This window comes from Phoenix dactylifera, chromosome 16 (assembly GCF_051530095.1).
Source record: "Phoenix dactylifera cultivar Ajwa chromosome 16, Ajwa_hap1_PhDact_Kaust_v1.1, whole genome shotgun sequence".
Taxonomy (NCBI): Eukaryota; Viridiplantae; Streptophyta; class Magnoliopsida; order Arecales; family Arecaceae; genus Phoenix; species Phoenix dactylifera.
The window spans coordinates 7,358,097-7,430,185 of record NC_143205.1 but is presented as its reverse complement, the minus strand read 5'-3'; the positions used below and the strand labels follow the sequence as shown (position 1 = coordinate 7,430,185).

At 41.9% G+C, this 72,089-nt stretch overlaps 1 protein-coding gene and 1 non-coding gene across 3 annotated transcripts; one reads left to right on the top strand and one right to left on the bottom strand.

Annotated features, from left to right (window-relative positions):
- Positions 1-35,644: 35,644 nt before the first annotated feature.
- On the bottom strand, positions 35,645-35,753 carry LOC120105999 (small nucleolar RNA R71). The gene has a single exon (XR_005508248.1). It is a non-coding gene; the product is annotated as a small nucleolar RNA R71 (small nucleolar RNA).
- A 9,811-nt stretch (positions 35,754-45,564) lies between these two features.
- LOC103699826 (pyruvate dehydrogenase E1 component subunit alpha-3, chloroplastic) lies at positions 45,565-59,439 on the top strand. Of its 2 annotated transcripts, none has more exons than XM_026801935.4 (3): positions 45,565-46,019; positions 46,152-46,950; positions 47,560-48,226. In XM_026801935.4, the coding sequence occupies exons 1-3, from the start codon at positions 45,780-45,782 to the stop codon at positions 47,589-47,591; spliced, it is 1,071 nt and encodes a 356-aa protein (XP_026657736.3). In that variant the 5' UTR covers positions 45,565-45,779; the 3' UTR covers positions 47,592-48,226. The 2 variants fall into 2 exon arrangements, with proteins under 2 accessions (XP_026657736.3, XP_038974746.2); XM_039118818.3 differs by lacking the exon at positions 47,560-48,226 and adding an exon at positions 58,926-59,439 and having other exon boundaries at positions 45,572-46,019.
- The last annotated feature ends 12,650 nt before the right edge of the window (positions 59,440-72,089 follow it).

Sequence of the window (72,089 nt, the reverse complement as noted above, 5' to 3'; positions counted from 1 at the left end):
AGTTGTTAGAGAGTAATTACTAGCCGTTGAAGAATGAAGATCGTTGGAGAAAAGTTAGATCATTTAATGCGCTTCATTCATGCTGAAAAACTAACCATTACAACCTGCCAGTGTAGAGGGATCGATCTCGGCATTGACCCTTGGTCCAAGGGTCAACCTAGGGGTCGACCACAAAGGGACCAAAAAAACCATTCCTTTATTTCTTACCCTTGGAATGTCAGGGGCTGACCTAGAGGTCGACACTTGGTCCAAGGGTCGACACTTGGTCCAAGGGTCGACCCTTTGCCTGTGCCAAGTGTGCCGCTTGTCTCCAGCATGCCAGAGTCATCCTAGGGGTCGACCTAAAAGTCGACTTGAGTCCATTTTCATACTTTAGAAAACTCCAAGCTCCTTCAAACTGTCTCCAAATTGAAAATTTCATCTCTTGAGTTTTTCCATGCTTCTCTAGGCATTCTAACTTCTGAGGCGTCCATGAAAAACAACTTAAGCTACTCCAAAATATATGATCATTAGTAACTTACTCAATTATTTTGTAACCATTGAAATCAATCCTTGGGTCAACAATTTTCTCTTTTTTGATAACAACAAACTATTTGACTATACGCAAAATAAATCATTCTATGTACTAGAGCAGAATATATCGATGCAATATGTTATCTTGAGCATTCCAAATTAAGGCATATATCATATTAGTGCAATTATATTAAGCATCCCAATATTCATCTTATATAGATTATATATTGCATTATTAGACTATTAGAGCAAGAGCATATCCTCTCATCATTGTACCGGAGCATAAATATGTTTTGTTAGAGGAACCATAGATGATCAAAGCAATTGGAGCAAGCCTCTAACTATTTTTTATTTACATCAAGATAGTGGTACAAGAAATAGCCAGAGTATCAAAGCCAATAATATCAAAGCATATAGAGTTAGAAATTTACTTAAGTATTACAGCATTATTGTTCCCAGCAATGGTGTCAAAGTAATCAGAGCAAAAATATACAAATCAAAAATATCAAGATGACAAACACAAGCACACCAATAATATGCATCTATCAGAGATAGATCAGTAGTATCAAGACCTCGATTAGAGCAACAAATAGTGTCAAAGTGTATCAAGGCAACAACAAGGAGTGTCAAAGTGTATCAGAGCAACAAATATTAGAACAACAAAGAGACAATAAAGTTAATACTTCTACTTCTGCTACTATTGTTTCTGCTTATATTTCATATTTCTTCTACTTATACTTTATTTATTTACTCCCCCTTTTTGGCATCATCAAGCAAAACACATAGCGTAATAAGGGATAGATACCATAAAGCTGAACATAGTATAATAACAAAAGTGTTCACAACGTAGCACTAGAACGTAGTCACAAAAATGTACATATAATTCCATGAAACATAAACCCAAAATACATGAAACCTTACATAAGTCCAAAATACATAAAGACAAATATAAGAACAAAATACATAAAGACATGTATAATATTTGGATCTAGAAATAAGAGAAGCTCTAATTCCCATCCGATGAAGAAGATATGCCATAATAAACAGACAAACTAGACAAGGCACTAGCTTTTCAACTTCTAGTCTTGCTAAAAGGTCCTGAGGATGATAGTGTTATTTTGATGATTAACAAGCAATTATCTAGAGTATGTTATAAGTTAAATCGATACTACATTCTTAAGTCTGTTACTCTCAGTATATTTGTTTAAATTGATATAGATACATTTCATTGTTTATTTGAATGAATCTAACCTTGAGATGCAGCAAAGTGTGGATTGAGTCGACCCAAAGGATGATTGGGTCGACCCTGGCACATCAAGAAATCATTTGGCACACTTCTGCAAAAATGGCACAGATGAACAGTGTGTTGGGTCGACCCAAGAAAAGCATGAGTCGACCCAAACATCAAGATCCTTAAAACAACTCAGAAAATGGTTCTCTGGATTTACTGAGAGGGTCGACCCAAGATGAAGTTGAGTCGACCCAAGCTTGAGTCGACCCAAACCCTGTGTGGGTCGACCCAAAGGCAAGACAGAACAGAAGACAGAAAAGGTTCTCTAGAAACTCTGTTAGGGTCGACCCAAGAAAAAGTTTGAGCTGACCCAAGGTTTGGGTCGACCCAAAACGGGCAGAAGCATAACGGCTAGTTGTGCAGAAGTGCTTTTTGGACTCCCAACGGCTATAAACGGCTAGTTTCTTCAATCCAACGGTCAGGAAGGACTATTTGGAGGTTGGAGAAGTATTTAAGAGGGAGTATTCATCAGAGGAAGCAAGCTTTGGAAAATACATCAAGTGCATTCAAGAGAGAACCCTAGCAAGGCAAGCTTCATCCAAGTGCTTCATTCAAGAATCAAAAGAAAGTGGTTGAGCAGATTCAAAGAGTCATCAAGAGCTCCATCCACCCTTGAAGAGTGAAGCATCCTTGACAAAGAAGAGAGAAGTCACATCAAGCGATAAATATTCTCTAAACTCTTCTTTGTAGATTATATTATTATATTTGCTCATCTAGGAGTTTAAATCTTCTTTCTTTGTTTATTAAACTACTTGTAAAGGTTGGTTGGTTAGCCCGCAAAACCAACGGAATAGGTTGATTGGTGAACCCAGAAAACTAATTGTAAAGGTTCGTTGGTGAGCCCGTAAAACCAACATAGGTTGTTGGTAAGCCCGTAAAACCAACGTAGGTTGTTGGTGAACCCGTAAAACCAATTGTATAGGTTCGTTGGTGAGCCCGTAAAACTAACATAGGTTTTTGGTGAACCCGGAAAACCAAAGTGTAAAGGTTTTTGGATTGTGAGCCCGGAAAACAATCCAACTGTAATCCACGGGATTATAGTGAATTTCCAAGGGGTCGCTTGGGGAGTGGACGTAGGTGCTAAGGAGAGCACCGAACCACTATACTTCTTGTTGTTTGTATTGTGATTTGTTTAAGTTCACTAACTCATCATTTAACACAAGTAAGATAGTTAAAATTAAAAGAAACCAATTCACCCCCCCTCTTGGCTTGTCACCTTAGGCAACAAGTGGTATCAGAGCAAGGTGCTCCAATAGTACTCATTGATCTCACAATCAAGAGTTAAAGATCATGACAACCTAAGTGGGATGTTCTATAGGAGAGGGACAATTAATTGATAGACCTCCACTTTTTAATGGCATAAACTATACATATTGGAAAGCACGCATGTGCATTTTCATTCAAGCACATGACTATGATTTATGGAGTATCATAGTCAATGGACCACACACAAGCACCAATCATGATAAGAAAATGGATCAGCAAAATGCAAAAGGCATGAATGTGCTATTTTGTGCATTAGATGATAGTGAACTTAATTGCATATCTTTTTGCACAACTACTAAGAAAATATGGAATATGCTTGAAGTTAAATATGAATGCACTAACAAATCTGAAACATCATGTGTAGAAGAAGAGCAGCATCATATTGCAAATTCATGCTTAATGGCACATGAAGATGAGATATATGAGGTACATGCTAAAACTAAAGATGATTTTACATTTGATAAACTTCATGATGTCTTTTCTGATTTGTATTTAGAACATAAGAAACTTATTTGTAGGAACAAGAACTTGAAGAATGAAAATCAAATCCTAATAGATGAAAAACTAAAACTGACTAATGAAATTGAAATCTTAATTAAAGAAAATAAAGAACTAAATCAGAGAAATCAACTTCTTACTGAAAGCCATGATAAACTTAAGAAAAATAATGAACTGCTTTCAGAAGATAATGAAAAATTAACTAAAGAAGTTGATAATTTGAAACCTATTGTTGAAAGATTCACTCTCAGCTCTGAAAAACTAAATTTAATGATAGAAAATTCAAGAGCTGTATATGACAAAGCTGGATTGGGATATCAACCTTGGTACACTCAAAAATCTTTCGAGAATATAATTCTTAAATCCTCCACTATTCATCCTAAAATAATTTTTCACAAATCTGGTGAAACTAATAAACAGAAACAGAAAACTGAAAATTCATTATCTGTTTTTGCTAAATCTATGTTGTTTAAATTTAGCAAGAATATGCAGAAGTATATTACTTATAATTCTAAAACCTGCAAACTAATAGAAAAAATGATAATTAAGAGAATATGGGTTTCAAAAGGAACAATTATAGCTAACCTGCAAGGACCCAAAAGAGTTGGATTTCTAAGTTGAAAACATGATCATTTTTAGCAAATGTGTCTAGCTACCCAAGATTCCAATGAATCTGGACAATGGGTTCTCTAGACACGTGTTAAAGAATAGAACTTAAAATATAATTAAGAAGAGTGACCAAAATGGAAGAAATAATGAAATTAGTAATCCTTGCATCCTCTCATATTGAAATTGTAGCTAGTATTAATCATTTATGTGATATAAGTGATACTTTTGGTATAAAAAGAAAATATATCCAAATCACTCCATCTTCCTATATTATGCTTCAGTTATTGATGGATAATTTACTTAATCAATACTCTTAGAATAACTCTTTGAATTCTCTATATACTTGATTGAGAGTTCTTATCCTCGGCATTATCTTCTATTGATCATAAACACAAGAATGTCTACTTGGTATATTTTTTTTTATATATACATTAAGAATACCAAGATTAAATAGACTAGTTTTGGCGTATAAAATCAACTCATACTAGTATGGACTTAATCTCAAAAGACCTTGTCATTGGTTCACTTAGATTAATTTTTGCAAGGTCAAAGTTTGCTATGTATGTCATCTAGAAAAATAAACTAGAATCATTTCTAAATCTGAAAATATTGTTTTCACCTTTAGCCTTTGAAAATTCTCCATAAGAACTTATTTGGATCTCTAGGATTGTGAACCTAGGAGATAAGCTTTCTGATTTTGTAATTGTGGAAAATTTCTCAAAGCTAATATTGGTTTTGTTCTTGGCACTTAAATTAAAATATTTTCTGTATTGGCACAAACTTACAAAAAAGGGTTCAAATGAAAAGGGTTTGCAAACTATGAAAATAAAATTGTATCATGGCATAGTTTTGAAAACCAATTTCTTATTGAGTTGTGCACAGAAAATAATATTGAATACAATTGTTTCTACACCAAGAACACCATAAATAAAATAGAGTTGATAGAATCCTTAAAGAAATGAAAAAGACAATGTTGTATGATAGTCATCTACTTAAATGATTTCTGTTAAAAGCTATCATCATTGCTTGTCATACATATGGTTTTTATTAGAAAACTCCTTTTGATCTTCTGAAAAATAGAAAATGATATATTGTATATCTTTTATATTTTTCAGTCATACATGTCATGCTTGATATGCTCTTATGAAAATAATGTCAAATCTGATAAAACAAATATTTCTTTGGATATTACTCTTCAAGCAATGCATATAGAATATTCAATGAAAAGATACTAGTTGTAGAGATATCAATTCATACTATTTTTATTAAAACTAGATCCTTTATTGAGAATATAGTTTATCATTTTGATTCTATATAACAATCTGAATTTTGATAGAAACAACTGTTTAAGATAATTTGATTAAAACTTAGCTAGCATGTCTTATTGATAGTTATCTTAAGCAAATAGAATCTAAGCTAAATTGATTCTGAAAACAAGAAATTGATTTGACCTTGATGAATCTTCCTATTGCCTCACATGCTTGTTCTTGAACCATCTTGGTTAATGAAACTATCTCCTTAGTTCAAGTGACATGTGCTTGCTTATATTTAGGCAATCTCTTGAGTAAAGTGACTCAACATTCAATTATTGTCATATCTTATGTTGAGGCATCTAGTTAAGAAATATGTTGTATGAATGTTTTGTATCTTGAAGCAACTAATGACTTTCTTTCAAGAAAGAAAAGAAGTTTGTTAATAATGCAGGATCCTTGAGCACGAAAATGAGAGATTTCAACTTGAAGGACACCTCCACATAAGATACAATAAACATTCACATGCAAACAAGAGAGAGGACCTTCTTCAGCCAAACGTTCACACATAAGAAATCTAGTTTGACTTGAAGAATATAGAATGAATCGGTAATTTTAGATACCTCTCTCATAAATTAGCTGAGCAAAGTCTATAACTTAAATCTTATTGTGGCATGGTTAAAATCTTTAATTATTAATTTCTTGATATCATGTCTATATATGTATTAATTGACTTATGCTTTTAGAAATTGATTCATGGTTTGCTCAAACTAAAATGTTCCTTTGCCTATATCATAACCATCAAATACACAAGTATATGCTTAAAATGCTGATTTGAATTGACTTGTGAGAAGCTATGAATTCTTGAGCATAATGAAAATGTTGTTTGTATGATATACATCTATATGATACATAAGATTATTTCTTTATTCTGCTCTTTCATGTAAATTACTTGAGAATAACAAAAAGAGAGAGATATAAAGAAAAGAAAATGGATCTTATTCAAGAGAAGTAAAATCTAAGTAAAGGCAAATACTTCAATCTTAAGGAAAAGAAAAACAAGCATAATACATTCGACACATTTATGAGACTTATGAAAGGGATAAAATCCGTAATTAATTACATTTAAACAGGGAGAGTTTGAAGTGAACATTTTAACATTTCTATTTTGCTCATCATAGGGATGGTGCCAATGGGGAGGCTAGTGGTAGTACCCGACACTATTTGACCCAACTATTCGGTGTAGGGTATATTAGGGACGGCACAAGAGGGAGGCTAGTGGTGGTACCTCGTGCGCCTTCCAACTCCACCGGATAGGGAGCAAATAGAGTATAGAGCATAAGAAGGTAAAAATGAAAGATAAAGTAAATGAAAGTATATAAGAAGAATTAAGTCAAATTTTTTAATCACTTGAAAACACACTTTAAGGATGAAATCAGTACAAGATTATATTTAAATAGGGAGAGTTTATTTGAAAAGAATTGATTTTGATCCTTGACATGCTTGTTCTTAATATTTTAATGCATAATATATTTTGCATGTCACATGATGTTTTGAATTATATGTTTTCAATATTCAAATAACAAAGATCTTTCCTAAATATAACTTGTAATACTTCATGCCTATAAAATTTGATTGAAACATGTTATTACCAACAACAATATCATTTTGTTTTAATGAATATATTTTGAAAAATAAAAAAAAAGAATAATTTGAATTTGCAAATTAGGCAAAATGAATTGATTCCGATTTATCTTTTATCTTGCCTAACATTAGTACATAATGTCCTCCAATTTGTACCAAAATTCAATATGAATTACAAAGATTCTGGATGTGCTCTAATGTTCTTGAAATATGTGTTTTCAATCTTAATAATTTAAGATAAGCTACAATGTAGAAGATGCATATCTCAAATTATAATCATGAAAGCCTCCTTGAAAATTTTTATGAAATTCAGAATCTGATTTTGTATAAAAGCTTAAACTTAATTTAAAAATGCTTCTATCATTGCATTTTTGTAACTTTCATTATATGCTTCAATAATTGCATCATTTTGGGAAATAACTCAATATGATTTCTAGATAAAAACTACGGTTTAAGAAAAATAGAATTACTTTTGATGCCTTGATTGTTTGCTCCGATACGCATCTGAAACATATCATTTTCTATCTTATAAGTTTATTAAAATTAGTCTAAATGATGCATTTTTCAATGATCTTGATTGCAAACAAATGGTTCTAAACATATGATGTTATTTTGATATTAAAAAGATTTATTGTGCTTCATATATACATTGCTGAGAAACTATGACTAAGAAATTGAAATTTATAAATATACACCTTGAATGTTTTATATTTGATTCATGATCATTCTTGTTAATTTCTGAATTTAACTATTTTACTTACAAAGCATGAATTGATATCAAGAGCCTTGCATACAAGAAAGAGACATGACTTAAAGCTAAATCATTAAAGATTACTCTATGTAAATTTGGCAAAGGACTTTTAGCATGCTTTTAATGTCAAATTGGTTTCAAACTGATATCAATTTAAGCATATTTTGGTATTAGACTTTGTGCTTCATTGAATATCTTTTGAAAGTTGGATTTTCATGTGGGTAAATCACTTGTTTTGAAAACTAAGTGAAAAGAATTCCATTTGTCTTAGTATTGAAAATTTACTTTGGAATCCACTAATGAGCTCTTATTGGCTTGGACTTTAGTGTTTCAATCCTGAGCCAATTCATTTTAATTGATTTTGATGCTATAATCTTTAAAGGAGTAAAAGAAAGTCTTTAAGAGAGCTTTAAAAGAACTTCCAAAGCCCTGAATTTTATGTATCCTACATTGCATAAATTCATATTTTGGTATCTATGCTCCAATACTTTTATATCATGAAAGAACTTTGAAGTCATTAAGAATTAAGGATTCAACATAATCTTATGTTTTTCGAGTATATTAATTTTGATCTTTATCTGCTCTTATACTATACTCTAAAAATTAATTAGATTGCTCTCATGTTGCTATATACTTAATATATTAAAAAAAAAAGGGTATTGGATTTTCATTCGTGCTTTCTTTGAATATTATTCTTGATACTCCTTGAAATAACTTGAAAAGGATTCCATCTACACTTGTTTTCAAAACTATCTTTGGAATCTACATTTAGAGATAACTTCTGGCTTACATCCTAAATATCTCATTCCTAAAGCCAAACACATAGAAATAAGATATCATTTTATTAGGGATCATGTGCAAAATAGAAACATATGTATTGAGCATATATGCACTGAAAAACAATTAGCCGACATATTCACAAAACCCTTGAGTGAAGATAGATTCTGCACGCTAAGGAGGGAATTAGGCATATGTGATCCTTTTTATTGAAGAGATATAAAAGGGAGCAAGCAGTCTCGTGATACATTCCTCCCATTTCTAAAAACCCATGAAACATGAGTCAAACTTGTAATCTATAGATTCCTTACTCATGTATCATTGTCCCAGAAAGAATTTGTAAGGATTGGAAGCAAGGAATTTTTTTTTTTTTTTGAAGCGAAAAGGAAGAGAAAGGAAAAATTTCTGAACTTGGGTCGACCCAACCCAGAATAGGGTTGACCCAACGTTGAGTCGACCCAAGAAAATTCTTGAGTCGACCCAATGTCGGGACCCCACTGTTAAAAGGGGGACCCGTGAGCTATCTAGGGCACTGTTTACCCTTTGTCCTCTTCCGAAAACTCTATTTCCCACTTTCAAATCTTCTCCAATCATCTCCAAACAGTAGATTACTTCAATATCTTGGAGAAATGGGACCCAAGAGAGCCGTAGCCAAGCGATCCGGGAGAGTCTCACGATCTTGTTTAGAGCCTAGGATATGTATCTAGTTCTCATATGTATTTTGTGTTTATCATGTATCTTAAACTTTGATTAAGAAACATTGTATTTACTTTTGTTTTTGGCATGAATGTACTAAAATGTTCCTATTTTGATCAATGAAGTTTGAATGTTTGTTATTTATTGTGTCTTTTCCCATGCACCTATTTGATGATAATAAAAAGGGGGAGAAGTAAAGAAAGAGTAATAGGGGAGAAGTAAAGAAAGAGTAATAAGAGGAGAAGTAAAGAAATTGTGTAAGAAAAGAGAAATAACTTGTAAAACAAATTGAAAATCATATAGGAAAGCATATACATTTAAGGGGGAGCAATTTGTAACAATAAAAATGATCAAATCAAAAATTTCTATCAAATTTCAGAATTTGGCACATAGAATTTTAGAATTTGGCACGCACCTTTCACACCTCGATACATAATCTGAAACTCATGTTTTATCTCAAATTTTTGGAGTTTCATCTTTAATGAATTATAAATGAAAGGGAGAACAATTCAAAAAGTCAAACTGGCAACATTTGAATGATATAGGGGGAGACTTCACTCTTATATATAAAAAGCTGAAATTCAGCAAGTTAAGCCCTTTCAAAAACTGATTTTAAGATAAGTATCAATAGGCTCATACTCTTTATTTTGTAATCATCAAAAAGGGGGAGATTGAGGATGATAGTGTTATTTTGATGATTAACAAGCAATTATCTAGAGTATGTTATAAGTTAAATCGATACTACATTCTTAAGTCTGTTACTCTCAGTATATTTGTTTAAATTGATATAGATACATTTCATTGTTTATTTGAATGAATCTAACCTTGAGATGCCGCAAAGTGTGGATTGAGTCGACCCAAAGGATGATTGGGTCGACCCCGGCACATCAAGAAATCATTTGGCACACTTCTGCAAAAATGGCACAGATGAACAGTGTGTTGGGTCGACCCAAGAAAAGCATGAGTCGACCCAAACATCAAGATCCTCAAAACAACTCAGAAAATGGTTCTCTGGATTTACTGAGAGGGTCGACCCAAGATGAAGTTGAGTTGACCCAAGCTTGAGTCGACCCAAACCCTGTGTGGGTCGACCCAAAGGCAAGACAGAATAGAAGACAGAAAAGGTTCTCTGGAAACCCTGTTAGGGTCGACCCAAGAAAAAGTTTGAGCTGACCCAAGGTTTGGGTCGACCCAAGAAAAGTTTGGGTCGACCCAAGCACGGGCAGAAGCATAACGGCTAGTTGTGCAGAAGTGCTTTTTGGACTCCCAACGGCTATAAACGGCTAGTTTCTTCAATCCAACGGTCAGGAAAGACTATTTAGAGGTTGGAGAAGTATTTAAGAGGGAGTATTCATCAGAGAAAGCAAGCTTTGGAAAATACATCAAGTGCATTCAAGAGAGAACCCTAGCAAGGCAAGCTTCATCCAAGTGCTTCATTCAAGAATCAAAAGAAAGTGGTTGAGCAGATTCAAAGAGTCATCAAGAGCTCCATCCACCCTTGAAGAGTGAAGCATCCTTGACAAAGAAGAGAGAAGTCACATCAAGCGATAAATATTCTCTAAACTCTTCTTTGTAGATTATATTGTTATATTTGCTCATCTAGGAGTTTAAATCTTCTTCCTTTGTTTATTAAACTACTTGTAAAGGTTGGTTGGTTAGCCCGCAAAACCAACGGAATAGGTTGATTGGTGAACCCGAAAAACCAATTGTAAAGGTTCGTTGATGAGCCCGTAAAACCAACATAGGTTGTTGGTAAGCCCGTAAAACCAATGTAGGTTGTTGGTGAACTCGTAAAACCAATTGTATAGGTTCGTTGGTGAGCCCGTAAAACCAACATAGGTTTTTGGTGAATCCGAAAAACCAAAGTGTAAAGGTTTTTGGATTGTGAGCCCGGAAAACAATCCAACTGTAATCCGCGGGATTATAGTGAATTCCCAAAGGGTCGCTTGGGGAGTGGACGTAGGTGCTAAGGAGAGCACCGAACCACTATACTTCTTGTTGTTTGTATTGTGATTTGTTTAAGTTCACTAACTCATCATTTAACACAAGTAAGATAGTTAAAATTAAAAGAAACCAATTCACCCCCCCCCCCCCTCTTGGCTTGTCACCTTGGGCAACAGGTCCAATGCAAGTGAAGGGACAGAAAGGTCCAGAAGATGAAGAAGGATGAAATGGATGGTAAGTGGGCTGACTAGGCTGGTTAGGAGGTCTAACAGTGGTGGTAGTCCTAAGATCTACAAAAGTCATAACTGAAGTGGTATGAGTCTCAAGCTGTCCAATCAACCTACCCATGGACTGAAGAAGAGAAACTATACCAGAGGTAACTGAGGTACTTATGTTGTGCATGTCCTCTTGCAACTGCCATATACTAGACTTTATCATGCCTCTGAGTCTTTCAGCTTCTACGGTCAGTTCAGACAACTGTATTCCCTCATCTTGATTAGATTGAGTTGGCCAACTTTGTCCTCTCACCTCTCTCTCTCCAAGTCTTCCACTCTTTCACAAAGTCTAGTGACTGATCGCCGAAGATATGCAAGCTTGGTACTCTGCTCGATTAACATCTGAGTGATAGTAAAACTATGAGGCACTAGCATCATGTCCAATGAAGGAGCCATATGTGGAGCCTTTGAACTCTTTCCCTATGTCAGATCCCTAGCTACTAGAAGAATAAAGGCCACCTGCTCAGAGATGGTCCTGAGCTGATCATCATCCAACCAAAAAGATGTTGGTCAAGAACTGCTCTCAGGGTACTGAGTCTATGACTCAAACTAGAAAGCCTCTACAATGTCTCTCTCAACAAAGTCAAAAGTGTACTACAGCCACCATCTACTGCTCTACCTCGCCTCTGACAGTAGAAGGTTCAGCCTCTCTTGGAGGTGATGGTGGTGCCTCTTCCTCTACCATATCCTCCTCATCATCATCTTTCACTGCTCCTCAGGTCTTCACCCGACAATTGTTTATTTTGTTATATGCCATGCGATTTAGAGAATGGTCATTGTAGGTGTCAAAATATATCAGCTCACGAGTGGTCTCCACCTCAAGATCAACCTTATATTGCCTGAAGACTTTTATGAGGACCATACCATAAGGCAACGAGGCTTTTGACCGAGTCAAAGCCTCGTGCATCTACTAAAGCATCAGAGTGGATAATAGATTAAGAGAAATCTTCCTCATGATATGGAATATAACACATGTTTCGCGCTAAAATATACTCAAATCTTTCCAACTTTGGAAAGAAAATCATGCTGACTATATGGTGGAGCAATCGCATTTCTACACTCAACTAATTTGCCTCTACCCTTTTATTCTCTCTCACATCTTCCGTACCCAAAATGCAATGAAAGCCTACAAGTCTATCCTCCAGTCTATCCATGAGAGCACCATGATCAAGCATCTAGATAATGTGCCCCAACACATAACTGACCAGCTCAATCGCTACCCAAGCTTTCTTGGGTCCTTCTTGGTTAGTCACTATGGTTCTTTTAGGAACCCAAACTTTCTTTACAATAGTGTTACTGTATAATCTAGAATTGCATACATAGGATTTATGTCCTAATCTTCCACAATTGAAGCAAGTGACATTTACCAAATTATTATTGGAAGGTTTAACAAAGATGTTCTACAAAATTTTTTTGCTTTTTCTGAGGATTATAACCAAGACCCGCTTTGTTATAGACCACTCTTTGATTATCTAAGATCATTTATATTTTTTCAAAACTTAAAGTAAATTTATCCATAATTGGTTTCAATCTATCTACTTCTTTTCTTAAGTTATAATTTTATTCTATTAATAGTAGTTTTTCTTTTTGAATTTCATCTTTTTCATTTGTCAAGCATTGATTTTTTATTTTTAGATCTTTATTCTTTAGTCCTAGCTTCTTTAATTCATTTAATAAATCAAAAAATACTTCTTGAAGTAAATCAAAAGTAAAATCATTTATATGTTCAGAATTTACCTCATCCTCATAGGCCATGAGGCAAAGATTGGCTATGTCATGAGTGTCTTCATCCATGCTTGAATCATCACTATCACTCTATGTAGCCATTATCGCCTTCTTCTTTGGCTTCTTGGAAGCTTTCTTGAGCAGTGGGCAGTCCGCGTTGAAGTGGCCGGGCTTCTTACATTCATAGCAGACAAATGGATGCTCCTTCTCCTTCTCTTTGCTTGGCTCCCCCTTAGCCATTAATCTCTTTCTCATTCCTTGCCTCTTTCTCCTCTTGAATCTTCTGAATTTTTTGGTGATTAGAGCCATTTCTTTATCATCATCACCATCTTCAAATTGCTCCATTTCATCTTCATCTTGCTCCATAGATTTGAGAACAATAGTCTTCTTTTTCTTTGATTCTTCTTCATGGTCAACTCGCGTGTTATTAGTGACCCAAGGAGGTCCTCCAATGGCAAGGTGTTGAGGTCTTTAACTTCTTGGATTGTCGTGACCTTCGCCTTACTTGCTTTGAATGCTCTTCTTACTTTTTTTTTTTTAATTCTCCTTGATTATTCCTTGAGTTCACTACTTGTTTTCCACCTTTTGGAGGCCTATTTATGAAGCAAAGCTTCCGGAGAGAAATTCCTAGTCGTTAAAGATTGTTGGAAAAAAGTAAGAGGTCATTTAACGTATTTCATTCCGGCTGAAAAACTACTTGTTACAGCCTGCCAGCACAGAGGGGTTGACCTCAGGCTCAACCCTTGGTCAAAGGTCGACCCCAACGGAAAACAAAAAAAATCATCCCTCTATTTCTCGCCCGTCGAACTCCGGGGCCAACTTGGAGGTAGACACCAGGTCTAGGAGAGAACCTAGGGGTCGATCCTTGGCCCATGCCAAGTGTGCCACTCATCTCCAGTATGCCGGAGTCAACCTGTGGGTTAACCTGGAGGTCGACAACTAATGTCCAACATGTTAATCTTCATTGTTTCTGTTGTACACTCTGAAGTCAACTCTTGGCCATGTAGAGTCCATTTTTATGCTTTAGAAGTCTCCAAACTCCTTCAAACTATCTCCAACTTGAAAATTTCATCTCTTGAGTTTTTCTATGCTTCTCTAGGTATTCAAGCTTCTAAGACTTTTCTGAAAAATAACTTAAGCTGCTCCAAAATATATGACCATTAGTAACTTACTCTCAAAATCAATCCCTGGGTCAACAAATCTGGATTGTAGAATTGAGGATATGCGCAACCAAATCAGAGTCTTGTAGGAGCTTAAGGTCGAAGCTGGATAGTTTGAGGTGATGAGCGAACCTCCCCTCATTAAAGAAATCATGGAAGAACCTTTGCCTAGGGAGTTTAAGGTACCTCAATTTGAACTGTATGATGATACCAGTGATCGATAGATCATCGCCAAGAGCTTCAAAGATTTCATGTTGTTGCAAGGGGCATCAAAGGCCATGATGTACCATGCCTTCTCGGCCATACTTAGGAAGGCAACATGGCTTTGGTACTTGAGCCTTCGACTAGGCTCGATTTGCTCTTTTGATTAGCTTGGTCGCCAGTTCACCGGTCACTTCGTCAATAGAAGAAGATGAAAGAAAGCTTCGACCAACCTGTTCGCCATCATGTAGAGGGAAGACGAGTCCCTTCGAAGCTACATCAATCGATCTAATGCTGAGGCGCTGGAGCTGCGCGAGCTGGACCACCTCATCACAATAGCTGTGGTGATGAATGGGCTAAGAAGCTAATGCTTCAACTTCTCCTTGGAGAAGAAACCTCTAAAGTATCTAGCATATCTCCTAACTCGAGCAAACAAGTATATTAATGCTGAAGAGGCCATTGCAGTGAGAATGATAAGTGGCAAACGCAAAGACTAGAAGAGGGAGGAACTAGGAAAAAGTGCAACCGAGAAGAGAGGGATATTGCATGACCTCAAAGCCCATCATAGAGGCCTGAGAGGTATACCTCTCTCAATGCACCAAGAATCCAGATCCTAATGGACGTTCAAGACCAAGGCTACTTACATTGGCCTAGAAAGCTATGAACCTCTGAAAAAAAGAGATATGAGCAAGTATTGCTAGTTCCACAAAGACCATGGGCATGACATTGAAGAGTGCCTCTAGCTGAAAGATGAAATTGAAGCACTCATTTACATTGATGACCATAAGAACCCTGATCAGGATAGAGAAAACCCCGAGAGGTAGGATGGCAATCAACCCTTTGATGGAGTAATAGCCGCTATAATCTTTTCAGGATTATAGTCTCATTATTTTATCCGAGCTCACAATCAACCTAGTTGATTTTTATTGGTAATCAACCAAAATCAATACTAAGCTTATCACTCGGCTCAACATAATCTAATTCACGATTTGGATGGATTTTTTTCCAAGCTTCGATCCTTAAAACTTGTCACAATAGAGTATAGAAGGTAATGTGTAAACGCAATAAAGTACAACTTCTGAATAATAAATACAAAGTAATAAATGGAACTTGACTCAGTTGGTTGGCTTTGATTGATCTTGAATGCACTTCACCAACTGTTAATTGAAGAAGATATGATATTTCAGCTCTCAGTAAATGCTCTTGAGTATTTTTCTCATTGAGGCTCTCTTCTTTTTGTTTTCTCTTTCTTGCTCTTATTTTTGTTGATTTCTTTTTGCACTTCTCTTTCTCTTTCTATTTTTTTTGGTGTTTGACAGGTTGAAAAGCTGTTGTGAGATGAAAATAGCTATTCTGATTTACAGAAAAATTAGTCGTTACTGTTGTCAGGCACAGAGGGGTCGACTTGATATTTTCAGGGCTCGACTCATGATCTCTAAGAGCGAACTCATGGTCTTCAGGGGTTGACTCAAACTTATTATTTTTGTTGCACTTTGTCTTTCTTCTACGATCATTGTGGATCGGCTCTTTAAGTTTAGAAGTCAAATCATCTAGTAACAGAGGTCGACTCTTCAAAGGACTAAATTTTACTGCTTTTTGTCTTTCTACAATGGCCATTCAGAGGTCGAGGTCGACTCGCTTGTTTTTGGAGTCGAATGTTGTTTGACTAGAGTTGGCTCGTGTTTCTCATGGGTCAACTTGCTAATGTGATAAAATTTTCATCTCTATCTTTTCTTAGTAGCCATTCAGAGGTCGACTCGTTTGTCGGCTTATGTTCTTCATGGGTCGACTTGCCAATATAATGAATTCCACAAGTTTTTATCTATCTTCTAAGATTGTTCTTGAGTCGACTTGTGATTTGTTGGAGTCGACTTATGAAAGCATATCAGTCAGTGATAGTATGCCAGAGTCGACTCATTTCAAACTAAAGGTCAACTCTTGAGGTAGCTTAGAACGAAATTCTCTGTATTTTAATATGAGCTTCCAAGGATTGCTTCTTGGAGTTGTGTTCTTAGTATAGAGCTTCAGATAAATGATCTTCATTAGAGAGTTCTAATGGCTTTTTTCTTGGCTTTCTAAAATCAATCCCGCATACTAAAGACAATAGATTAGTGATCTTTTTACTCAATTATTTTGCATCATCAAAATTAACCCTTTAAGGTCAATAGTTTGAGTAGGCCCACTTGCCCCTATAGTCATTCTCGTATATTCTCAAGGTCCATTGGCCCCTAAGGTGCAAGCAAGCCCGCTGACTTTTATCTTTTCTCTTGTGTATTTTTAAGGCCTATTGGCCCCTGAGTTTCGAGTAAGCTCGCTAACCCCTGTTACCCAAGGTGACAACCCAAGAGGGAGGGGTGAGTTGAATTTTCTAAATTTTAGGACCTTAAATCAATTTTTAGATGAATGTAGTTTGGCCTATGTGAAAAATATAAGTGCAGCGGAAGCAAGAGAAGTTAAGCTTTAGGCAATTATAATTAAGTCACTTTAAGAATTCAAGTTAGAGCAACTACTTAATATAATGAAGAAGGTAAACAAGAGGCACAATGCAAACACAATCACATATAGTGGTTCGGTGCACTCCAAGGCACCTACGTCCACTCCCCAAGCATTTTTCTTGGAAATTCACTATAACCCCTCGGATTACAGTTGAATTATTTTTCTGGGCTCACAATCCAAAAACCCTTACAATTGGTTTTACGGATTCACCAATAAACCTAAATGTTGGTTTTACGGGCTCACCAATAACCTACATTGGTTTTACAGGCTCACTAACAATCTACACCATTGGTTTTACGGGCTCACCAACAAACCTTACAATGAATGAAGAATAAAAGATTTAAAGCTCCTAAGTGAGCAAATATAACAAGTATGCACTACAAGAGGAGGTTAGAAAATATTTATCGTTTTGTAAATTGCTCTTCTCCTCTTTGCCAAGGTTGCTTCACTCCTCAAGGGATTGGTAGAGCTCTTGAAGATACTTGAAGATTGCTCAACTACCTTCTTTTGGCTTTTTGAATGAAGCAATTGAATGAAGCACCTCTAAGCTTGAGTTTTCACTTAAATGCTCTTCTTAATTGCAAAAGCTTCTTAACCTTGATGAATGGTGGCTATTAAATACCTCTTCAACCTCCAATTGGACCTTTCTAGCCGTTGAATTGAAGAAACTAGCCATTGGGAGCTCAAAAAGTGCTTCTGCAGAACTAGCCGTTATGCTGTCCGCCGTGCTGGGGTTGACCCCTGCTACAGTGGGGTCGGCTCAAGCTACTGTTCATCAAGTTGGGGTCGGCTCAAGCTTTTCTGGGGTTGGCCCCTGCTACAGTGGGGTCGGCCCCAGCTACAGTAGGGTCAGCCCTTTCAGAAAATCCAGAAGCTTGTTTTTCTTGATGTTTCAAGCTGGGGTCGACTCGAGCTACAGTAGGGTCGACTCGAGCTACAGTGCGCTATAGTGCCAGTTTTCTCGGGTCAGCTCGAGCTGGTCTTGGGTCGGCTCGAGCTACAGTGCCAATTGTGCCAAGTATGCCAAATGTGCCAGGATCAGCTCCATCTCTTCTGGGGTCGACTCCAACTCTGATTTTCTGCATCTTAAGGTTAGATTTGCATATATAACATATAATCATGAGGTAACAACATTGCAAATCATTTCTTGCATCTTAGGATGTTTGGCACGTTAAAATTTAAGCTCATTAAACATGTAAAAGACAAAATTGAGCTTTAATCAAGAGAACTTGACTCTAAGGTATATTAAATTGTAAATTAGTTCTTTCCTCAAGTTCTTCCAATATAATTTGTTTTTAGATGTGTTCTTGAAAGTTTTTTTAAATGTATCAAGCAAAGCGTATCAAGGATGTATCAAATCTTTCTTCCTTACTCACTTATGTACTAGATCAATTGAATTGAAAGCATTAGTATTCCCATTTGACCTCAATGGCCCTGTAAACATCAAAATTACACTAGGATCCTCATCCCCTATACTAATCCTTGTGTATTCTCAAGGCCAGTTGGCCTTTGAGGTGCAAGCCTGTTGGCCCTTATGCTTGCCATCATGTATTCTCAGGGCCCGTTAGCCTTCGAGGTTCGAGCAGGCCCGTTGGCCTCTATACTTGTCCTTGTGTATTCTTAAGATTTGTTGGCTACCTAGGCGCAGGTAGACAAATTGGCCCTTATACTTGGCCACATGCATTCTCAAGCCTCGTTGGTGCTCGAGATTCGAGCAGGCCTATTAACCCTTATACTTGACCTCGGGTAAGAGCTCTCTTCTCTCTTCAAAGCAATACTCTTCTCTGATGCTGCAATTATTTGTCGAGTGTTCTACGTTCTCTTTGCTAGCTTCAATCTCTTCTTAAAATTCTTATGCCATTTGCTACAATCTCTCTCCATCATGTTCTCCTTTTTATCTTGCCTTATCAAGGGTATTATGATATTGCAACCTTATCTTGCAGCACTCATCTGATCTCGAACACTTGTGGATGTACTTATTTTGGTTTATCTTGGCCTTCTGGTCTCGTTCATCCTATCTTGGAAACTTATATCTTTGGCCTAACCTGATCTTTCTTGGCATCCTAAAGATGACCTCGAGCCAACATTTTGGGTAATAGGCAACAGAAAAGGTACACAAAAAAACTTTTACATTTATTTAAAATAACATGTGATTATAGGAGGTCAAAGACCAAATCAAACTACTATAAGAGGAAAGTGTTCGGGTCGGCCGAGCTCTGCTCAAAGACTCTGATAAGGTCACCCGGCTTAGGAGATCACCCTTCACATCATCTTGTGCCTATGCAGTGGGGTGAAAAAAGCGAAAAAGGGATTCCTGCAGAAGCCTATTGCTTGGGGCTCGATGGCTTCTCATCCTCCTCATTTATGCTCTATGTCTTCTTATCCTCTCCATTGTTGCTCCACACTCGAGGTTCATCATTGTTGTTTGCGGTTGGATCAAGTTCACTAAAATTAGCTCAGTGGAAGAGTCAAGACACCTGATTTCGGCACTCATCGAAGCCTTCTATGAAGGCCTCCACCACTGTTAGGGCAAGCCGTATATGGTAACTGCATGATGCCATGAATCATTCTATCGCCTGGAGATCCTCCTATAATTGGGTGACCTTCAACTCCTTCTCTGCAGTGGCTGCTCGGAGCATTGCTGCTTGGGTCCAATCCTTCTTGACTACGAGCTACTTTTGAGGGACCTGACTTTGGTTTCCACCTCGACAACTTTCTCCTTGGTCTCCCATAAGGCTAGTTAAAGTGTCTCCACCTAGTTTCAAAGGTGTCACTCCCTAGAAAAATCCATCCTACAAGGGAAAAAGGAAAGAGGGGTCAGCAAGGAAACTATCTACTTTGGAGAAAAAAAGAAGAAAGAGCAACAAAATAATCACCCAAGTTTGTTTCTGAAGCAAATAAAGGGTCCAACTCTCTAGAAATCTCATTCAAGATGGTGAAAAGAATTCCAAAAACTTCCTCAAGTGTAGCAAGCCGGCAGGGACATCCACCTCTTTTTATAAAACCTTGAATGGTCAAGATTGGTTTCACCAATCGTCGCTCCTTTTGGATTGATGGATATGTATTGCACCCCCACTACACTAAATGGTCTATGATGCCTCAGAGAACAGAGCATTTGGACTCACCATGCGATGCAGCACCATGCAGGAGTTATTGTTCTCATTAAAGTGGCACAAATTCTGACAAGTGGTTATTTCCTTTTTCCGAATAGTGAGGGGCATTTTGAACTCAAAAGTGGGGGTCAGTATTATGGCAATTAATAACCAGTGTGATGTGGTGCATAAGGACACGTCCAATGCACAGCTCGTGTTACGGTGCCCATGCATCCGAGGTCCCCCTAGGCATCTCAGTTCAATCACCTTGGTTAGGCATGGAGAGTAGGCCAAACAGAGCAAAAGCATCCAACCTCTGAGGCCAATCTCCTCCCAGCTCAGTTCTACAACCTCAACTACTGATATGTGCCAAGCAAAGCCTTCCCTCATAAGGAGCAGCTCAGCTTCCACTTTCTTAAAGGCGCATTTGGTCTTGCCATGTGCTAGGTTGTTATGACACATCCCCATGGTTGTTACCTACACAACAATTCATTGCATTACGACCTCGAGTTTGTTAGGATGCAATCCTTAAAGATTTGGACTCGAGTTATAAATAGATCTGAATGGTTCTCCAAAATATGATGAAAAATCATCTTGGCTGGAGGAGATTTTGTCTCCATATTCTCTTTTCTCTTTTTTTTAAATTATTTTTCATTTATAAAATCTTTACTGACTTAAGCATCGAAGGGCTCGATCGAAGCTAATCCGACAAGTTTTTGCTCTTTATCTATTGTTTCGTAGGTTCAAAAGATAATTCGCATTAGCATTCTAGAATCGGTAGCAAAACCAAGTAAGTAGTAGTTAATTTAACACTACTTTTTTTTTAATCAATTTAACAGTGCTCTGAATGCATGTAGATGTGGTGACCTCGCTTGATCACTCCTACAAAAGCAAGACCATTTATGTCCAAACAAGAGTTTAACTTAATTAAGGGGAGAACGATTTTTCAGAGTGATTAAATCAGCTAATTTTTTATTAAAAAATACTGATATAATTTTTCATGCCAGTGCTTCATATTTTAGACTCGTTTGGTTCATGGAAAGAATTTTTTCTTAATAAAATATTTTTTTTGAAAAGATTTTGGGAATATAATTGTTGCTGGGGGTTCAAACCGAGAACGATTGGCACAGCGGTGTGAACGGAGTTCCCTTGGAATTGCTTCGGTTGCGCTCCACCTTCCGCCGGGGAACCTCAAGCAAGCCTCGCACCACCACCGGGGTAGTGGGGGCCCTCCGACGATCAAGTTAGGAAAGATCGAAGGAGAAGGAGAGGTAGCAGGTAAGATGATACTCTGAAAAATCTTGCTTACCCTCCCCCTTCCCCCCCAGCCGCATATATACCAGGCTGGGGGGTTCTTTTGGGGATTGGTCATCGTGTGGCGCGATGGGGTTGCCACTGACATGGCCGTTACAGGGCGTCGTGGGGCAGCGCTGGGTACGGCTATGGCAGGGCGTAGTGGAGTTCCGCTTTGTACGGCTGTTACAGGGGATCGTGAAACAGCGTCGGATACGGCCGTTGCAGGGAGTAGTGGAGCAGGGGGCCGCGGCGTGCCTCAGGGGAACAGTCTGTTGTTGTCAGAGATTGCCGACTCGGGGTCGGATTGCTGGATCAAGGGGCAGCCGACTCGGGGTCGGGCTGCGGAGCCGAAGATATCCGACCCAAGGTCGGATTGCTGGATAAAGGGGCAGCCGACTCGGGGTCGGGCTGCGGAGCCGAAGATATCCGACCCGAGGTCGGATTGCTGGATCAAGAGGCAGCCGTAGTCTTCCCGGGCGTGCGTGCCGGTCACGTGGGGCATGGTGGCTAAGTTCCCCCGTAACAGTAGCCCCCCACTTCCGAGCCTGGAACCAGGAGGGGAACGGGTGAAGGGAGTGATGCTTCGAGATTGCCGCCATCCCTCGGAAAGGCGCGCGCGCTTCGAGCTCCCCGCCTTCTTTACGGCGTATGGCAGTTGTCGCTGATCTGGCGGTCTGCGGATTTCGGCGGACATCCTTCCTTAATGGCGTCGATTCGCCTTTGGGGCGCGAACGAACCTTCGGCAGCCAGGCGTCCTCTGGCGCCACCGAGGCGTCACCCGCCTTTCCGCCTATTTAACCGGGGGCCCTCCCCCGTCCGCCTTTCTCTTCACAGGCATCCTCGAGTTTCTCCCTTGTGCTGCTGCCGTTGCCGTCGGACTGTTCGTTCGCTCCTCCTTTGGCGCTCTCGGAGCCGTTCTTCCTTCCCTTCCGGTGAGTTGCCCCACTCTGCAATTTAGGGCCCTCCGTACTTTCTCCTTTCGTATTAGTGTACCCCAGTCGTTCCGGTCCCTTCTCCCCTCTTGACCCCGTCCTGACCGTAGATTCACTGGCCATTAGGGATGGACGAAGTAAGAGCAGACCGCATTTAGTCGGAGCTGGTCCCCGAAGACCTAGATAGGTTCGTGGCCCGGTACCACCTTCCCGAAACCTGCAACGTTACGCTCCCGGGGCCTGAGGAGAGGATGTCCCATCCTCCTCCAGGGAAGGTCGCCATCAATGAGGACATCCTTCGAGCTGGGTTCCGCCTTTCCCTCTCGGACTTAGTCGTGCAGGTGCTTCGAGGTTTAAGAGTGGCGCCGACGCAACTGGTGCCGAACTCATGGCGTACCCTGACGGCCTTCCAGGTTCTCTGCCGCATGCACGAGGTTCCCGCCACCCTGAACGTCTTTTGGGAATGCTATGGCCTGAACGGCTACCCCCGGGACAGAGGGTGGTGGTGCTTTGCGGCGCGGCGAGGGTGCGGCCTCGTCAAGGAGGCTCCTTCCTCCATTCATGGCTGGAAGGAGCGTTTCTTTTTCATCGACGTAGATCCCTCTTGGGGAATCGGGACAACCTGGGAGACGCCGATGAAGTCCCCGATCGGCCTATCGAGGTTGTCGAGGGAGGAGTCCGATGGCGTCGCCGTCTTGAGGGGGTTGGTCGCCGAGGGCCGGCTCCCCCCGGTGGCTAGCCTTATTTCCGAGGATGCCTTGGTGAACGTCGGTCTGAGCTCGGTCCCGGCCGACCGTGAGCCTGCCACCACTTCTTCTTTTTTAGCTCTTTTCTCCTCTTTCCTTTCTTCTTTCCATCGGTTTCTTAGTTTCTAACCATCTCGTCCTTTTTGCAGAAATCGACGACGTCATGCAGTCGGACAAGGCAATGGCTGTTACTAGGGCGTCCCTACTGGAAGCGGTCCGGAGGAAGAAACGGATTCCTCCGAGCGGGGTCCCACCGGCGAAGAAGCCCCGCCAGCAGGCGACTCCGACGCCGACAGACGGGTCCGGGCCCATCGATCAGGGGGACGTCGCGGGCTCGGACCGACAGTTGACGCCGTATCAGCCCTCCGGTGATGAGACTATCATTTTTCCGGAGGTGTCATCCGAGCGCGCCCGGGGCGGCCGGGTCGGACGCAGTCGGTCCCCAGCCCGATCTTCGACTCGGTCGGCTTCGGATGATACGAGAAGGGGGGGCGCGCCGAGGCCCCGGCCGAGCGGGACCCTGTCGATCTCTGGCGCGGCCCCTGCCCCGCGCACGGTTGGCATGACTCTCTCCCAAGCGATGGGTAAGGGTAAGGCTGCAGAACCACCGTCCGGCTCCGGGGCGAAGTCGGGGTCGGCCTTCACTTTCGCCGGCGCCCGAAACCTCGTCGAGACGGTGCTGCTGGAGAGGGACCGTAGGCAGGTCCGGCAGATGAGCATCCTTGAAGTCGGAGCTGCCAGCTGCGTCTGTCTCATGTCGGTGAGTGTTCTTTTGGTGGCTTTCGTCGTTTATAGGCTCTGTTGATCCCCGTCTGACGCTCTCATTTTTCCTATCTCTTAGCTCGCCCAGTACATGATCCGCCTGGAGGAGAACCACGAGGAACAGGCGAGGCTTCTGGCGAGGACTGAGAGCCGACTGAAAGCTGTAGAGGAGGGAGGCCAGGCTGCGGCGGGGAGGACGACCAGGGACCTCGAAACGAGGCTCCAGGTGGCCGAAGAGCGGGCACTCGGCTTCGCCGTCCTCGAGAGGCAACTGATGGATGCTCAGGAGCAACTCAAGGTTGCCTCGGGTCTCGAAAGCGAGATCAGGAAGGCGGAGGAGCGGGCCGAAAAGCAGTCCCGGAAGGCTGCCGACTTCCGGGAGAGGTGGGAGAAGGCCCAGCAGTCGGCCGACAACGCCCGCAACCGAACCCGATCTCTTGAAGCCAAGCTGGCCGAATTGGAGTCGGCCTTGGAGGGGACGCGTGCGAGCAACCAGGAGCTTCATTCGCGCCTGGAGGAGGCTGAGGCTGCTCGCGTCGCTGCCGAGGCGAGGCACATGGAGGCTCGGGCCGATCTGCTGAGGGTCTCCTCCGAGGCGGACGACCGGATTGTGGCGAAGGTCATGAAAGCGAAAGCTCAGATTACGGAGCGAGCGGAGGCTGCGCTGGCCGAGAAGAGCGCGGAGATCGGGCGTCAGGCGGTACAGGCCTATCGTCAGTCCGCCGAGTTCATCCGTGACATATCGGACGCGGGGTCCGACTCCTTTGCCTTAGGCTTCGATGAAGGCCTGGCAAGGGTGTCCGCTAAATACCCCGGAATTGACCTGAGTGGGGTCTCCCTCCTCGACTCCCCTCCGATGCCATTGCCTGCCGATTCTCCAACCGTCTCCCCACCCTTCGTGGACGTGCTCGCCGTTCCTGACTCAGGGGTTCCTCCAAACTGACTCTCTGTACTTTTCTTTGTTCTTTTCTTTGTATGTTGGCGTTTTGCCGTGTTGTATGGGTCTCGGCCCTGATGCAACGAAAGTTAATGCAAACAGAGTGTTTCCTCATTTCACTTTCGTCCTTCCTCTTCTTAACTCTTGGTAGCGTCTCGCCGACTCCTGACTCTTGAAGTTCTTCCGGCGCTAGGCCAGGCATCCGAGGGTTAGGCCTCAGGAAATTCTTCCGGCGCTAGGCCAGGCATCCGAGGGTTAGGCCTCAGGAAATTCTTCCGGCGCTAGGCCAGGCATCCGGGGGTTAGGCCTCAGGAAATTCTTCCGGCGCTAGGCCAGGCATCCGAGGGTTAGGCCTCAGGAAATTCTTCCGGCGCTAGGCCAGGCATCCGAGGGTTGGGCCTCAGGAAATTCTTCCGGCGCTAGGCCAGGCATCCGAGAGTTGGGCATCAGGAAATTCTTCCGGCGCTAGGCCAGGCATCCGAGGGTTAGGCCTCAGGAAATTCTTCCGGCGCTAGGCCAGGCATCCGAGGGTTAGGCCTCAGGAAATTCTTCCGGCGCTAGGCCAGGCATCCGAGGGTTAGGCCTCAGAAAATTCTTCCGGCGCTAGGCCAGGCATCCGAGGGTTAGGCCTCAGGAAATTCTTCCGCTGGTCGGCCAAGGCTGGCGCAAGCCGAGGCGACCGGTCGGGGCTTCAGGCTAGTCTGTTCCCGGGATGATCATCGGGTTAGCCTGGCATCCGAGGGCCGAGCCTCGGGGAATTCCGCTCGTTGGTCGGCCAAGGCTGGCGCAAGCCGAGGCGACCGGTCGGGGCTTCAGGCTAGTCTGCTCCCGGGATGATCATCGGGTTAGCCTGGCATCCGAGGGCCGAGCCTCGGGAAATTCCGCTCGTTGGTCGGCCAAGGCTGGCGCAAGCCGAGGCGACCGGTCGGGGCTTCAGGCTAGTCTGCTCCCGGGATGATCATCGGGTTAGCCTGGCATCCGAGGGCCGAGCCTCGGGGAATTCCGCTCGTTGGTCGGCCAAGGCTGGCGCAAGTCGAGGCGACCGGTCGGGGCTTCAGGCTAGTCTGCTCCCGGGATGATCATCGGGTTAGCCTGGCATCCGAGGGCCGAGCCTCGGGGAATTCCGCTCGTTGGTCGGCCAAGGCTGGCGCAAGCCGAGGCGACCGGTCGGGGCTTCAGGCTAGTCTGCTCCCGGGATGATCATCGGGTTAGCCTGGCATCCGAGGACCGAGCCTCGGAGAATTCCGCTCGTTGGTCGGCCAAGGCTGGCGCAAGCCGAGGCGACCGGTCGGGGCTTCAGGCTAGTCTGCTCCCGGGATGATCATCGGGTTAGCCTGGCATCCGAGGGCCGAGCCTCGGGGAATTCCGCTCGTTGGTCGGCCAAGGCTGGCGCAAGCCGAGGCGACCGGTCGGGGCTTCAGGCTAGTCTGCTCCCGGGATGATCATCGGGTTAGCCTGGCATCCGAGGGCCGAGCCTCGGAGAATTCCGCTCGTTGGCCACGCGCCTGTCACTTGCCGCTCGACGGAGTTTCTCCGTGGCCAGCTGCAATCGTGTTTCTCCCCCTCTCGAAGCATCGCCTGGGGAACACTAGAAGGCCATTAAATGCTAATTGAGGCGTTACCTGGGAAATCGGACTGGCCAGTTGCTGCTTGCGAGGAGTGCCAGTTAAGCGGCCGCGATACGCGTGTTCTTCGAGGCGGATGCGGCCTGGGCGCGTGCGGAGATACGTGGGCCGCGGGATACACGCCGTCCGGAGTGTCCTGCACGAAGAATGCAATTAAGCAGAATGATGCCTAGGAGATCGTGGGGGGATAAACCTCGAGAGCTGGAACGGCTCCGGATTCGATGTGCCCGCATTTATTGGAGCCACCCGCATCGGAACGACCGGGGGGCCACAGTTTGGCTATAAATATAAGCGCGGGTGCGTTGGAGCCTGCCAAGCCGGAGCTGTTCAGGTTGCCATGGATCGTGGACCTCCTCTCCGGCGCGTGGCTGGGAAATCCCGGCCGGAGGAACGGGAGGCGCGCCCCTCGCGACTTCCACCAACTAGCCGTTTCATCTGGGATCAACGGGAGGATTCTCCCCGGTGGAACTCCGCTCTAGGCGTTTCATCCGGGATCACGTCTCCTCACGCTCTTCTCCCTTGTATTCCTTTCCTCCCCTTCTCCTGGGGAGGACCGGAATATCCCTTGGAGGTGGCGTTCCTCTAGAAGCAGTGTGAACTTCTTCTTCGTCCGCGCCGGCTGTTCGTCTTTTGCGTGAGGCGTCGATGGCGCCTCCGGGGGGAAGCACCCACGGCCAGTGGGATTGCAGTTGCTTCGGGCGGAGGGTTCGGGATCCCAGATCTTCAGCTCCACGGAGTCCCCACCTCTTCCTTAGTTTCTTTACTCCCCAATCCCCCTCTGGGAATTCTTTGTAATCACACGAACACGCCATTGTAACCAGGAATTATTGAAATGAAAAGAACTATATATTTTTTGAGCTGTCTTTCTGGCTTTGTCTTTCTACTGGTAATATACCCGCAGGTTAGCGGAATTCCAGCTCCTTGGAATTTCTCGACCATCTAGTGCCTCCAACTGGTAGGAGCCAGGTCGGTTTACCCAGCGAACCCTATACGGGCCTTCCCAATTTGGCGCCAGCTTCCCACCTTCCGCGGGCTGAGATGCTTTGCCCGCCTTAGCACCAGATCTCCGATTCTGAAAAGTTTTGGTCGGACCTTGGAGTTATAATACCGGGCCACCCTCCGCTGATACATCGCCATCCGGACCTGCGCCATTTTCCTCGCTTCTTCCAAGAGGTCCAGGTTCCCTCGGAGCTGCTCCGAATTGGCCTCGGGTCGGTGCGCGGCCACCCGGGGCGAGGGGAGTCCGAGCTCCATGGGGACGACCGCTTCCGTGCCATAGGTTAGGCCGAAAGGCGTCTCCCCGGTAGGGGTCCGATGCGTGGTCCGATACGCCCAAAGGACGTTCTCGAGTTCTTCGACCCAAGCTTGCCTCGTCCGACCGATTCGCGCCTTAATTCCTTGGAGGATTGTCCGATTTGTCACTTCGGCCTCACCGTTGGTTTGGGGATGCGACACAGATGTGAACCGATGCTCGATCCCGAACTCCTCGCAGAAGTCACGGAAATGCTTGTTGTCGAACTGTCGACCATTATCCGAGATGAGGACCCGGGGTACCCCAAATCGGACAATGATGTTTTTCTTTACGAACTTCCGGACTTGCGCCTCCGTGATAGTGGCCAGCGGCTCCGCCTCCACCCACTTAGTGAAGTAGTCGATTGCAACAATCAAGAATTTTCGCTGGGCGGAAGCGACGGGGAACGGTCCGAGGATATCCATTCCCCACTGTGAGAAGGGCCAGGGTGCGGTGATTGGTGCCAAGGGGACAGAAGGGACTCTCTGGACGTTGGCGTGGCGCTGGCAGGCGTCGCATTTCCGTACGTGATCCTTTGAGTCCTCCAACAAGGTAGGCCAATAATAGCCTTGCCTCATGATCTTGTGCGCCAAGGACCTAGCCCCCGAGTGCGATCCGCAGACGCCCTCGTGGACTTCGCCGAGGACGTAGGCCGCCTCCAAGGGGCGGAGGCACCTTAAGAGGGGGGCGGTGAGCGAGGTCCGATACGGCCTCCCTTCATAGAGTACGTAGTGGGCGGACTTCCTGACAAGTCGCCGAGCTTGATCTTCGTCTTCAGGGAGGATCCCTTCGGCGAGGTAGGCGACGAGCGGGTCCATCCAAGACGGTTCCGGGTCAATCGCCATCACCGCCCCAGCCTCGCCGATGCTCGGGGCATCCAGGGTCTTCAGGTAGATTGCCCTCGACAGGTTGCGCGCCTCTGCGCCCACCAAGCGGGACAACCTGTCGGCCCTGGCATTTTCGCTTCTGGGGACCTGCTGGAGGTCGACGCTGCCGAGGTCGGGAATGAGTGCTTGCACCTTCCGGACGTAGTTCTGCATGGTCGGGCTCCGGGCCTCGAACTCCCCACGGACCTGCCCGACCACTAGCTGGGAGTCGGTGAAGACCTTCAAACGCCGGATGCCGAGCTCCCCGGCGAGTTTGAGTCCCGCGACTAGGGCCTCGTACTCCGCCTCGTTGTTGGTCACTGGAAATCCAAACCTCAAGGCATACTCGGCTATCACTCCATCAGGACTGGTAAGGACCAACCCGGCCCCTCCACCCTCGGGGTTCGACGACCCATCGATGTGAAGCGTCCAGGTCGGGAGGTCGAGGCTGGGCGTTTCCGGCGGTCTAGGTTCCGCCACCTGCACCGTGCACTCAGCGAGGAAGTCCGCGAGCACCTGGGCCTTGATGGCGGGCCGAGGCTGGTAGCGGATGTCGAACTCACCGAGTTCTATTGCCCACTTCACCAGCCGTCCCGCATTCTCGGGGTTGCTGAGGATCTGTCGTAGTGGTTGATCAGTTAAGAGGGTGACAGAATGGGCCTGAAAATAGGGGCGGAGCCTCCTGGTCGCGGTCAGCAGCGCGAAGGCGATCTTTTCAGCCTTCGTATACCGCGCCTCGGCATCCCGTAGGACCCGGCTGATGTAGTACACGGGCTTCTGGAGCTTTGCCTCTTCCCGAACCAGCACCGCACTGACTGCGGTTGGGGAGACCGCCAGATAGAGGTAGAGCATCTCCCCTTCTTGCGGCTTGGACAGCAGGGGAGGAGACGCCAGGTATTCCTTGAGCTGGTCGAATGCTGCTTGACATTCGGCCGTCCAGAGGAAGTCTTTCGGGCGTTTTAACACCTTGAAGAATGGTTGGCAGCGTTCGGTCAATTTTGCCACAAATCGTCCGAGCGCGGCGATCCTTCCAGCGAGCTCCTGAACCTCCTTCACTTTGGTCGGAGGGGACATACCTTGGATGGCCTTGATTTTGTCCGGGTTGGCTTCGATACCCCGCTGGTTGACAATGAAACCGAGGAACCTCCCGGCCGAAGCGCCAAAGGCGCACTTCGCTGGGTTCAGCTTCATGCGAAACTTCCGCAAGGTGGTGAAAGTCTCCTCCAGATCCACGATGTGCTGGTCTGCCTGGCGGCTCTTCACCAGCATATCGTCCACGTACACCTCCATATTCCGGCCGATTTGCTCTTTGAAGATTTTGTTGACGAGGCGCTGGTAAGTGGCGCCAGCATTCTTCAGACTGAAGGGCATTACCTTGTAGCAGTACAGCCCCCGGTCTGTTATAAAGGCAGTTTTCTCCTCGTCCTGTGGGGCCATCATTATCTGGTTGTAACCGGAGAAGGCGTCCATGAAAGACAGCAGCTGATGTCCGGAAGTCGCGTCGACCAGTTGGTCTATCCGCGGAAGCGGAAAGCTATCCTTGGGGCACGCCTTGTTCAGGTCGGTATAGTCGACGCACATCCTCCACTTTCCGCTCGCCTTCCGGACAAGTACGACATTTGCCAGCCACTCGGGATAACTCACCTCCCTTATGAATCCTGCCTCCAAGAGTTTGTCTACCTCCTAGTCGATCACCCGGATCCGATCCGGGGCACAGTGTCTCTTCTTCTGCTTCGCTGGCCGGTGGGTCGGGTCGACGTTGAGGGCGTGAGAGATGACCTCCGGGTCGATCCCAGGTACATCGGCCGCCGACCAGGCAAATAGATCGGCATTGGCTCGGAGGAATTCCACCAACCGGGCCCGAGCTCCCGGGTCGAGATTGGCGCCGACCCGGACCGCCCGGTCCCGGCGGCCTTCCTCGAGGGGAACTTCGACCACACCCTCGGCCGGCTCCCCCTGCCGCAAGGCCACCTCGTCTCTGGCATCAAGGGACTCGACGCTTAGGGCTTCTGCGGGCTTCTTCCCTTTGAGGGTCGCTAAGAAACATTGCCGTGCGGTCGGTTGGTCACCTCGGACCTCCCCGATCCCGACCGTCGTGGGGAACCGCATGAGCAAGTGGTACGTGGAGACCACCGCACGAAGGGCGTTCAGCCCGGGTCGTCCGAGGATAGCGTTGTAAGCCGAGGGAACACGGACGACCAAGAACCCGAGTCGCACCGTGGCTTCTGCGGGTGCGACGCCCGCAGTCACAGGCAGCTCAACGACACCTTCCACCGGGACAGCGTCACCGGTGAATCCTACGAGGGGGGTGGACATTTTGTGCAACAATTGTCTGGACAAGCCCAGCTTTTGGAAGGCCTCGTAAAACAAGATATCAGCTGAGCTTCCACTATCCACAAGAACACGCCTTACATCATAGTTTGCCATGGTGAGGGAGATTACCATGCCGTCATCGTGGGGGGTCTGAACCCCCTTTACATCCTCATCACAAAAAGTGATTACGTTGCCGACCCTCTGCCTCTTTGCGACGGCCGCCCCCGACGCCTCCGTCGAGCCCCCTGCGTTCCTCACGGGTCGGGGGCAGCCCCCAGTGATAGTGTGGATCACGCCCGCAACGGGTCGATTCTGCTCCCGAGGTCCCGGAGGAGCCGGGTCGGCCGGACGCGGGTCTGCGGGGGGACGTCGGTCGCTCACATATCGACCGAGACGCCCCCGGCGGATGAGAGCCTCGATCTCGTCCCGAAGCTGGAAGCAGTCTTCCGTGTCGTGGCCGTGGTCTTGGTGGTACTCACAGTACGCCCGGAAGGGCCTCTTCCCAGGGATCTTCCGCATCTGTCTCGGGGCCGGGAGGTCCTCCCGCCCCTTGATCTCCATAAGGATCTTGGCCCGGAGAGTCAGGAGAGGGGTGTACCGATTGAAACGTCGGGGCGGAGAACGAGGGCGTGGGGCGCCGTGGTTCTTCGCCGGCGACGGGCTTCTGCGCCGACGCTGGGGCGTCGGGCTCCTCCTCTGGCGTGCCTCTTTCCGCCTTTTCTTCCCAAGCTTTGGAGGGATCTCGGCGGCCTCCTTGCTCCGGTGGGCTGCCGCCTCCTCGGCGTCCGCATACTGGTTCGCCCGGGACAACAGCTCTGGGAAGCTCCGCGGCAGGCGTTTGTCCAGGGAGAAGGTGAGTCTGCCCTTCCGGAAGCCACGCTTCAGGGCTGAAAGAGCTACCTCCTGACTCAGGCTCCGGACCTCCAGCGTAGCCCTGTTGAAGCGGGTAAGATAATCCCGCAGGCTTTCTCCCTCGTTTTGCCAGACATCAAAGAGGGAGTCGGAGACCAGTCGCCGCCGGCTACTGACGGCGAAATGAGTGACGAAGAGGCGAGTGAACTGGTCGAAGGACCGGATTGAGTCAGCCTCCAGCCCGGCGAACCATGCCCTCGCCGGGCCACGGAGGGTTGCCGGGAAAGCCTTGCAGAGAAGGGGATCTGATGCTCCGTGGAGGAGCATAAGGGTCCTGAAACTCTCGACGTGATCCCGCGGGTCCGCCGCCCCGTCATAGGGTTCGATCGCCGGCATTTTGAACCTGATGAGAGCACAAAAGTGCGATCTACATACCACATAAATTAGTATTATCGCTAACAAGATAATGATAGTCTCACTAGATTAATATTATATTTTTGTTAAGTATAGGTGATCGTAAATCGAGGCCAAAATACGTATTCAGTACAGATTGGACTTAAACAGATGCATAACTCAGACCGCGTATGCCCAACCCCGTCATGGTCTGATCGAATTCACCATTCATTGAGTATACTTGCACCGGAGCTACACATGTCTACATGCCATAGCTTCTAGAGCACATTGGGGATCAAAATAAAGAAAGATCACGTGTAGTTGGGGAAGAATTCCAAAAACTTTCCAAATCGGGCGTTCCTTTCCCCAGCCGTCCGTGATGTTTTTGTGCTTCCACCTCCCTCCGCGTGCACCTCTTCCCAGCATCCGCACGACCCAGCAATCCGCGATCACCTCCGAAGCATTCGTCCCATGTCCGTGATCATCTCTCGGACCTCCCAGCAGCCCGTGACCAGCTCCCGTGCACAATCACAGCGTCCGCCCGAGCCAGCAATCAGTGCCTCCTCCCAGCATCTGCTTCATCCACGGCGTCCGGTCCTCTTCTCCCCTCCCGTCTTGACCGCGATCACAGTCCAAGCGTCCGCGGAGCAGCCGTAACAGAGCCTCTACCCAGCGTCCAAAGATCCGTCCGCCTCCTCCGCAGCACCTGCGATCAACCCCTTCGTCCGCTCACGCCGTCTGTGAAGCCAGTGATCACCCCCTCCTCCACAGCGTCCGCGGCTTCATTTCTCCACAATATCCCAGCCGGGATTAGCGTCCTCTCCTCCCACAGATCCCCGCGTCCAGGCTCCTTCCTTCCGGGCATCTTTCAGATCTGCGACTCACCCGTCCGAGCTTCATTTCCAGCTCATCTTCGCCCACGATCACCTCCCAGCCTCACGCGCCTAAGATTCAGCCTCCTCCAGCGCATTCCTAAGATCCATAGAGGGGGAGAGTCGAGTATAAGAGGAATCGGCTGAGAAGGGAAAAGTGGGGGGGGAAGAAGCTCCGATTTGAAGAAGAAAATAGAGGAGCCGGGCTGCTGCAGTAGTAAGAAAAAGAGAAAAAAAAAATAGAAAGAAACAGGGGATGCCCTGTTTCTGATATTAAAAAAAAAAAAGAGTGAGAAAGAGAGAGGAAGATGATGAGCTAAAATCCTTGGTGATGGGTGAAGGAGGATCCTTTGGTGTACCGAGTTCATGATGTAAATTCTAATCCTTTGCTTTATACGATTTATCTTTTGATTATGTTATGATTCTCATATGTTGAAAATTCTTTTATGATTTATGCTTATTGATACATGTCTTCCTCAATTATTTGATTCATCGTTGACGTTCTAAGGCACGTTGAATGCTTAAAAAGAGAATTCATGTTATCAAGAACATACTCAATAATTAAATTTTATCTGCTTATAATTTTTAAAAGAAAACAAAAGAATCATAGAATTTATTGCATGAACTTGATATTATTAAAGGAGATTCTGGATCCCTACACCATTTTAATCTATCCAAACTTCGACTCTCTATTTGCTGGTTTATTTTCTATTTGCAAACCATCATCTTAATCCACAAGTTCATTGAATCAATTAATCTGAAATTAAGCTAATAATCCATAGATCGTTCCCTGAGGAATCGACCTCGGACTTCCGAGTTATACTACTTGTGCGATTCTCCTGCACTTGGGAGAGCAGTTTTATTTTTGCACCAAGTTTTTGGCGCCGTTGCCGGGGAACGGCTGACTTATTAGTATAATTTTAGATTTAATTTTTACCTTAGTAGTTAGTATTTTTCTTTTGAAAAAAAAAATTGCATCTTTACTACTATTTTTAATTCCCTGCACAGTTGGCATCAAACTCCGATATCATAGAAATTAGCCGTCTGATTTGACTCAAATTTGGTCAGCTAGTGCAAGACACATTGTTAGATAATCTGAACGGTCTGATTGACATTCTGACATTTTTAAGACCATCAGATTAATACGAAACCTTGCTGCTTTCTACTTTAAATTTTCTGCATTTATTTTTTTTAGAATCAGAATTATATTATTATTATATCTCATTAACCCTTGTTGCTAATTAAAAATTGAAGAAAAGAAACCTTAAGAACAGATCAAGGGTGATTATTCAAAAATAAAAAAAGAGGGAAAACCTAAAATTTCAAATTTCAAATTTCAAATTTCAGAATTCAAATTTCAAACGTCAACTCATAAAATTTAAAAAAAAATAATTAATTTGCTTGATCACCTATTCAATGAAATTTAATGTCATGTCATAAAACATTAAAAAAAAAAAATCTCCTGATTGTTGCATATAGTATAAGGCATCAGCATAAAATATTCTAAGGGCTGAACCCATTTAAAAAGATAAGGTCGGGATTTCATCACTCGTCCTTAGCCCAAAAATCACCCCAGTGCATAAATATCCTAAGCTTAACTAAAATCAACTAGACGTTGGCCTCTAAGGACATTCGAGCTCAATAGGACGAAGACCACCGAAAGTTGCACCAATTTCGCTCTGTGGCTTAGTTGATGTCTAGGCAAGCTTTGTCCCTATAAGGGAGACAGTTCATCTGTTCGAGGCAAGTGGGTTTTAAGTGGGACCTTTGCGAACGCATCGTGACCCCTCCACTTACCTGGGAGCTTACCTGGTCAACTCGGTTCATTAGACCGGATTGGAGGCTTAGGTGCCCTCTTCAAACCAGTTAGGAGCTGTCTAGAAATTTAAGAAAAACATTAGAAATTGAGGTGTAATGTTTTGTTGCATGTTTGATTGTGAATAGGATTTTTATTTTAGGATGTCGTTTTAGGGTATCTTTAGTTGGTACTTATATTTATTTATTTTTTTTAAAAAAAAAGAAAGAAAAAAAAAGAGAGGGAAATATTTTGCATGTTAAAGTGGAATAGGGACGACACCGGTCGATTAAGTCGTACAACTTTAGATCATCCCTTAGGACATACCTCTGAAATTCCTTCACAATATCTCACACCTTGTGAGATGGCTGATCTAAATGAAGATGCGGGGAGTCACCACAATCGAGAACGAGAACCCCATGTTATGACTCTAAGACAATACCTACAACCGGCTAGGACTAGTCAGCCTTCATGCATAATTTTTCCTGATAATGTAGGTCATTTTGACATCAAACCAGGGGTAATCCAATTGCTGCCCAAGTTTCATGGGTTAGAGTCCGAGAGTCCGTATCTTCATTTAAAGGATTTTGAAGAATTGAGCATTACATTTAGAGTGCCAAATGTCACCGAGGATGTCCTCAAGTTGACATTGTTTCCTTTCTCTCTAAAGGATAAGGCCAAAACATGGCTAAACTCTTTGCGACCTAGATCAATAAGAAATTGGCAAGATATGCAGAGAGAATTTTTAAAGAAGTTCTTCCCCACACAAAGGACCAACTTTTTAAAAAGACATATTAGCAATTTCCAACAAAAAGATAATGAAACATTTTATGAATGTTGGGAAAGATTTAAAGACCTTCTTCTCTCATGCCCTCATCACGGATTCGAAACTTGGAGAACCATTAGCTTCTTTTATGAAGGTTTATCTTCACAGTTAAAACAATTTGTAGAGACCATGTGCAATGGTAGATTTTTAGAAAAACACCCTGATGAGGCATGGGAGTATTTGGATTCCCTTGCTGAGACTGCCCAACTTTGGGATAACGGGGATAGAAACAACAAGTCTTTGCCTAAGCCTACTAGCTCTGTACAGGGAGGCCTTTACAACCTCAGAACTGAGGATGATCTTCATGCTAAAATGGCAGCCCTCACTAGGAAGGTAGAAGAAATTGAGCTTAGGAAGATTGAGCCTGTCAAGACTATAGAACTTAGAAATGAGTGTTGTGGTATCTGCGATATGTCGGGTCATACTACTACAGATTGTCCCACCATACCGGCATTCAAAGAAGTCTTGCACGATCAAGCAAATGCTATGAACTCCTACCAAAAGCCTTATAACGATCCATACTCGAATACCTATAACCCTGGTTGGAAGAATCATCCAAACTTTAGGTGGAGAAATGATCATCCTCAACAGTCACACCATTCAGCTCCTTCACCTGCACATCCTACTTTTGCATCACCACCCTCTCAAAAGCCAAATATCGAGGATACCTTGCAATCCATACAAACTTTTCTACAAGGTCAAGCTAATATCAATGCTCAAAATACTCGAAATTTTGAAGACATAAGGAACCAATTGTCAATGTTGACTACCGTCCTAAGTACCCAAGAGAAGGGTAAGCTTCCAGCTCAACCCCAACCTAACCCACAAATGCACGGTAGTAATAATACGGCTCCTTCTAGTTCGCATACAGAGCATGCAAAGAGCATCATGACTTTGCGTAATGGGAAAGTCATTGATCAAACCGTCCCATTGAGACCGCAGGTCACTTCTGATTCTGATGCTCCCAAAGTTGATGAAAGGGACAAAGAAGAAGTTGAGGTCCCAACTTCTACTAAGAAAGTTGAATGTCCTTTTCCTCCACCTTTTCCACAACGGTTAAAGCCGTTGCAAAAGCTCGAACCTAATTCTGAAATTCTTGAGCTTTTTAAGCAAGTAAAAATCAACATACCTCTTCTTGATGCAATCAAACAAGTACCTTCATATGCCAAATTTTTAAAGGACTTGTGTACTGTCAAGCGTCGATTAAATGTTAAGAAGAAGGCATTTTTAACTGAAAATGTGAGTGCTATTTTGCAGCACAACATTCTCCCTAAATATAAAGATCCAGGTTGCCCAACCATCTCATGCATCATAGGCGACTTTAGGATAGAGCGAGCATTGTTAGATTTAGGGGCGAGTGTGAATTTGTTGCCATATTCTGTATATGAGCAACTTGGTTTAGGTGAGTTGAAGCCAACCTCCGTCACTTTGCAATTAGCTGACCGGTCAGTTAAAATTCCAAGGGGGATTGTCGAGGATGTATTAGTCCAAGTAGACAAGTTCTACTTTCCTGTCGATTTTATCGTATTGGACACACATCCGGCTTCGAACTCACAGTCTCAGATTCCGGTCATTTTAGGACGTCCATTCCTTACGACTTCTAATGCATTAATTAATTGTAGGAATGGCGTCATGAAGCTTTCTTTTGGTAACATGACCTTAGAACTGAACATTTTTAATGTGTGCAAACAACCTAATGATCCCGAAGAGAGTAAGGAGGTTGATTGGGTTGAAACTATCGCGGAGGAATATTTGTTAGCTGAAGCATTTAACGATCCATCCGGCGATAGCTTAATTGATTGGTGTCCTAATGGAACCAATGATGATGATTTGTCAGTCACACCTATTGTGGATAATTTAGATATCAAGATGGTCAATGGGTGGAGACCAAAAGAAGGAGAATTTGAGAGATTGTCGCCTCGAGAGGTGAAAATAATACCATCCCATGAGCAAGCACCCAAGCTCGAATTGAAACCCTTACCAAAGGAACTTAAGTATGCATTTCTTGGACCCGAGGATACTTTTCCTGTAATCATCTCGTCTGGACTTGATCATACTCAAGAAAAAAATTTAGTTGGTGTTCTAAAGAATCATAAAGGAGCCTTAGGGTGGTCTATTGCCGATTTGAAGGAAATTAGCCCCTTAATTTGCACGCACCGGATATATTTGGAGGACAATGCCAAAATCACAAGGCAAATGCAACGAAGGTTAAATCCTACAATGAGAGATGTGGTTAAGGCAGAAGTCCTCAAGTTGCTTGACGTGGGTATTATTTACCCAATTTCCGATAGCAAGTGGGTAAGCCCTATTCAAGTTGTTCCTAAGAAGTCGGGTTTGACGGTAGTAGAAAATGAACAAGGTGAACTAGTTCCAACTCGTGTTCCGACGAGTTGGCGCATGTGTGTTGACTACCGAAAGCTGAATTTGGTCACACGAAAGGATCACTTTCCTCTACCCTTCTTAGACCAAGTATTGGAGAGAGTTGCAGGGCATGATTTCTATTGTTTTCTCGATGGCTATTCGGGATATTATCAAATTGAAATTTCACCGGAAGATCAAGAGAAGACTACCTTCACTTGTCCTTTTGGCACATTTGCTTTCCGACGAATGCCATTCGGGTTGTGTAATGCACCTGCAACATTCCAAAGATGCATGCTCAGCATCTTTGAAGACATGAACGAAAAATTTTTGAAAGTGTTCATGGACGACTTCTCCGTTTTTGGCGACACATTTGATGAATGCCTGTCACATTTACAAGCTGTCTTAGCTCGATGTATGGAAAAGAATTTGATACTGAATTGGGAGAAATGCCACTTCATGGTGCCAAAGGGAATTGTCTTAGGACATATTGTTTCATCGAAGGGCATGGAAGTAGATAGAGCTAAGACTGATTTAATTGCTAAGCTACCTGCACCCAAGACGGTTAGAGATGTTAGATCATTTTTGGGTCACGCCGGATTTTATAGGAGATTCATCAAGGACTTTAGTGTCATATCTCGACCATTATGTAATCTCCTATCCCTTGATACACCGTTCAATTGGAATGAAACTTGCCAAGATGCATTCGAGAAGTTAAAATCTATGCTTAGCACTGCACCCATCATTCGACCACCCGATTGGTCATTACCTTTTGAGATTATGTGCGACGCTAGCGACTATGCAATAGGAGCTGTCTTAGGACAACGCAAGGATAATAAGCCATATGTCATTTACTATGCAAGCAAAACCTTAAACGATGCTCAAATGAATTACACCACCACCGAGAAGGAATTGCTTGCAGTAGTATTTGCTTTAGATAAATTTCGCTCTTATATCCTTGGTGCTCCTATTGTTATCTTCACGGACCATGCGGCACTAAAATATTTGTTGGATAAGAAAGAGGCCAAACCACGCTTAATACGATGGATACTTCTACTTCAAGAATTTGACATCACTATCAAAGATAAAAAAGGAGTAGAGAATGTGGTTGCTGACCATTTATCACGATTAGTTTTTCATGATTCAGTGCCACAGTTTTCCATCAAGGACTCATTCCCTGAAGAGCAGTTGTTTGCACTTTCTAGTATCCCATGGTATGCAGATATTGTAAATTTTCTTGTTACAAGCCGGATGCCGGAGCATTGGGGGTCGACAGATAGAAAAATTTTCTTGCGCGAGGTAAAGAATTATTACTATGACGAACCCTATTTGTTTAAATATTGCAATGATCAAATTTTTAGACGATGCATACCGGATCATGATATACAAAGCGTACTTTCTTTCTGCCACACTGATGCTTGCGGTGGACACTTTGCCTCTAAGAAAACTGTTGCAAAGGTCTTGCAATGTGGTTTCTATTGGCCTACTATGTTCAAAGATGCCCACGAGTTCTGCAGAACATGTGATCCATGTCAACGTATTGGAAGTCTAACTCGTAGGCAAATGATGCCTCTTCAACCCATTACTATTATCGAAATTTTCGATTGTTGGGGCATCGATTTTATGGGCCCATTCCCACCATCTTTTGGATATGAGTACATTTTAGTCGGTGTCGAATATGTGTCCAAATGGGTAGAAGCTGTTGCTTGTAAGACCAATGATCACAAACCTGTCCTGAAGTTTTTAAAAGAAAATATTTTTTCACGATTTGGGATGCCTAAAATCATAATTAGTGACGGTGGAAAACACTTTTGTAATAAACCTTTCGAAACCTTATTGAAAAAATATGGTGTCACCCATAGAATTGCTACCCCATATCATCCGCAAACCAGTGGCCAGGTAGAGTTAGCCAATCGAGAGATCAAACGTATTTTAGAGAAAACGGTGAACCCATCACGGAAAGATTGGTCCTTGAAACTATCAGATGCATTATGGGCCTATCGGACTGCATACAAAACCATTCTTGGCATGTCTCCCTACCGGCTAGTTTACGGAAAAGCATGTCATCTGCCTGTAGAAATAGAGCATAAATCGTATTGGGCAATTAGAAAATTGAATTTTGATTTACAAGATGCCGGTCTAGCTAGAAAATTGCAATTAAACGAGCTTAATGAGATTCGCAGAGATGCTTATGACAACGCTAAAATTTGCAAAGAACAAATGAAGATCTTACATGATAAATCAATTTTAAAAAAAACTTTTGAACCTTTGCAAAAAGTTCTTTTATATGATTCCCGCTTACATCTGTTTCCTGGTAAGTTGCGATCGAGATGGACAGGTCCTTACATTATAAAAACTATTTTTCCACATGGGGCGGTTGAGATTGAGAATCCACGGGATGGTAAAATTTTTAAGGTAAATGGACACAGGTTAAAACCTTTTCTTGAGAATTTTGCAGATGAAGAGGACTCCTTTTTCTTGGGGGAGCCTTCTTATGACTGAGCATGAAGGCAAAGGTACGTGTATATTAGTTAGGATTATTTTTCTAGTTTTGTAGGTTTTATTTTCTGGATATCAACAGCTCAAGGTATTCCTCTTCTCTTCAATATTATTTTCTCTACTATCTTTCATTATAGCTTTCTTGTATCTATTACATTGAGGACAATGCAATATTTAAGTTGGGGGGAGGGAAGTATTTTGATTTAAAAAAATATATATATATAAAAAAAAAATTGCATTCTTTTCTTAGCAAATGCACATGTATTTTCATATTGAGTTTGTGCAACTATTACGGCAAGGAACACATGCATATTATGACTGATCAGAGACCTATTATTAGATCTCCGCACATGTACTTAATGATTATAGGAAGGTCTCAGGAGTTCATATTTGTTTAATGCATTTTTATTAAGCCGTATCTGTAAAAGAAGTACGAGTATCCTTGTCCGTACTATAAGGTTCATGATTTGGTTTTCACATAAAGATAGAAGTTGAATACCCTAGCTAGATCACCTAAGTGCCTTATGTTCCGACCTTGGTTGACCTATAGCCACAATGCAGTCACGTTATATGGTTCAGTTTACCTTCTCTTTTTATTGCAAAAAAAAAAAAAAAAAAAAGAAGAAGATGACAAGTCTGACCTCGTGGTGTAGTCTGGTTCGAGTAATTAAGCCCGAGGGGTGTTTCACCTAATGCCTTGAGCCAACTGGATCAGGAGTCATTGGCCGAAAACTCGCTACATGGACCTTACTAGAGCCTAAGGAGGTTGGATTATTGTAATCGTCATATGTGTTTAAAAATAAAAATAAGCATGAATAGGGTTGGTCAGACTGAACCCAGTGATATGTGGTAATGGCTGGTTTGACTCCATTAATTTGGAACTCTGTGTACTTTGGATGTTTAGTTGGGATTGATAGCTCCTTCTTTATATGCGAACCATTCTTGACAAAATTTAGACAACATGAGATATTCTGAAAATTTGATGGATCAGGCTCCAATAAATTGTAATAAACACCTGTGAACTTGAGTAGTGCACCTAAAAGTCAAGTGGTACCATGTTGTGGTGGAGGTATTAGTGCTCTAAGAAAGTCATCTGTTTATGCATACTACACTTTAGTATTACCCTTGCTTTGATAGTTGCCATGCTTGAGAAAAATATATATCACGTGTGCATTGACTTAAATTTCATTATATATCATTTTATGAATGATGTTTGTGGGTAACATCACTGCAAACCCTCACGAGACAACACTCGTCCACTAGGGTAACCTAGGGGTTTAACGGCTTGTTGCACATGCTAAGTGCAATCGTGATTCCTACGAAAGTGAGTACTTATCTTAATTTTATGCAATTAGTTCTAATAAAACATCAAAGGATCAACCAACACTTTTTTGTACTCTCATGATATTGTTTACTCTAAATTGCTAGAGACTAGCAATAAGCTAGTTGGGGGGTGTGATGAGAGCACAAAAGTGCGATCTACATACCACATAAATTAGTATTATCGCTAACAAGATAATGATAGTCTCACTAGATTAATATTATATTTTTGTTAAGTATAGGTGATCGTAAATCGAGGCCAAAATACGTATTCAGTACAGATTGGGCTTAAACAGATGCATAACTCAGACCGCGCATGCCCAACCCCGTCATGGTCTGATCGAATTCACCATTCATTGAGTATACTTGCACCGGAGCTACACATGTCTACATGCCATAGCTTCTAGAGCACATTGGGGATCAAAATAAAGAAAGATCACGTGTAGTTGGGGAAGAATTCCAAAAACTTTCCAAATCGGGCGTTCCTTTCCCCAGCCGTCCGTGATGTTTTTGTGCTTCCACCTCCCTCCGCGTGCACCTCTTCCCAGCATCCGCACGACCCAGCAATCCGCGATCACCTCCGAAGCATTCGTCCCATGTCCGTGATCATCTCCCGGACCTCCCAGCAGCCCGTGACCAGCTCCCGTGCACAATCACAGCGTCCGCCCGAGCCAGCGATCAGTGCCTCCTCCCAGCGTCTGCTTCATCCACGGCGTCCGGTCCTCTTCTCCCCTCCCGTCTTGACCGCGATCACAGTCCAAGCGTCCGCGGAGCAGCCGTAACAGAGCCTCTACCCAGCGTCCAAAGATCCGTGCGCCTCCTCCACAACATCCCGTGAATGGTCCCAGCCAGCCGTGAAGCGTCGCGACGTCCGCCAGCCGCGATCACCGCCCAGCCGTCCGCCTCCTCCGCAGCACCTGCGATCAACCCCTTCGTCCGCTCACGCCGTCTGTGAAGCCAGTGATCACCGCCTCCTCCACAGCGTCCGCGGCTTCATTTCTCCACAATATCCCAGCCGAGATTAGCGTCCTCTCCTCCCACAGATCCCCGCGTCCAGGCTCCTTCCTTCCGGGCATCTTTCAGATCTGCGACTCACCCGTCCGAGCTTCATTTCCAGCTCATCTTCGCCCACGATCACCTCCCAGCCTCACGCGCCTAAGATTCAGCCTCCTCCAGCGCATTCCTAAGATCCATAGAGGGGGAGAGTCGAGTATAAGAGGAATCGGCTGAGAAGGGAAAAGTGGGGGGGGAAGAAGCTCCGATTTGAAGAAGAAAATAGAGGAGCCGGGCTGCTGCAGTAGTAAGAAAAAGAGAAAAAAAAAATAGAAAGAAACAGGGGATGCCCTGTTTCTGATATTAAAAAAAAAAAAAGAGTGAGAAAGAGAGAGGAAGATGATGAGCTAAAATCCTTGGTGATGGGTGAAGGAGGATCCTTTGGTGTACCGAGTTCATGATGTAAATTCTAATCCTTTGCTTTATACGATTTATCTTTTGATTATGTTATGATTCTCATATGTTGAAAATTCTTTTATGATTTATGCTTATTGATACATGTCTTCCTCAATTATTTGATTCATCGTTGACGTTCTAAGGCACGTTGAATGCTTAAAAAGAGAATTCATGTTATCAAGAACATACTCAATAATTAAATTTTATCTGCTTATAATTTTTAAAAGAAAACAAAAGAATCATAGAATTTATTGCATGAACTTGATATTATTAAAGGAGATTCTGGATCCCTACACCATTTTAATCTATCCAAACTTCGACTCTCTATTTGCTGGTTTATTTTCTATTTGCAAACCATCATCTTAATCCACAAGTTCATTGAATCAATTAATCTGAAATTAAGCTAATAATCCATAGATCGTTCCCTGAGGAATCGACCTCGGACTTCCGAGTTATACTACTTGTGCGATTCTCCTGCACTTGGGAGAGCAGTTTTATTTTTGCACCAGAACCCCGGCGGATTCGGGGTCCGCAGGATCCTCGAGGCAAGCGCCGGCTGGGAGGAGATCTCTAAGTCGGCGAAGGGATCTTTGGAATGGCCCTTCAGGACCTGGAGTTGTCGGTGGAGATCGTCCACCTGCCGGTCCAGGGAGCGCGACCGGTGGGTGGGAGACAAGGAGCGGCGAGAGGGGGACCGACTGGAGCGCGGGTTCCTCGAGGATTGGGGGGTCTGGGAACGCGCCCGGGCCCGCCTCTCGGACCCCGCGCGGCTCCGGTGGGAGGGTCCCGGCAGAATGGAGCGTGCTCGAGAATCCTCCTCGCGCCGGCGCTCATCCCCATGGGAGAGGAAGGAGCGCGGGTTGAGGAGGACAGGCGAATGCTCAGGCCGCGGCGGCTCCTGAGCCCGCTGCGGCGCCCGGGAAATCGCACCCTGCAGATTCTGCACCGCCTCCGCGAGGGTGCGAACCTGCTGGGTTAGTTGGTCGAACTGGGCGGCTTCGACCGTCTGAACGGGCGGTGGGGAGGTGGAGTGTTGCTGAGAGTGTGTTGGAGATGCAGCGGCCTTCCGGCCAGAGGCGTGAGAGGCCCCGCGACCGGAAGCATTGGAAGCTCCACGACCACCTCGCCATGCCATTACGATCGCTCTGAGATCCGGCCCTCCTTCTAGCGCCAACTGTTGCTGGGGGTTCAAACCGAGAACGATTGGCACAGCGGTGTGAACGGGGTTCCCTTGGAATTGCTTCGGTTGCGCTCCACCTTCCGCCGGGGAACCTGCAAGCAAGCCTCGCACCACCACCGGGGTAGTGGGGGCCCTCCGACGATCAAGTTAGGGAAGATCGAAGGAGAAGGAGAGGTAGCAGGTAAGATGATACTCTGGAAAATCTTGCTTACCCTCCCCCTTCCCCCCCAGCCGCATATATACCAGGCTGGGGGGTTCTTTTGGGGATTGGTCATCGTGTGGCGCGATGGGGTTGCCACTGACATGGCCGTTACAGGGCGTCGTGGGGCAGCGCTGGGTACGGCTATGGCAGGGCGTAGTGGAGTTCCGCTTTGTACGACTGTTACAGGGGATCGTGAAACAGCGTCGGATACGGCCGTTGCAGGGAGTAGTGGAGCAGGGGGCCGCGGCGTGCCTCAGGGGAACAGTCTGTTGTTGTCAGAGATTGCCGACTCGGGGTCGGATTGCTGGATCAAGGGGCAGCCGACTCGGGGTCGGGCTGCGGAGCCGAAGATATCCGACCCAAGGTCGGATTGCTGGATAAAGGGGCAGCCGACTCGGGGTCGGGCTGCGGAGCCGAAGATATCCGACCCGAGGTCGGATTGCTGGATCAAGGGGCAGCCGTAGTCTTCCCGGGCGCGCGTGCCGGTCACGTGGGGCATGGTGGCTAAGTTCCCCCGTAACAATAATGTTTGAGAAAATAATTTTGGTATGTTTGGTTGATTATAGAAAAGCGACAGATTCTTGAGTGGTTTATATTTGGTTAAGCATCTACTTTTCTAAAAAAATATATTAAATATCTATTACTCATAGATTTTAATGGCTTAAGGATATTTTTGAAAAAAAATTAATTTTTAATAAGTAAGAAAGTAGCTCTTCTATAAATTTTTTTATAAAATATAAAAATTTACTTTTACAAAAATATTATTTTTTATTTTTTTAATTTAAAAACTTTAATCAAATAAAAAATATTTTTCTTGTTTTCCTATTGAACATATATTTTCCGGTCGTTCTCCGCGAACAAAACGAGTACTTTTGGCAGCTACTTTGATCGTTCGTTTGCCCGCGAATAAACCCAGCCGTTCGGGCGAAGTTTTCCACGTCTCCCTCCTCGGTCTCTCCGCCCTCCCCTCACTCCCCACCCTCGGTTTATATATCTCTCCGTCCCTCCTTGCCTTTTCCTCAGAAACGACGTCCCTCCTTAAGGAGAAGAAATCAGGAGGAGAAAGAGGAAAGAAAAATGTCCGCGTTCTCGGCCGTCAAGAGCCTCTCAACCCCGACCATCACCACCCGATCCACCCCCTCCTCCAACCCCAAACCCTCCTTCCCCTTCCCCTTTCCTTCCCCTGCCTCCGCTGGCGCCGGCAGCCTCCGCCACTCCGCCGCGATCCGACTCAACTCCTCCTCTCCCAGTCCCCTCCGCGCTGTCTCCTCTCATGTCCTCAGTGACGAGCAGCGCGTCACCTCCCCTTCCAACCACGTACCTCTCCTGCCCTCCATTCTCTAAATCCTAATCAATCGTATTAATCTTTTGATTTATCATCTAATCAAGGAATTTATATTTTTTGTGTGCGTATTCTTTTGATTTATCATGCCCCCCAAAAACCAAAAGGACAAGGCACTGGTAACCCGTCGGGAGGCGCTGGATCTGTACGAGGACATGGCGCTGGGGAGGTCGTTCGAGGACATGTGCGCCCAGATGTATTACCGGGGCAAGATGTTCGGCTTCGTTCACCTCTACAACGGCCAAGAAGCGGTCTCCACTGGCTTCATCCGCCTCCTCCAGCCCGGCGATGCCGTCGTCAGCACCTACCGGGACCACGTCCACGCCCTCAGCAAGGGCGTCCCGGCCCGCGCCGTCATGGCCGAGCTCTTCGGCAAGACCACTGGCTGCTGCCGCGGCCAGGGCGGTTCCATGCACATGTTCTCCGCCCCCCACAATTTCCTCGGTGGTTTCGCCTTCATCGGCGAGGCCATCCCCGTCGCCACCGGTGCCGCCTTCTCCTCGCGGTACCGCCACGAAGTCCTCAAGGAGGCATCCCCCAGCGGCGGCCTCGACGTCACCCTCGCATTCTTCGGGGACGGCACCTGCAACAACGGGCAGTTCTTTGAGTGCCTGAACATGGCTCAGCTCTGGAAGCTGCCCATTGTGTTTGTAGTCGAGAATAACTTGTGGGCGATTGGAATGTCGCACCTTAGAGCCACGTCCGACCCCGTCATCTGGAAGAAGGGGCCTGCATTTGGGATGCCCGGGGTGCCCGTGGATGGAATGGATGTGCTGAAGGTGAGGGAGGTGGCTAAGGAGGCGATTGAGAGGGCAAGGAGCGGAGAGGGGCCTACTCTTGTGGAGTGTGAGACCTATCGGTTCCGAGGGCACTCACTCGCGGACCCTGATGAGCTTCGAAAGCCTGGTGAGGATGTTGACTTTAAACTATGCGCCACTTTACCTTGTTGCATTGCTTTCGGTTTGATGTGCAAGTTTTTTGGATTCTTTATTTCCTACATAATGTTGAAGCATTCGAGTCTAAAGGGGATTATTAGAAAAAGCAAAAGATCTGGATGTTGTAGATAAGAATAATGAAGGTCTATGATAAACATTCTTGACTATGTGATAGACTTAGGCATAATTTGGGAAAAGAATATGATTCGGGCATGAACATATTATATGCCTCTTTTCCTATTCATAAATTAGCCGTTTGAATTATGAAAATTAATTGTTCAAGTAATTAATATGCTCATAAATCAGTGTGTTGTCACCTAATGGTTTCTAGTTATAGGATGAATGTTACGTTGGTGGTGCTTTAGGAATGGAGTTAGAATTTTTCTTTTTATTACGGTCGAGATTAGTATGTGGTATGATTATATGCTTCTTGCTCATTAGGAAGGAAGTTGCTTTGTGACATGTATATTAATTTTCTCTAGGCCTATTATTTTCTGTTTAGTCTCCAACTTGGAGGCAGCTTTGTTATGTATAATATTTTGATGGCTATTCACAGTCTTCCTCACTTTATCCTTCACAGGTCCCACTTCTACATACTCATTTCGAACTTGACCCCTTTGATTTTATTAAATGTCCACCATAGCATCCATACTTATGTGGATTCATATTATAAACAGCATTATTAGAATACTATGACACAGTGCTCAACCATTCCATTAAATTCTATTTGTATTCAACAATTGCAAACTGCCGGTTTTGGTTCTATTGTAGGCAACCATTCCTGACGTGAATCTCCATCTCTTTGTATAATAGATTAAGGTAGTGAAAGCAATGTTATTTGGGAATCCATTACCCATTGACCATGTCGTGGCTTGACTACAAGATATATTGTTCAATTGCAAGATGTGTTCCTTATTTCCCTGCATGTTTCTTTCAATAAATTGATCATGCGATCATTAGCGATCAATTCTTGCATGTACATAATTTCATCAGTTTTAGAGCACATCAGTGCTGGAAATAATTGTAGGAGACGACTCTGATTAATTGATGTACCTCTGGGTTTTAGGATGCTCAATGATGGTACATGAATCACTTCAAGAATATGAAGTAACATACACATGTATGTATATATATATATGTATGTATGTATGTATGTATGTATGTATGTATGTTTATAGTATGTATATAGTATGTATGTATTATGTATATATGTATGTATGAATCACTTCAAGAATGTATATGCTTAATGACGGTATATGAATCATTTCAAGAATGTAAAGTAACATATATATATATATATATATATATATATATATATGTATGTATGTATGTATGTATGTATGTGTGTGTGTGTGTGTGTATATATATGTATGTATGTATGTATATGTATGTATGTATGTATATGTATGTATGTATGTATATATATCTATGTTTGTATATGTATGTATGTATGTATGTATGTATGTATGTATGTATGTATATGGCTCCTGATGGTTTTAAAGGTCATATTAAATATCAAGATTGGTTAGAAGACTGCAGTCTAGAATTTCTAGGTGCAAGATCTTCTGGCTTTCTTGTAGAAATCAATAAATTACGTAAGTGGTAATCTTATGCAAGGATAGCAAAAGACATGTAGGAAATTAAACTGAAGAAGAGGGGGGAGGAAGAAGATCAAGAGAATGAATGAGAGGAGGAAGAAAATGAGAGGAGGCTGAAGATTAACTAAGAGAAGCAGAGAGGCCTGTTACTTTTCCAAATTTTAAAACCGAATTATGTTACATAAAAATCCCCTTAAATAAGAAGCATAATGCTATATAACCTTTAAAAACTTAAAGTAACCTTGTTAAGTGGCCAGCCCGCTTTGTTGTATCTCTATGTGTGGGAGAGAGAAGTGAGTGAGTGAGGGGGAGGGAGAGAAAGAGCGAGAGGTTTTGGAGGTAAGGATGTCTAAAGGGAACAAGGAGAACCTACTCCTCTTTTATCTCTAGTTGCAATGGGGCCCAATCTTTTAAATAAAGGCTTATGTGGAGATCATGATTTGCCTTATTGGACCATACCACCTAGTACCAGGCATATCACACTTCACCAACAGCGAACCAATACTTGGTACGGGAGCATACTGATTGTTGATATGATGAACCGACCCTTCTTGATACCATTCCAGCATGGTACTGGTATAGGTAACAAATTTAGTAATGTGAACCATGGTGGAAATAACTCCAAGTCATTGCCACCTAAGTGTACAAACTAGCTTTCTGATGACTTGGAACTTTCAAACTTAGCCTTACATGAATTAGATTACTAATATAATGATGTTGATAAACACTAGAAAACATAAAGTTTAGCAAAAAGGCTTCTGATTTAGATATAATTGTCAATCCTCCAAAAAATTGATTCTTAATATTGAATCAAATACATTGCAGCTTCCAATTGCATCAACTGCTCGAGTATAGAAAAGAAGCTAGCTTATGACCCTATCCTATACATTATCCAAGAATCCCCCAAGATGTAGAAGCTATTGCAATAGTAGGGGACTTCTTCATGATGCAATTACTGCCTTGTTCTTTCGATTGAAGAGACTTAAAGGTACAACCATAGAACTATCGAGCAGTGTTGTCATCCACAAGTCTTCATACTAAAACTATGGGTTTGCGAATGACATCTAAATATTGTAACTAGGGGATCCCAAAATAACATATATTTCATTGGGACAATAGGACAATCAACAAATTGTGGAACCTTTCCTCCTAGTCTAATAAATGAGTAGCATATCTTTGTAGTTGTAGTCCATGTTATTCTCGATCCAAGTTAAGGATAGGCCTCTGGATTCGAATTTCTTCTAGGCCCTACCTTTTAACGAACTCTATGAAGACTAGATTCAGGTGATTATATTAGAATTAGGCAATTGTGCAAAAAGTATCCCCCTTTATTTACTCTTATGTATGATGTGCCACTAAGGACAATGTATTGCCTCTTAAAGCACCCTCAAGCTCCACATGATGGATATCATCTTCATTCTTCTAAGCTTAATTCTCCTCATTTTACTCTTTAACAGTAGCAGTAATTGCCTACCTCCTAGGGCACACATTAGCAATTTATGTGGTCTTTGCACAAAGATAGCATATGACTTATGGTGCCCTTGTTTTTTCATTCACATGTTTTCTTGGTGCTGGTGCAAGATGAGCAAGTGTTTATGGATCAAGACTTTTTCACTTTTGCCGGGAATCTTCTCTTCTCCATTGGATTAAGACCCTTTAATCTCAAGCTAACAAAAACTCCTTTCCCCATTAGCCCAACTCATGCCGATAAAAGGGTACAAAAAGCAAGAAAGTGGGGACCCTCAAATCTTCTCCATCTTTCTGCTCCAATCCAAAGACTGTCTCATCATCTAGCTATCTGGCCAGTTAACTCTTTATTTTTATTCGCATGAATTCGAATTTATGGCTACCAAGACCAGATGCCATTGGCAACTCGTCAAACAGGCCATGTTCCACCCATGATCAGTCGGTCAAACCATGTCTATCTATCTGAATTGACACTTGACTCTTCCGCTTTCTGCCCGACACAACAGGCACAACCCAACTTGGGTTATCGGCAACAAGAGCCTCCTCTATAGCCGATCGATTCTTTTTCTTAATCCAATCAGGGTTATCCTAGTCTAACAAATCAAGAACCTTCTTTCCATATTTCTGGTCTATCTAGCTAGCCTAACTCAGGCTACCCTTTACAACCCAATGTAGGACATTATGACCAACCGTTGGACCAAAAAGTTTCCTTTGGTGTTAACCGTTGCTCCCCTCATCCAACCGAAAATGCATTTCATCCTTGGATCTTAAATTCCCGAGAAGATTTCGAGTGACAAGTCTTAGAGTTCACCCAAGCGGCTATAACTCAAAATGTTCTCTGGCAGCTATGTGCTATTATCCAAATGTAAGTCTACCACCCTGGTCCAAGATACCTAAGCTTGTGAAGCTTGATGGAAAAGGTGACCCACACACAATTTTAGGCATGTTTCCTCAAATGCTTAGCCTTGAGGTCCAGCACATTATGTTTAAGCAACTCTATCATTGTGTTGTCTAATCAACTTTTCTTAAATTTTCTCTTATATTCCACCTTATAATTCAGCACCCAAGTCTTCTCAGTATAAAATGAATCTGTGCGCGTGGGCAGTATGCTATGCGAAACCTCTTGGTGAGCTTTTATGAACTCATCCTTCTATTGTAGTTCACGATATTGAAGCTAAAGTCTTCTTGTATCCAAAGGAAATTATTCTCATGTTAATCTCCGAGGCACAGATTTCTCTATCTTTCTTCCCATTGGTCATCATGCAATTGCTTGCTCAGTACTTAATCTGCTTCCTTTAACTTAGCTATAGAAAAATTGAAATTTCCTCCCCTTGATAGTTGTCAATCGAAGAAAACACCACAACTGGATACCCAGTCCAAAGAGATCCCCTGATGCATTTGTCCGTAAAAGTCGAGCCACACATGTTTAGTGAATACTATATAGGTAATCTCTCATCTATCTCAGTGGGTCATGTTGAAAAGGTTCAAACAGCCGTGTCCCTTGTGAAAACAAAACTATTTTCTTTTTGCTCAAGCATGATCTCAAGCTGGCATCTTATGTTGCCAGCCTGCCACATATTCTAGTCTAGATGTTTGATGTGTTCTTCCAACCATGCCGATAAAGTATCAAAATTTCTATTTCTCTTTCTTAATATTGGGCAGGGCCATGCGTCATGCAGCAAGGCATAACACCTGGGCCTTGAATGGTTTTAACTTAAAGCCACAGATCTTTTTTCTTTTCTTTTTTTTTTTTGTATGATGGGTTGGGGGTGGGGTTAAAGCTAACATCCTCTGAATTTCAGAATATTCGGTGTGGTCCTTTTCATGTGAAACAGTATCAGACCTAAGCGAGGTTATTTTAATTCTTTTCTGCTGGAACCTTTAGACTGTGGTTGCTGAGAAATGAAGGAAAAATAATTTGTTTCTCTAGTGGAAAAGAAAAGAACGTCAAGAATTTTCAATTGTTTGGTTGTAAGTAAGAAATCAAAGAGAAAGTTGTTGAAAAAAACCATTTTCTTATTGAGCTTTGATAACTCTTGTTTAAATTAAGCTGCACTCGAGATACCTTTATTTACTTTCTCAAAATCACTACCTCTTGGAGATAGAAAATTTCAGGATGGTTAGTGAAATTCTGGCCCAAAATTCTCTCGAAAATTTTCCTTTTGAATTTCCTTGCTAATACTAAACATTGGAAAAAGAATATTCTAATCATAACTTTCTTTTTCTTTCACTCTCTCAGCAACCAAATAGGGCCTTAGATGGGTATTAGTCAGTGACAAATGCTTGAGCATGCAATTTTTATGGCCGATGTCTATTTGGCATAAGATCAAAGTAGAATATGTCTGTGTTCTCATGAGTACACAATGCTTATTTTTATCATTTGAAAGATGTGCAAATTCTGCTTAGCTCTTTCGAATTATTAAACCGATCCAAATTTGAAAATTGGCGAATAGCTTGTATTTCTGCATTGTCTTTTATTCTTGGAACATGAATTACTGAACTGATGGTCTCGCTTGGGTCTCACTTGGTTTGTTATTTGCTTTTGTGGCAAGCTTGGGAGGGATTACTATTGTAAGAAAGTGGGAATTTTGTGATTGTGAGGTATTAAATTTGATAATAAAACTAGTAACAATTATTGACTAGTAATCATTATGTTGTGTTAATTCATGTTAGAAAAATCTGCAATTCATGTTGATGTCTGATGTAAGTTTGGGGCCAGACTATGATGTAGGGATTAGTTTCAGGGCTTAATTAAGTTTAGGATCACTCGTAAAAAAACTTGGAAACATAGATAAATCATTTACAAATAAACTTTAGTACTTTAGAACTGGAAACCTCAACCTTTCAGGTTCTTGATATAGCATTAAAGATCAACATATCTGGAAAGGTGTAAAAAAGGATATGCTATTGATCTAGACTATAAGACATGTCAGGACTCCAGAAAACAAGTACGATTTTAACTTGTGAACATAATTATTAAACAGCAATTGTTGACTTTTAACCTTGAAGAAATTCAAATCATGGGAGATAGCTTCTCTTAAAAAGTGGTGTTACAAATGCTCACTAACAGAAGACTTTGGGACTTGCCCTTAGTAGCTGAATATTTTACCTACACTGCTTTATGTGCATGACAATCTTGTTTCCTTTCCTGTTTTCTGATCACCCATCTCAAGTATCTCTACATCACTACATTCATCATCTTAGAATCAATCACTGTCTTACTAATATTATACTATTCATTGTCTTGTTTTTCATACCATCTGTTATGCATTTCTCTAGAACATGGAACCGTACTAATAAATTTTTAATATTTTACATTATTTTTTATGGATGTTTGTGTAGCCTGAATTCCTTGAGGACCCTGCTTTCTTATCCCTGCAGTTGAGCATGTTCCTGGACATACTCCTGTTCTAGTAATCAAGGCCATGCATGCAAACCTTGTTCATACCTAGTAAAAAAGAGAATCTATTGATTCTTTATGTATATTGTATATAAATGAGAGTGGAATATGCTTAAAAGATTCTTATGTCAAAATTCTTGACCAAAATGCCATGATTTTTTTAATTAATAAAACTAGCCAGAACATCCCTTTTTTTAAAAGAATAAATGGGAGTAAAGGTTATGTGGACAGTTTTGATAATCATGTTATTTTTATTTTTTTAAAAAAATTCTCTAATTCTGGAGTTCGACTGAACATCCTTGCTCACACTCCTCATCTACAAAACAAACTCAAGCATCCATGATATTTAAAATTTTAAGTGAAAATCTGTTATTTTTTAGTCATGTTTTCTATTTAATTCTATTTATGCTTTAAACTGCATTCTATGTGCCTAGTTGCTAGTATAACATCAGTCATTAGCTTTGGTTGGTCTTGAGAAACCCCCCATATGATGGCTGGTCTTCCTTATGAATCTCGTGATTACCCATTTAACTTTGCATGTATATTCTTGCTTTGGTGATCCTAGATCACCAAAATCTCTATGGTTTCCTGGGAGTTTTTTTTTTGTGTGTGTTAATGTTATTGACATGGAATGCCGTACCGGCCCGTACCGGCCGGTACGGGCCGGTACGTACCGGTCCGGCCGTGGACCGGTACCGGAACGGATAAAAAACCGGTATTTTCCGGTTTTTTATCCGAACCGGCCGGTACGGGTGCGTACCGGCCGGTTCGGGGCCCGTACCGGCCGGTTCGGGGCCCGTACCGGCCGGTTCGGGTCTCGTACCGATGCGAACCGGCCGGTTCGCACCGGTACGATTTTTTTTTTTTTAGAACCACAGCGCCGCGCGCTGTGGTTTTTGAAACCACCGCGTACCGGCCGGTACGGGACCGGTACCAGCCGGTACGTACCGGACCGGACCGGTACCGTACCGGTCCGGCCGGCCACCGGTACGCCGACCGGTACCGGTACGGCGGACCTTGGTTATTGATATATATATTTCAGTAGATTTTAGTTTTGTATAGTGCAGGGACCATGCTGTTTAGATCAGGATCGGATCACGAATTGTAGAGAGGTCCAGATTGGATTGTGGATCATAAGTTTAAATATGAAAATTATAAAAAAGTAAAAAAAGTAAGTAACAAGTTACAAGAAAGAGGAGAAACTGATCATCAATGAGAAATCTGCTCGCTATTGACATTGTTTAGCACAATAAAGAAAGAAAATAGGGTTGAATTTGCTTAATAAGCAATATAGGGTCAAGGAGAGCTGAAAAGGGAGAGAATAGTTGTAAAACAAAATAACAAGAAAGAGGAGAAGGGAACAAGGGGTTTGCTGCAAATTATTTACAATCTTCCTCATAAAAATCTTAATCAACTTTTTGCTGCTAGCTAGATACATATTCTAATCGGAATCCTTTCCTTCTCTCTAAGCCAACCAAAACTTGCCTAAAATTGATTGAACCACTTCTTGATTGATAGAGACTTCTTTGTAATGGAGAACTAAGTTTAGCTAGCTAACCACCTATTTGCACCCGAATTCAAAGTCAAATTGAAATCTTTAAAAGGAAAATGAATCGAGAATATTTAAGCAGATCTTATGGTTTGAGTACCGTCAAGATTGTTTTATGGTTTGTTGATGCAGATCTTATGATTCAAATCATAGATCGGCCGATTTTAGCAACACTAGCATTGAATAACTTACTACATTGATTGAAGTGATGTGAGCTAATTGAGACTCTCCTAACCTCAAATAAATCTCCAACTTCTCATTCCCCAAATGCTCTATCTCGCTAATAGGATTTTGGTTTTGTTACTTACCACTAACCATTTGCATGCCTAATGCACAGCTAATTGGTGATAGACAATTCGATATGCCTCAGGGTCTCTTGACAATCTTGCTTGGAAAGTCATAAATATGTACATACCTCATTACATAATTATATATGTATGTATATATGTATATGTATGTATATATGTGTATGTATGTATATATGTATATGTATGTGTGTGTGTGTGTGTGTATATATATATTTATATATACATAGAGAGAGAGAGAGAGATTGACTATGCTCCTCTTGAGGATATCTATTTCTCTCGACTTCAAAAATAATAATAAGGAATCCAATTCAAGGATTATGATCTATAAGGTTGAGTCATATGTTTTGGTGGTCTTTAACCTATGCATCATGTGGAAACAAAAAGTGGATGGCTTCTATTTTGCTGGTGTGCTAAATACATGATAAAGTATTTAAATTGATTATCTTTCTTATTGATCATGATCTACATATATCGATAGATTTTAATGCTTAAAACATAACAAAACATGGTCTTATATCATTTTAGTCGGTTTTATTGCACCCAATTGATGTATAGGTTAGAGATCACTAAAATATGTGATTTTTGGTTTCTTAGCATTTTTAATGATATAGATCATGATCATTAAAGCCCCAAATTCCTCTTCTCACTATCCTAACTGGTTTTTCTCTACTTATTTCTCCTCTATCAACCTCCTTCTCTAACAACCTTATTCAACTCTAATCTTAATCTTCTATTTTAATTTTTATATTCTATTTTATTTTATACTTATATTATTTTTATTTTTGTTTGTTATTTCATTCTTTATGCAGAATCATGATACTTTTTTGTTATTATCTTAGCTAATATTAATTATTTCTGTTACTAAATGTGCATCACATGTACCTGTATCCTAGTGTATGTAAAAGCATCAACGTACTATATATGTAGGTATTTTCTTGTAAGTTCATTTGATAAATGACACATAAATGCTACTAAGTGAGGAGCGCAAGGTTGCATTTGAAGTGAAAAACATAAAGTCAACATATTAAACAACCGACCATGAAAGGTCTTTTTTTTTTAATCATAGAACCAAGCTAGACATTGAGGAAGCTCTGCTATCTTTACCACTTGAGCTTGGACTATAAACCATACATGCTGATTTTCATATGCTTTGTTAATAAATTTAATGTAGAATCTTTAAACTAATGTATATCTTGTTTATGCTTTTTAATTGTTTACAACTTTGCATTCATTCATCGTGCTTGAAGGAATATTGAAATCTTGGTTTGTTAAAGTAACATCAAATTTGTTCATATGAATGAAGTAGTATGAACGAAGAATGATTGACTATTTGTGATGTAAATGGCATGGTTGCCTTGGTGACGCTGTGAGATAGGCTAACTCCATGGTCTAGGGCTTCCTAACTCTTTGACAGTTTGTAGCTGACTTTGACTGGAACGAAGTTAGGGTTTTAGTCATTGACTCAATTACGCACAACTCTAATGTAAAAGACAAGTTCCTTGGCCAAAGTTGCTAAAACCCTCATGATGAAATCTCTACTCCTCTTAACTTCATTGCTTAATATGTTTAAAAGCCCAAGATTTTTGTTGGATGGTTAGAGAATAAGATAACCTAAAATAAATGGATTAATATTTAAAACTCACTTTACTCTGGAGTAAACTGTTCCACCCTATGGGTTCAAAAGAGTAACGTGGCGCTCTACCTAAGGAATGGAGTACCGCCCCAAATTGTATCGAGGGCGGATCGGCACGGTTCCACATTTTGGTTCGAGAATTCCAACAAGGAAGGGGGAGAGGGAGGAGAGAGAGGAATGGAGGGAGAGAGGCAAGGTTCGCCATCTCCATACCAGATCTCGTACCGATACCACTAGCACTATGTCAGTACTATACAGTTCGGAGTTTTTTCGACATACGAAGTGTCGGTACGCCACTCCTACTGAGTACCGGTACCAAATCGGTATGGTATGATACGCTCCATAACAATCTGGTTTGGGCCGGTACGACGAACCATAAAGAGAGGGGGCTCCTCGAAAGCCCTCTTAAGAAATATCAAAAAAAATTTAGGGATAGAGCCCTTGCGGCCCACCATCAGCAGAGAAGATGAGGGCTTGCAAGCCTCTCTCTTTTTCACTCACTCTCTCCTCTTGGCCTCCCTCCCTTCCCCTCCCTCTTCCTTTCTCCCTCTCTTGTCCTCTCTCTCTCCTCTCCCCTTCCCTCGTTGGCTCTGGCTGTGCCGATATGGTCGGGGATGAAATGTCACATATTGTACCATACCATACCACTGAGCAACTGGTATAGATCCATGTATCGACACAGCCAATCTTGACTCTACCTTTCAAAATGCCTACTTTTCCCCTGTAAAAAAGTTAGAAGATATTTGGCAAGAATAGCCAGAACAAGAGGGTTGAAGTGGCTTCATTCCATTTTACACCCTAGCAAAAACAATCTAGAAAGGCTACTTTTAGCATCATTATCATCCTAGTAGCTAGAATTTTTGACCTAGAATAATATATCCGCTTTGAAATCTCTCCGAAATCTCAAATCCGCACCCTCTGCTTTTGTCCTTGATGTTTTTTTTGAATATCTTCTTCCCTGCATCCCAACCCACACTGCTCATTCCCATCCTGATTTTGGCAACTAAATTATAATATCCTTCATTACAGCATCTTAAATTTCAAATCACTTAGGAGAATAGTTGTCTTCTATTTCTTAGTTAATAACAAGGTTTTAGGTATTGGTTGGATGGTGGGGCATCCCACGTTCCCAAGTGTCGTAAAGTAATGGGACATGCACTATCCTGAGTGCGCGGGGCATCCCATTCAATGGTAAAACCAAGTTGGCCCTGTCCCACGGTATTTAAAATCTTCTGGTTGTACTTATAGTATGAATTGCATTTATAAATCACTCATGAAGTGTTCTATTTATCAGAAAACTGAGAAAACACTTCTGGCTCTGGCTTTTTATCTCTACTTTTGCTTGATATGGTTATAACAAATAAATTAAAGCAAATGAATAATTGTACTCTGATATGTTTCAAATTCATGCTTGTATACTCTGTCACACTTGAAAAACGAACAGTTTTAGTGTCAACCAACAAGTCTTTTCCCATCAATGTGAGGTCAGGTTTATGGAGAGATTTATTCTGTAAAAAGTGTTCACCAACCTGCAATCGAGCATTAACTTTCATCTGTACACTTGTATTATCTTCCACTTTCACATACTCTCTCTCTCTCTGTGTGTGCTTTTACATTGTAACTGAAGTGAATCTGTGCCTCACTACTTGTTTACTCAAAGTGTTTTGCACATGCTTCCTGTTAGATATATCCTTTAGCATCTTAACTAATCCTCGAAAATTAAATTAGTTCTGACACTTATCAGTCATAAAGTTACTGGTAATCATCTTGCAATTATATAAAACAAAATACAAAGTCACGAGCTGAGTGGGTTGTCTGTTCTTGTTTGTCTGCAACCATGAACCTATAAAAAGCTCTTTAATTTATAATTTCTGATAGGGTTCATAGACATCATTAATACGTAAGATCGCTGAACTTCTATGAACTAGGTATCCCCGAATTTCTGTCAACTTAGAAACTGTTTGTCAGAAGCTTAAAGTCTATTTTGGCAGATGAGAAAGCTCACTACACTGCAAGAGACCCCATTTTGGCCTTGAAGAAATACATTCTTGAACATGATCTGGCCAGTGAGTCTGAGCTGAAGGGTATCGAGAAAAAGGTAGATGATGTGATTGAAGATGCTGTAGAATTTGCAGATGCAAGCCCATTTCCTCCTAGAAGCCAGCTACTTGAGAATGTGTTTGCGGATCCCAAAGGTTTTGGAGTTGGCCCTGATGGGAAGTACAGGTGTGAGGATCCCAAATTCACCGAAGGTACTGCTCAAGTCTAAGGTTTTGTTTATTTGATTACATTGTCAGTTTGAGAATTTTGTTTCCTGTAACATGATGTGTTTCTGTCCTCTCAAGTCAACTTTTGTTTATTTATTTATTTGTAGAAATACTACCCTTTTTCTCCCAGCCAATTTGTTATTCCATTTTTTTAGTGTTGTTGAATCTACATCTGTTTTGAACAGATGATCAGTTCTGTTTCCAGATATATACAGGGTGTTCTGACATTTTGATTTCACAATCAGATCTATGCTGTTGCACGTGTTTTAACCCGAGATAAAGTGGAATATTGAATTTTGAAACTTGTAGATGATGATTGATCCAAGATTTTCAAACTCAGTTGTGTTTGTGGGATTTTCTCGTACTAGGCTTTGTGACTAACTTCCTTTTAGGTAGCACTTTTCTTGTCTCTGAAAATACTTGTGCGTTCCATTGAGGGTGTGTTTGTTTGCTTGTAAGCATTAGTGTCAAAACTTGCTTCAACTATTTGTTTGTAGGATGTTGGTGTATAGGAGCTCCACTTTTTAAGACATTAAGTATCATTAAACAGTCATTTCAATATTGTTCGAATGGTTCATCTGTAAGGAGAAAAAGAATGAGAGAACATGAAATGCTTTCCCCAGGGGTTAACTAGGAGCATGACAGTAATCGGAGCTCAGTTATGGCAAAACAAATATTTCTAAGTTTACTTTTGTCCAAACTTCAGTTGGGACCTCTTATGGAAAATATTATGCCTTAAAACCATTGTTACTGTATTCTCTGAGTTATTTAAACTTTTTTATTATTTATGATTTTTATGATTCTCCAAATTATTCCTCAAAACGGATCAATCTAGAACTATTCAATTATTCTTGGATTATACATGAATTTTATGATTTATTCAACAGACTTTTTATGACTAATTTAAGAAATTTTGTGTTATAAGTTAATGATATATCACTGGCTGCATGGATGTTTTTTGCCATCATATTTATTTTTACATTTCCTAAACTTATTTTTTGAGTTAATAAATTTTAAAATATTTTTGTAAGTCTTTTTAGTTTTACTATTTTTCTAATTTTTAGCTATATGAATTCTTCCTAATTTTTGCTGAATTTTCAGATTTTTCTCGAATTCTGATTTAGCTGAATTGTTCTCAGACTTGTGACTACTATGCCTGAGGAAAGGAGTTCTGGAATGGTTCCAGAATGGTTGCGCTCTTGCATGGAAGTTCACAGCCTGGATAATGTAAAATAGCACAAGTAATTCACCGGAGCATCTAGTCCAACATAGAAATCATGTTGTCATACTGTGTAGCACCATAACATCGGAATAGGGCCTGCAAGAGACAGCATGGTTGGACTGCATGTATAGATTCAAAACAGCTACAACAGTTAAAACAGGGCTTTCCAAAACTATGATAAAAGCAGGCCATGAGTAGTTGGAATTAGTATCGAACCCTAAAGAGCATCATGACCATATCATAGTGATGGAAAAGCTTATCATAGGAGATGTGCCAGTGGACTGCAAGAAATTGATGCTTGCACATGTACTCAAACTAAACACTGCTACAATGGTATAATCACCATCTTCCAGTAGCTTAGGCTGATTAAGTAGAATTATAACGCATCCCCTAGGCCTTAACCAAAGGCAGTGAACACCTAAAGGAGATAAATTGAAAGTGCAGCTTCGCAGTCAACTGATGCAAGCAGCCAAACCGAGTAGATAAAGGATGATTAGACCAATAGCGAAAAACCCAGCAAGCATCCGCAATGCTTTCACCAGCCAGCCTGCAATCTCCTGAAAATCCTTTTCATGGCACACCTGGATGAGAGAGACAGAAAAATAACAAACATAGAATATATAGGCAGCAGCATATGCATACATGTTAATATCAGCTGCCATCGTCTATTCCGAGCATAGCACACATTCCAGCAATCAGCCTTTAAAGTAGCAGCCAAGTCCGTAGGCAATTCAATATCACCCGTTTGAGCAAGTTTCGCCATAAAATAAGCTGCTTGATTGCCTTCACGGTTAGTTTGGAATACAATGATCCGCTTCCTGGTTGATTTCCAGGTTTGAATATCACTTAACAGAGGGAAATGATGACATCTACATACGGAAGAGTTAGTTATCCATTTGACCATAGTTATAAAATCCTCCTCCAACCGAAGATGCAGTGCCTATGGTTCAGCAACAGCAACATGAAGCCCTAGCCAAGCAGCGACCAACTCAGCATAAAGGAACCGACGAAGGGAGCAGTAATTTGCCCCTAGCACTAATTAAGAGGTCTGTATGATCTCTAATTACAAACCTAGCCGCTGATTTAGTCTCCATTGCTGCAGCATCAATATTTATTTCACGAACTCCAAAGGGAGGGGGCATCCAAGATACAAAAAGGTTATTAGAGTTCGTAGATGATTGTTGGAAACCATCCTAGTGCCTTAAAAGAAGAGGTAGCAAAGGGTGCTGCTGAGGGAATAACAAAGCAATAAGCTTTCTTTACCAGCTGGATGGGAGAAGGAGCCTATTGGAAGATTGTTTCATTATGAGCCAGCCAAATCAACCATGCAACACAAGCAAGCAAAGATCTAAATCCTGCCCTAAGGCCGGCAAAGACTGGTTGAAAACCTTGCTTGCACATGCATTGCAACTGATCCCAGCAACTCGCGGCAAACAATAAGATATAATAACATAATCACTATCCTCCATCAATGATTTACAAGGATCACAAAATTGGTTGGTATTCAGCATCTATGATTGCCTCTCCTGTATAGAAGCTGTTTACATGGTAATCAGTCCCATAGCAGCCTCCACCAGAAGGTTTAACCCTCATTGGTACGTTCAATTTCCAAACCCACTGTATGGAGCTCCAGCTGACACTAGTGGTTTGACCAAGCTATACATGTCTTTAGGAGAGACTTGATTGAGTCTACTTGATCCCCAACATAGCTGATCAGGCCAATCTCCTTATGCAAAAGGGATGCAGCAAATGTTAAAAAGGTTCATCATATCAGCGGAGAACAGGGAAGCCAACAAGTTCCAATCCGATTAATGGTCATGGCCAACGAGATCTTGCAGTTGAACGTCCGCACTGCAAACTTACACATTCAAGTAAGTAGGCCAAAGAATAATGAGAGGGGTTGTAGAGAGCAAAGGGTCCTTAAGGATATTTATAACTGTACCCGTCCCAAGTGTCCAAATAAAATGGGGCTGAATCAGAGGGCCACACCCACAAATTCTCCACCAAATAGGGGAGTATCAATGCGGTTTTTGATAATTTTGCCATGTGCACATGAAATGATAATTAGCATAAACAAGCTTGGCCCACAGTGAGTGTTGGTGAAGCACAACTTGGGCCGCAAGCGTACATAGGAAGGCCTTTCGCCTAGCACAACTTGATCTTTTGGCATACGAATTAAGATGGAGCGCCAGTCGATCCCAGGAATTTCCCCCACATGAAAGGCCAAACTAGCAAGAAATGATAAAGGCACCGGAACTGGTGATAGCCATCACCTTTTCCAATATAAAATTGAAATCTGAACGAACCAGTGGCATATGGGACCTCCAAATACTTCCAAACACCACTCTTTTGGCCATTTGAAAGGGGATCCTGATTTAATGTTTAAGTGAACATGGAGTAGCACGACTGAAAGTAATATATTTGTCCGCATTAATTGCTTTTCCTGAGAGAGAACAACAGGAATCCATAATTGAGAGTAAACAATATTATCCTCTATGGTTGCCCTTGTGACCAGCAAATAATCATCCGCAAAAAAGACTATGAGATTGCAGGTCCTCACAGAGCCAGTTGATAAGCCTTTGAGCATATACTTTGGACTGCAAAATATAAAACCCTGGAAAACAGAGCATATTAAAAATAAATATGGTGAAAGGGGACAGACTTGTTTGAGGCCCATAACTGGAGAGGACCAAGAATTAGGCAAGCCATTGATCAATAAGGCAAACTGAGAGTTTAGAATACGTGGCTGCCCCAAATGAATAAACTTAGCATGAAATCAACTTGAGCAAGGACTTAAATAAACATGGACAATAAACATGATTATAGGCTTTTTCCATATCCAGCTTTACCATCATCAAACGCTAAGAGGAAGAAGCCCGCATTAAGGAATGCATCAGCTCCTGATTAAGAAGAATCTGGTCAATAGTATTCCGACCCTGAATGAAAGCCTCTTGCTCCGGTAAGATGATATTGGATAGAATAGGCTTTAACCTATTCACTAGAATTTTGGCCACAATTTTGTATATAGTATTATAGCGACTTATACATCTGTAATCATCAACTCCTTCAAGGTTGTTCTTTTTGGTTATTAAAGTGATGTATGTTCCTTTCTAGGCCTAGGCATTCTAGCAACTCTATAGAAGAATTGAATAGATTGAATAACCTCCATTTTAATGACAAGCCAAAATTTATGAAAGAAGAAATTTGGCATGCGCACTCGGAACAACCTCCACTAGCACTAGTCTAGAACTGTTTTTCTTTAAAACATATTGACAAAGAAAAAACAAGTCAAAGATACGTTCTCAAGTTTCAGCTTGAGATAGTCTGCGCCAGATGGTTTCCTCTGGCTTTTTTTTTTATCTCAGCAATTACAGAATTTAGATCTTGACATAGACAGATGTCAAGCCTAGCAATCACTTTCTGGTACGCCAATAATATACGTTAATAGTATATGTTTTGCTCCATGAAATTCCTAGTATGAGGTTGGTAACCTAAACTAAGAAACAAGAATGGGCAGGAGGATAGACTAAAGGTAACATAGAAATACAATATCCATCTGATAGCAAGCAGCAGGCATGATGCACCTGACCAATGTAAAAGAGAGGACCATCAGCAGATATATTAATTTGGTTCCACGAAACAGTCAGAATGATCGTTCCAGTCCTTTATGATTTGTAACTATTTCTTTTACAATTATTATGTGATAAATGCACCTAATTTTGGTTGTTACGCTTGTAATTTTCTCTGGGAGATGGAGCTGAAAGTTGAATGCGGTTTTGGTGGGGTTGGTGGAGGTGGAGATCTTGTTGGTTGTCTAAAGAATCTGAATTAAAGTTTCTGATTTAATCAAACTTGAGTTGCTACAGCAGAGCTCATAAATCAGATGCGCAGAGAGTAACATAGGCAATATTCTAAAGGGCTTTTTCTTATGTCTTGAAATCTTCCTTCTGAGACAGCAGGGCTTACAAATTTTTAAAAACACATTGCACAGTTCTAAAACATTAAAGAGAGCAGACATGATCATAGAGAAATGAAGAGACACATTGACAATACAACTTGGACTACATAGGAAAGACAATAGTAATTAAAACAAGTTCTAAGTGCATTAACTTCCAACACTCCCCCTTAATGCACTTTCTTCACAACTCCATTGAGATTTCTGAGATAACAAAACTTGTGCTTTGGGAGTGCCTTTGTCAATATATCTGCTAGCTGCTCTTCACTCTTGCAATACCTGAGCTGAATTTCACCATTCTCTATGGCTTCCCTTATGAAATGGTATTTGATTGCAATATGCTTGGTACGATCATGATTGATTGGATTTTTACCAATAGCAATGGCTGATTTGTTGTCACAAAACAATATGGTTTTTTCTTCTTGTCTTTCTCCAATGTCTTCAAGAATTCTTCGCAGCCACACAGCTTGTGAAGTTGCTTTTGCTGCAGCTATATATTCTGCTTCTGCTGAAGATTATGCCACAATGTTCTGCTTCTTAGATGCCCATGAATATATGCCTGAACCAAGAGAAAAAACATAGCTACTTGTGCTCTTCATATCATCCAAACAACCGGCCCAATCACTGTCACTGTAACTAATTAGATTCGAACATTCTCCAGCCTTGTAAAGAATCCCATAATCAAGAGTGCCTCTCAAGTATCTAAGAACTCTTTTCCCAGCTCTATAATGGTTATGACTTGGTTCTTGCATGTAATGGGAAAGTAAATTTGCAGCAAACATTATGTCTGGTCTAGTAACTGTAAGATACAAGAAATTATCAACTAAACTTCTATACATTTTAGCATCTGCCTTCTTAGCACCATCATCTTTCTTTAACTCTTCATTTGCAACCAAGGGAGTAGAAACTGACTTGCATCTGTCCATCTTGAATTTTTTAATAATGCCTTCTGCATACTTCTTTTGAGAAATGAAAATCCCATTTTGTGTTTGGGATACTTCAATTCCTAAAAAATAATGCATTAGCCCCAAGTCACTCATTGCATAAGCCTGCATCATATCTCTTTTGAACTCTTGAATCAAGCTTTCATCATCACTAGTAAAAATTGAGTCATCAACATAAATTGAGATTATCAACATGGAAGCTTTTTTCTTCATGACATAGAGAGTGGGTTCACTTTGGCTTTTCTCAAAGCCCTTCTTGGTGAAGTACTTGTCAATCTCACTATACCAAGCTTGTGGAGCTTGCTTCAGCCCATAAAGGGCCTTTTTAAGTTTGTACACTTTATGTTCTCCCTCTTTCACCAAGAATCCTGGTAGTTGCTCAACCTATATCTCTTCTTCAAGTGTCCCATTTAGAAAAGTAGATTTGACATCGAGCTGGTATATTTTCTAGCTTCTTTTAGCAGCAAGAGCAATGATAGTTTTTATAGTTTTAAGTCTTGCAACTGGTGCAAAAGTTTCATAGAAGTCAATACCTGGTTTTTGCGCAAATCCTTTGGCGACAAGCCTTGCTTTGTGCTTTTGAATGCTGCCATCTTGATTAAACTTAGTCTTGTATATCCACTTCACTTCAATTACATCTCTTCCTTTAGGCCGATCAACAAGCTCCCATGTATGTTTTTTTTCTATATACCCACTTCTTCTTCTATTGCCTTGACCCCAACTTCTTGTTGTTCTGCTTCTTCAAAGCTTTCAGGTTCTAGGATAGAGAAATTGCATGCCTCATACACTTCACTTAGACTTTGCATCCTTCTTGGAGGACTTTCAGGTGAAGAGTTGATGGAATAAGACAATCTCGAGCTTGAGCTTGGACTTGATGGGGGTGTAAATGACTGAGAGGAAGCTTCATCATCTAAAATTGCTAGGCTTTGTTTCTTATTATAATTCTATTTTCATTTAGTTTCTTTCTGTAAACCCATTTAGTTTCAATAATAGAACAATCCTTAGGTCTACTTACCAGTTTTTATACATTATTTCTTTTAAATTGATTAAGTTCTTCTTGCATAGCATTTAACCAATTATGATCTTGTTCAGCTTCTTCTATTATTTTAGGTCCAATTTGAGAAACAAATGCTAAATAATTATAAATATCTTTCATAAATGATCTAGTTCTTACCCCATGTGAAGGATCACTAATAATTAATTCTTTAAGGTGGCCATGAAACGTACCTCCATTTTCTAGGTAAGTCATATCTATCTTGAGATTGCTATTATGGCTGATCATCTTCTTCTTGATCATCACCTTCATTTTTTTGTTCTTGATCCATTGCATTTTGTGTTGATCTGTCCTTCAAAGTGAGGTCCTTTATTTCTTTGCTCAATGAATCTGCCTTATCATCAAGATCTTTTTTCTTTCTTGAAAGAAGGTCATTAGTTTTATCAAAAATAACATGATGGACTCTTCTACCATTAAAGTTCTTTTATTGAATACTCTATATGCTTTGCTAGATGAATAGTATCCGAGAAAGATTGCTTCATCTGATCTGGCATAAAATTTTTCTATATCATCTTTTCCACTGTTAAGCACAAAACATTTACACTCGAAAATATGAAAATATCCAATTTTAGGTTTCTATTTTTCTAAAGTTCATAAGATGTTTTCTTCAATGAAGGTCTGATAGAAACTCTATTTAAAATGTGATAAGCTATATCGATTGCCTCAGCCCAACAATATTTTGGTAGATGGCTTTCACAAAGCATAGATCTAGCCATTTTTTCAAGAGTTCTATTTTTTCTTTCAACCACCCTATTTTGTTGAGGTATTTTATGTGCAAAAAAATTGTGTTCAATTCTATTTTCATTAAAAAAACTTTCAAAATTATGAATTTCAAATTCAGTTTCGTGATCACTTCTTATTTTAAGAACTTTCATATCTTTTTCAGTTGAAATCTTAATTTGCAATTTTGTAAATGCAAGAAATGTTTCATTTTTATGTGCAAGAAATAACACCCAAATAAATCTAAAAAAATTATCAATAATAACAAATCCAAAATATTTGCCACCAAGACTCGAAGTACTTGTTGGCCCAAATAAATTCATATGCAACAGTTCTAATGGCCTAGAAGTTAAAACCATATTTTTTTTTTATTTAAATGAAATTCTAGTCTAGTTTTTCTAGTTGGCATGCATCCTAAATTTTAAGTTTTTATTTTTGGTACCCAAAGTCTCTTGGGTCCTTGCAAATTAGCAATTATGGTTTCTTTTGAAACCTTTTTTTTTTAATAGCAACTTTACCATATAAGCTATTTACTTTGTAATTATAGGTAAAGAAATTGTGGCCAGTTTTATCATATTTATAATAAGTTATTTTCTTGATTGATTGTTAGATGATTTGATAAAGTTTTTTTTTAAAATTTTCTAGTTTAGCAGTGGGTTGTTGCCAAGTCCTGCTTTATCGAAGGCAGCTTGTTGGTTGTCTAAAATTATGTTTAATTTTTCAAAGCTTAAAGTAAATTTATCAACAAAAGGTTTTAGCTTGTTTACTTCTTTACTTAAGTTTTGATTTTTTGCAGTAATGTTTGTTTTACTTTTAAAATATTTTTATTTTTATTTATCAAAGTTTGATTTTTTTAATTTGAGTTCTCTACTCTTTTTTTTGGATAAAGATAAGTGTGTATATATCCAAATTGAAGAAATGACGTACAAATGCACAGGGGCATACCACAAAAATCAAAGGCTAGGAGGGCATACCCCTCTAGCCACAACAACTAACTACAAAGCTTGTAAGAACAAAATGACGAGAATGTCAAAAGATATCATCAGAGAATCCCCACGAACTGTGAAGTCATCTATTAGCAGGAGATGGAATCACACCCCGTGTGAGATTAATCCGAGTCACAATACAAAAAGTAATCTCTCTCAGAAGAACACACTCATATGTAGGGCCATCGCCATGAAAACGAGCATTACGTCCCTCCAAATATAGTAGACCACAGCTGCCACCATAAGCTTTGCAGTTCGACCCAAGAGTTCTCTACTTCTATGACTAAGCTTTTTAAATTCATCTTATAATTCATAAAAAGCTTCATAAAGTTCATCAAAAGTAATGTCATTTAAGAATTCAAAATTTACCTCATCCTCGTGAACCATGAGGCATAAGTTTGTTGTTTCTTGGGTTTCTTCTTCTGAACTTGATTCGTCACTATCACTCCTACTAGCGACCATTGCTTACTTCTTTGGTTTTTTCTGAGCTTCCACAATAGTGGCCAGTCCATTCTATAGCGACATGGTTTTTTGCATTCATAGCATATTAGTATTGCTCCCTTTTTTTTTTTGCTCTGCCACCCTTAGACAAAGGCCTTCTCCTAATTACTTACCTTCTTCTCATAAACCTTCTGAATCTTCTTGTGATGAGGGTCATTTCTTCATCACCCTCTATATTGTTAGACTCTTCACTCTCTTCTTCTTGTTGAGCAGTTGATTTGAGAATGATGGTCCTTCTTTTCTTTAATTCCTCTTCTTCAATGTTTTGCTTTATAAATAGCTCGTGAGTCATCAACGAACCTAACAGTTCTTCTAGAAAAAGGGCGTTGAGGTTCTTTACTTCTTAGATGGTTGTGACTTTGGCCTCCCCCGTTCTTCGTAATGACTTGAGAATCTTTCTCACCAAATCACTGTTAGAGTATGATTTACCAAAACTTTTAAGACCATTTATGATATTTAGAAATTAACTAAATAGTCTCATTGGTTTCCATTTTAAATAACTTATAGTTATGTACAAGCATATTAGTTTTAGATTCTTTAACCTAGTTAGTACCTTCATGAGTTACTTGCAGCCTATTCCAGATTTTTTTAGCAGAAGAGCAAGTAGATATGTGATTAAATTTATTAGAATCTAATGAACCATACAAATATTCATAGTCTTAGCATTTAGATATGCTATTTTCTTATCAAACTCATCTCATTCTCCTTTGGGTTTGGAAAAAGACACACCATCAATTATCTTTGTGGGTGTGTGAGGTCCATTAACTATGACACTCTACATATCATAGTCTAGTGCTTGAATAAAGATGCACATTCGAGCTTTCCAAAATAAGTGTAATTGCCATTAAACAAAGGAGGTCTATTTATGGACTGACCCTCGAGGAGAGAGATACCAATAGGGGCTACTAAGATCTTCAACTCATTGATGGTTAGGTCAATAAACGGCTTGAACACTAGGCTTTGATACCACTTATTGCCCAGCTATACAGCCCAAGAGGGAGGGTGAATAGATTTTTTGAAAACTTTAACTAACCATGTAGCAGAATAAAATTTAATAGAAGAATATAAACTTTAGTAGTAAGCGGATAAGTAAATAAGTTAAAAATAAATACAGACATATCAAGCAATGTAAACACAAGAGATCTATAGTGGTTTGGTGCCAACCCTGCATCTATCTCCACTTTTCAAGAATTTTTTTTCGAAATTGTACTATAATCTATTACCCAAATTACAGCCCAATTATTTTTGGATTCACAACCAAACTCAATTGATTTTTCTAGGTCAATCAACCAAAACCTACAAATGATTATTTTTCAGGTTCACAAACAACCTAGTTGATTTTTTTTAGAAAATCAACCAAATCCTAGTTAATACCTTCATAATTTACTTCCAGCCTATTCCAGATTTCTTTAGCAGAAGAGCAAGTAGATGTGCAATTAAATTTATTAGAATCTAATGAACAATATAAAATATTTATAGCCTTAGCATTTAGCTGTGCTATTTTCTTATCAAACTCATCACATTTTCCTTAGAGTTTGGGAAGAGACACACCATCAATTATCTTTGTGGGTGTATAAGGTTTATTAACTATGACACTCTACATATCATAGTCTAGTGGTTGAATAAAGATGTGCATTCGAGCTTCCAATAAGTGTAGTTGGTGCCATTAAATAGAGGAGGTCTGTTTATGGATTGACTCTCGAGGAGAGACATGCCAATAGGGGCTGCCAAGATCTTTGACTCATTAATGCCAAAGGACTCGCTTGAAAAAAAGAAGATGAAAGGGTCAGGTGGCAAGGGCAAGAAAGGGCAAAAATACTACTTCCTGAGGGGGGGTAAATGGAGGTAATCCTTTATGGAGCTTGATTTCTCTCTCTTTTCTTAGTTTTAATGATTATTGGTTGTTGGAATGTTAGGGGTTTGAATGACCCTTTCAAGCATTAAGAAGTGCAACAACTTATTCGAAAGGAAAGATTGTCACTTTGTGGTTTGGTGGAAAGTAAAGTTAAAAAGAGAAATAAAGAAAAGGTGGCGAACATATTTCGAAATTGGGGTTTACTGTGCAACTATAATGCTTCTTCTCATGGACGGATTTGGATTGTTTGGAATCCTCGGGAGGTGGATGTGGTTCTTATAAATTCATCCAACCAAGTGATGCATGTGCATGTTAGGGATCTTGCTAAGGATTCCTCTTTCATTGTCTCGATTGTGTATGGTGATAATTGCCCTATTAAGCGGAGTGAATTGTGGGCTGATTTAGTTTCTCGCAGTGTGGGATGGGAATCTTCTCCATGGGTGCTCATGGGGGACTTCAATGCTATAAAGTCACAAGAGGAGATGGTTGGGGGCTCTCATAGTTGGCCTTCTTGGCAGAATGACCTTGCTACTTGTTTATTTCAATCTGGCCTAAGTAATTTACGATAGAATGGCTATCTCTTCACGTGGTCTAATCGGCAGGAGAAGGCTCCTATTATGAAGAAGCTAGACCGGATCCTTGCCAATATGACATGGGAGTGTGACTTTTTAGGCTCTGAAGCTTACTTTCCTCCCTCCGATGTTTCGGATCATTCTCCAATGGTGGTAACACTTGCTGCCTTACCTTCACGAAAAACACCATTTAAATTCTTTGATCTTTGGGCTGAGCATCTGCAATTTCTATCCATGGTAGCTAAGGCATGGGCTATAGATGTAAAAGAAAGTCCGATGTATCAACTATGCCATAAGTTGAAGCATTTGAAAGGGGAGTTGAAAAAATTCAATAAGGAGTTCTTTGCAAATTTGCCTCGGTGAGTGGTGCGAGCTAAAGAGGCTTTGGAGGAGGTACAACGTATGATTCAGCGTCATCCCCTTGACTCAACTTTTCACACCGAGGAGTCAAGGCTCATTAAGGATTATTTGGAGTTGAGCAGAGCGGAACAAAGTTTTTTGAAGCAAAAGACTCGGGTTCAGTGGCTGAATTTGGGAGACAAGAATTCGAGGTTCTTCTTCCAATCTATGAAGCTTTTTCAGAGTCGTAGCAAGATCACATCTATTTCTACTGATGATGGGGCTCGGGTGGAGACTCCGGGTGAGGTCAGTGACACCATTGTGCAGTTCTTTCAGAATCTTTTAGGTTCTCATGAGGTTGCGGTGTTGATGAGGACATTGTTCAGCGAGTCCTTCCAAAGCGGCTCATTGAGATTCAGAGGGAGGATTTAGATCGATCTGTTTCAGATGACGAAATAAAGATGGTGATGTTCTCTTTGAAGGACAACAAGGCTCTCGGTTCGGATGGTTTTAGTGCTGGCTTCTTTAAGAAGGCTTGGAATATAGTTGGGGCAGATGTCATAGTGGCTATCCAATCTTTTTTCTCCTCTGGGCATCTTCTGAAACAATAAATGCTACAACACTTTCTGGTTCAAAACCCTACCAAGGTAAAGGACTATAGACCAATTTCTTGTTGTAACACTGTTTACAAGTGTATTGCAAAGCTCATAGCAAATAGGGTGAGGTGGTACTTTCGGATT

Bases quoted from the DNA above. Each gene is read 5' to 3' on its own strand.
- LOC103699826 (XM_039118818.3), top strand. From the start codon at position 45,780: ATGTCCGCGTTCTCGGCCGTCAAGAGCCTCTCAACCCCGACCATCACC. The intron at 46,020-46,151 runs GTACCTCTCCTG...AAAAACCAAAAG, and splicing joins TCACCTCCCCTTCCAACCAC to GACAAGGCACTGGTAACCCG. The intron at 46,951-58,925 runs GTGAGGATGTTG...CTATTTTGGCAG, and splicing joins TGATGAGCTTCGAAAGCCTG to ATGAGAAAGCTCACTACACT.